Source organism: Durio zibethinus, chromosome 17, assembly GCF_047325235.1.
Source record: "Durio zibethinus cultivar Kanyao isolate XHJ-2024 chromosome 17, ASM4732523v1, whole genome shotgun sequence".
Lineage (NCBI taxonomy): Eukaryota > Viridiplantae > Streptophyta > Magnoliopsida > Malvales > Malvaceae > Durio > Durio zibethinus.
The window spans coordinates 20,876,329-20,948,417 of NC_143178.1; the positions used below are offsets into that span (position 1 = coordinate 20,876,329).

A 72,089-nucleotide genomic window follows, 5' to 3' on the forward strand; every position below is an offset into this window, starting at 1 on the left:
TCACCTGAGATTTCGAGTTATAATTTTATTTTAAGGTTTCATTTAGGGTTTTGAAAATCCATTTATAGTTTAAGGTCTCACCTAGGATTTCAAGTGTTTCGAGTTTCATCTAAAATTTAGAGTTTCATTTTAGAGTTTTACAAACTTTTCTAAAAATTTTCAATATTTAGACAAACTTTCGGAGTAGGCTTGTTTTCTATTAATTTTCTAAAAAAATGAATGTTTACATTTCCCTTTTATTACAAATTTTATCATTATTATTTATTAACCTTTTATTATCTTTATTTTTTATATTTAATAATTTCCTAGGTAGAATTAATATTTTTTAAAACATAATTTTTCCCTCCAACATCTAGACAAGGATTTTTAATAAAATCATTTATTTAAAACTTATTATTATTATTATCTTTGTCTTTTTATTTTCTTCTAAAATTGAAAGTGCATAGAGATTAATTGCATCAAAAATAAATTAAAGTATGAAAGATTGAATTGCATAAAATTAACATAAGCATAAAAATGCAACCATCAAAGAAATTAAAAGTGTATGGAGTTTAAATTGTAATTAAATTTAATCAATACTACATAAATGTACTCGGACACTAATCATATGAAAGGTTATTTGAGAGGTTAGATCATGAATATTTACGCATTATACATATATACAGAAATGCAAAATAGCCAACACAGATAAAGACAAAGGTTCAAGCTCCCGTGGCCATCAACAAGTGCATGCAGAAAGGTTTAATAAACAAGAAAAAGGGCGAAATTTTAAACTACAAAACGTAAACAAAAAGAGAGATAAGGAACCTTGAATAACAAAACTAATTCATGCAAAAGTTAGAGCTTTAAACTTCCTCCCCAAGACCACACGTATAGAGGAGAAAGAAAAACAAACATGAAACATGAAATAATAGGAAGTTTTGCCGTGACAGTAGTCTCTTATGCAAGGAAACAAACAAACCCACAAGATAAGAGGCGCAACACTGGCTAAAATTTAAAGTGTGGGCAATAGCTCCATACCTGTTTTATATTTCCACCAAAAGCAACAGCCGAACCTTCTTCCCTTGCTGGTTTTCTTCTTTTTTTCTTTTTTTGCTTGTGCCCAAAAGCTCTCCCCTCTCTTTTTCTGGTTCTTTGGTCTTTAACTATTTTTTTCAATTTCCAGTTTTCCTTTCCTCTCTTCTGCCGTGTGCCTCAAAACTCTCCACTCCTTTTTTTTTTTGCCGCCTTTTTCCTGCCTTGCGCTCCCCTAGTGCGTTTCTTTCAGCTTCTTGCCGCGTGGTCTTCTTTCCTTGCTGCTACTAGCTTCTACTTCCACGAACTTATTCCTCTCTTCTCGTTTTTGTTTTTCTTAGTTTCCTTCCTCGTTCTTTTTTCTTTTTATTTTTTCTTCCTCGCTGCTTCCAGTTTTTTTTTTTTTTTTTGCTGCCCTTTCTCTCGTTTTCAGTTTCTGGTTCTTTTCCTCTACCAGTTTTTCGCTTCCTTCTCTATCAGTTCTCTCGCTTCTTTCTTTTCTTAACTGTATTCAGTTTCACTTGGCACCCCTGCACTTACTGCCCCGTTTTTACTGGTTCTCTTTTTTTTTTTTCTTCTTCTTCTTTCTTTTTTTTTTTGGTTCACCCTTTCCTTTTTTCGCTGCAGCTTTCTTCAGTTTTCTTCTGCTGGCAGCAGCTCTTTCTCCTTCTTGCACCTGTTGCTGCCACTGGTTTTCCCTTGCCGCTGCTTGCTCCAATTGCTTTTTTGTTTGCTTTTCTCCTATCTGTCTGCTCCTCTTCTTTTTTGTTGTTCGCGTCCTTGCTCTCCTCTTCCACCTGTTATAGACAGTTTTTCTTTTGCCCCTTTTTTTTTTTTTTGTTTTTCCCACGTGAAGCCTGCTTCCATCAGCTTCTTTTTATACTTTAATATCCCATGGATGGGTGTTTTTAAATCGAGTGGGCCAAGCTTTTATTTTATTTTTTATATATATAAAATAATATATATTATTTATATTATTTTTTATTATATATTTTTAATATATTTTAATATTTATTATATACATAATTTTTATTTTTTTATATTTTTCACTTTTTTTTTATATTTAATGTTCAATAAAGAGTCATTGATGGTCTTTAAGATTAACTCTTTTATTGAGTTTTTTATTAATTATTTCGGATATTATTGAGGCTAGTGTAATGAGCTTCACTGTAAGATTTATATTAAATCTCATCTTTGAATATTTAAAATTAAATCATTAATAAATACAAAAAATTAATGATCGAAATTTAATTATAAAAACACATCTAATTTTTAAAAACAAAATATTATTGACAAAATTAAATGTTTACAATTACTATGCTAACAATCCTTATCTCGATACTAGCCCCCAAAGACTTTGAGAAAGTGCTTGGGAAAACTGTTATAGGAACCAAGACTAGACTCCTCCCAGAGCAAGAGACTCCCCAATTAAGGTTTTCCATTGCCCATACTCTAAGTTTCTGTATTAAAAAACTTAAGGTTGTTAAATATCCATTTTCTTTTAGTGTTATTTTACTCATTCAATTTGGATTTTTATGTTATTTTAAGTTTCTCTTAGGGTTGTTAAATTTGGACTTTATGACTCAATTCTTTAGCTCAAATAGTACGGATTTTTTGGGTCTCAACTTAACATAAAATTAATAAAAGAATTTATTCACATGCAAAATATTACCAGAATATTTTCAATAAAGAAAAAAAATATTTAGATTTAATATTTTATAGTCATTCAGTGTGATTATTGTTTCGCTGTTGGCTTTGCGCGTTCTGTTGTAAGTGTTGTACTTTGCTTTTTACAATTATAAATGATTCGACAGAATGAATGAATTTTTCATTTTAATTATTGTAAATTATGAAATCTAACTCACTTATAGATGATATTACTAACTATTACTAAAATTTAAATATTGCATCTTTTAAAGAAATGATATTTATTTTTTTATAGATGTAATATCTAATATATATTATATTATAGAATATATAGATACCTGATAAGATATGTTACTTTAATACTTACCTAGATAACCTATATGTTTTATATGTAAGATAATAATTTAATTTAAATTTTTAACCAAATAATCCCATTCAATAATTATTTCATTTAAAAAAATATTTGAAAGTTTAAAAATTAGATTTATTTTAATATTTCAAGAGTTCTATTTTAATTTAAATAAGATAAAATTTATCCCAAACTCCTTTTTTTTCTAATACATTTAGAATAAAATCAATAATTTTGTTGTTTCTTTTTTAAAATGAACTATTAAACCATCTATATATCTCTTTTTAAATTGAAAAAGAGTTATATAAATTAAATATATCTCTAATAATCTACATATATGATTTTTTTTAAATATATATATAATTTAAATATATCTTTAACAATCTAGATATATCTATTTTAAATTTAAAAATTTTAAATATAAATTTATTTTTATAAATTTCTTAATAAATTTTAAAAGATCAAATATCATTTATTTTACTATTTAATGGATGCCATCTTCCACCTCGATGAAATATTCTTGTGTTGAATTTCTCCTATTACTCATTTAGTCTATCAATTGCACATACCTATGGTATTGGTTGTAGTTGTATCAAATAAAATATCATCTTTATTTCTTTCATTCATTACCAATTGCATATATTCTTTTTTGATTTTGGGAAACTATTATTTTGATTCTTAGCAGCTGTCTAATGGTTGAAATGGATATTAATTACAAAACACCCAATCCATAGCTTTGAGAGTTTTCGTTGACAATTGATATTCCTTCTAAAAAATGCTAGTGTGACAAAAGTTTTCTTTTCAATTTCATCCTACTTGATCAATAATTATAGTTTTGCCATTAATTTGTGATATTTTTACGCTACAATGGCGTTCTTCTAAAACTTGCTTTCAGGAATAATAGGTCATACATTAAGTTAGGAGAATTGAAACTTTAAAATTGAGCATCTCATCGAGCAATAGTTTTATCAAATAAAAATTAATAAAAATTATAATGGCAATATTTAAATACCACATTTTGTTTAACTAGATTATTGTAAAAAATAGGAATTGAGATATGTTCACTTTGATGTTAAAACTTAAGGCACCTTTGATCTTTACAATGTAATAGTAAAATAATCCTACATGAGCTTTCTTTATTTGTTATGTATTGCTAACGGTTGTATCCATGAAATGCAGTAGTGGAAAGATTGAGTTGGGGTACTCCATTGTGGTCCAAGAAAGAAAATAAACTATGGAAATGATATAATATCATTTACTTTTATTTATTGAAAATATTAATTTTATAAGAGGATAAGTATATCTACTTTGTTACTAAATTTTATCATCTTATATTAATAACTTAACATTGAAATAGAGATGAAAAGTTTTTTTTTTTCTAAGACTTTTCAAGATAATTATCTATAGTATCTACAACTTTTTTACTTTTTGAATCAAATTGTTTAAATAATAAAAAAAATTATTTTCTTTAATTTTGTAATATAAGAATTTTTTTCATCAAATATGAATATTCAAATATAAACGATAAAATAATTAAAGTGAAAATGAAATTATATATTTTTAATTATGAATGATAATTTAATTAATTTGTACTTCATTATATTTTTAAGCATTATCCAATTTATATCCTTAAGCCTAGGCAAATATTTATTTTTCAAAAGTTTCCATCATTTTGTGAATTTAAATGCATTATTTTCAAGTTTAAATTTGATAATTACACAAAATTTGAAAATAATTTATGAAGAGATCAATCATACATTTCCACTTAAAAATTTCAAAAAAGAAGAAATTTAATATTTTGAATAATACATTTATATTTTTTTCATATGTTTGTTTAAAATTTAATATCACTTTATAATTTTAATTTTAAATTAATTAATTAATTAATTCGTGCATCACATAGATCACAAGCTAGTTAAAGTATAAAAAAAATTTTCTTATAAATCTTATCCCAAACTATACTATTTCACTTATTATTTCATGTTCTGAATTTTTTTTAAAATAATAAAAAGAAAGTGAAGATTGGCTGAGGAATATTGAAGGGTAATGGTGGAACCCCGCAAAAATCTTATCTCTAGTATCCTCCCGAATGCACTCCTCCATCAACGGCAATTACACAACGAACGTATATTATCTATAATAATTATTATAATGTAATTAATTAATTATAATTTAATATTGTATGAGATTTATTTAAAAAATTATGAAAAACATATACTTTTAAGTAATGAATTTCTATATAATTTTTGACTAATTGTAATATTATAAAAAAAGAATTATATGTGATACGAATCCAATGTAAACAATAAAAGTAGCCCATGTCAAAGAGATAAACAAAAAAAAAAAGGTAGTATCTTCTTCTTTCTCTTGTTAGATTAAAGGGGAATATGAGATGTGGATGGTCCAAAAGAATATTTTACTTAAAATTTTCTTTATTATAATACTACAATTAGTTAATCATAATCAAAAATTATATAAGCGTCCACCATTTAAAAGTAGAGCCTTACATAATTTTTTTATGGATCTACACAATATTAAATTAATTATGATTAATTAATTATATTATAATAATTATAAATGATACGTTCTCAATAGTACAATCCATACTTCATCACAATGTTTCTAATTTCATATTAGAAATAAAAAATTTAATTTAAAAAATCATTAAATCTTTCATTATTCATTATAACTATAATTGATAAGGATGGCTAATTCAATTTATTTTTTTAATTGGATAGATAGATTACTCAATTTCTTGTCTTTACAAAATAATAACATTCAAGATTAGTATTTATTATTGTTAGAGTCTATGATAGTTTATAAATTTGATAATTTTAAATATGATATAAAAAAAATTCGAAAGTGATACAGCTTTAATTTTTAATAAAAATTATGAGTTTGATAAAATTTTTATTTTATGTTTTCTCATGTCAATATGAATTCGACATAATAATTTCTCATATTTTATATGTGTTTGACATTACATGAATATAATACAAACGTACGAATTATCAAATTGAATTATTTGGATTAAAGGAGAATACGTGATGTGGATGTTCCAAAAGAGTATTTTACTTGTAATTTTCTTTATTATAATACTACAATTAGTTAATCATAGTCAAAAATTATATAAAGGTTCATCATTTAAAAGTATGAACTTTACATAATTTTTTGATGGATCTACACGATGTTAAATTAATTATGATTAATTAATTATATATAATAATTGTAAATGATATGCTCTCAATAGTACAATCCATACTCTATTACAATGTTTTTAATTTCATATTAGAAATAAAAAATTAAATTTAAAAAAATCATTAAATCTTTCATTATTTATTATTACTATAATTGATAAAGATGGCTAATTGAAATTATTTTTTTAATTGGATATATAGATTACTCAATTTCTTATCTTTACAACATAGTAACATTCAAGATTAGTATTTATTATTGTTAGAGTTTGTGATAGTTTATATATTTAATAAATTTAAATATGATATAAAAGAAAAATATGAAAGTGATACGATTTGAGTTTTAATAAAAATTATATGAGTTTGATAAAAAAAATTTCAACATGAATTTAACATGATAATTTCTCATATTCTATATGTATTTGACACTACATGAATATAAAACAAGCGCATGAATTGTCCAATTCAATTATTTGAAACTCAAGATTATTTATTGTTGACATTAAAATTGAATTTAAAAGTTAATTTATTTTTATACATATGATATTTAATTACAAAACAAAAATAATTTTCTTTATTTTCATAAATTTTATCCTATTTTTTTTTAAATCTGAACTAATAACTTTCAAAATAAAATTTCAAGCATTAACCGCCTGTTGAAAATTTTTAAAAATTAGTATTGAAACTCAATTAACTCGACTCGATTTTACCATGATAAAATTAGTGAAGTAGAAAGCAAAAGTTGGCTTGACTCATATGAAAAAGATTAGAAATTATGTTAATTCCATCCTACAAATCTTAACTATTTAATTTGGTGACTTTGAAAATTTTAAAAGTTAAGTTTCTGTGCAAATTCCGGGAAGAGTTCAAGCGCCTAAAAACCAAGAGCAAAGTCAAAAGTGAAGGTGGGAAGAAATTTTCATGCTTATTTTTCGATCGTGTCAATAGAGCGAAGGACCAGAAAAGTAGAGCAACATCATAAAAGAATGATTAAAATACTTATGAGCTCTTTAAAATATCTCTTCTTTAAATAAAAAGATTAATTTACCCTTAAAATATTAAATATATATGTATATTTGCGTTTGTGTGATATTTTATTTTTTAATAAAAAATAAAAATACAAAATAAATAACAAAATATAAAATATAAAAAACTAATCAAACGGAAACTTTAGTACTTGAAAAAAAAGCTGGGGGCCAGGAATTTTCTAGGAAAATGATTTGGACGGTAAACAGGTTAGGAGGGGAAAAAAAAAGGGGGGGGGGGGGGTTCGCTTAGCTCGCTTGGGTAGGCAAAGGAGGAGGGACAACACAGGTTGACTGGATTCATCTGACTCTTTAAAAAAAAAAAAAAGCATTGGATAATATATTATTTTCGAGGAAACACTCCCTGCACTTTCATGTGCATATTGTCCATTTCTTAATTGCCAAAAAAAAAAAAAAAAAGAAGAAAACTTTGGGTACATGCTGTTTTGTGCTGCACTTCATTGGAATAATGAATATTTCGTTTGCATAAAAAATAATGAATATTTTGTCGTCAAATGTGCAAAACCTTAGCCATTTGCCAAGCAGATTTTTTTTTCCTTTTATTATCATTATTATTATTATTATTATTATTAGTATTTCTTTTCAGATGAGCAAGTGTCCTTGATTAAAAAATCTAACCGAAAATTGAAACTAATTCATTTATGTATAGCTTAACATTATTGTTATAATTGAAAAAAATTGAAATTAAAAAAGTATGTTTAAAAGTGTGATAAGAAAAATAATTTAAGATTTAAGTGTATTTTTTTAATTTTAAAATTTTTAAAATTAAATTTTTATGAAGTATCATTATATGGTTAATAGTGTGTTGCATAAATATAGATAATGCATTAAATATAAATTCAAATTAAGATTACAATCTATATGTGAAAGAAAAAACAAAAATAAAAAAGAAAAAGTATTTAATTGAGTCAATGTAATGAAAAACAAATCTAATATATATATATACATATATTATATTACAACATATATAATTATCAGATAAGATTTGTTGATTTGAATGTTTACGTGGATAATTTTTCTTTTCGACATATAAGAAAATTTTTAAAATTTCTCTTTATAAATATATATAAGATATATTTTTTAAAAATTTTAAACTATTTATCAAAAAATGTATTGCAAAATTTATTTAATTATAAAAATCAATTTAGATTTAAAATAATTAAAGGGACAAAATTATTATTTTTTATTTTGGTAAGATTTTATTTAAATAAGTAAAATTAATTCTTATTTTTTATTTATGGATTAAATAAATGTATTTAAAAAATTATTGGTTATCCAAATCTTTTTAAGATATATTTATTTTAAAATTTTTAATTATCTAAAGTTTTTCTTTTTACTAAAAGAAATTATCTTTATTTGTCAAATACACCTTTAAATATATCTTTTTATTTTTAAAAATTAATGTTCTAATGATTAGTTATACATATGGGTCTGGACATGAGATTAGTCCTAAATGACCAAATAACGAGTGAAAAAGCAATTGATCTACAATTAGTGCTACATTTAGGAATGCTTATATTTTTATTGCCTTTACAATTAAATTTATAATATTAATAATTATAAAGTTTGCCTGTGGAATATTAAAAACTTCACTTATCATTTTCAATTAGGAAAAATATATTTTTTATTTTTAAAATTAATTTTTTTTAACTATATCTGAAAATTTAAAATTATCAAATATAATTTTATCTTAATAAATTTCATGATAATATTTTATTATTTAAAGGGTTCAAATTTAATCTCTTAATCATTTATAAATGATTGTTTAATATGATTCCTTAACATCAATTTGATTTTTTTTTTTTTGTTATTGTCCTCCATTTTTGTATTACCTTGTTTTCATTTTATATTAAAAAGTGAAAGCTATTGAAGCATTTTTTTTTCTTTTTTATATACTTATGACATGTCCTAAGTCTTTACCTTTGACATATATATATATATATATATATATATTACAAGATTTAAAGTTATATAAACACATATTTTTATATTTTGTAGGTACTGTCTACAAAACTTTTCCCCTTACTTTTAACTTTTTACTTAATTAGGTAATATTTTTTCTTTCAATTGATTTTCTTTTTTCATATATTACAAGGTGCAAAGTTACAAAATATATTTATTTTTCTATTTTGTAAGTATGTCTATAAGGCTTTTTTCTTTATATTTGACTCTTCACTCAATTAAATAAATTTTTTTCTTAATTCAGCTTTCCTACAATATGCAAAAACCCTTTCATTAATAATTTGCTTGATTACATTGATTTGAACCTACTATTTATATTAAAATATTGTTAAAATAACAAGAACTAATTGGATTTTGAAATATATATATATATATAATATAATCAGCCCATCAATTATGATTTTGTATAAAAATTTGTAATCTACTATATTTCTTCCTCTTTAAAGTCATAACACTCTTTTTAAGTATAAAAAACTTAGGAAAATTGAAATCCAATTTGATTTCATTCTTTTTTATTTTTCAAATCAAACCTTATTTAATAAGTACTTGATATTTTCTTAAATATAATTTTTAAAAAATATGAATTTAAAAAATTAAGAAATGTCAATGAATTTGATGGCATCCAGTTATAAGTATTTCTAAATTTAGATTCAGTTTCAAGTTTAATTCAAATCACCTATTCAATTTTATATTTATTATTAAAATGTTAAAATTTTATAATATTAAATATATTTTAAATTTAAAATTAAATAATTCTTTAACATAATAACATTTTGAATCCATACTTAAAAGGTTATACTTACAATCATAAATCTGACTCATAATTCAACTAATGAACATGTCTACTTTCTAATAAAATAAAAAAAATTATATTCAATTATGGTCCATTTGCCTTTTTTAAAAAAAATTTTTGCTTGAATTTTGAAAAATATTTATTAATCAAACATGAATATAAATTTAAAAATACATATTTTTTTATTTTATTTAATTAGTTTAATTGAATTAAATTTATTTAACTAACTTTCTAAGATTTAATTGATATAAAATTATATATTTTTCTTATGATAAATAATATTATCATACTTAAAGTGTATGAGATTATTTGGCAAAAGAAAAACAATTGAAATTAAAAAAATAATTTATGATTTTTGAAATAACATTATAATTAACCATGATTTATAAGATTTTTTTTCATTATATTTTAGCTATAAATTAATTTCAAATATAAATAATTAGATATATATGATTTTGTCTTTCTTTTAAATTTTAAAAATTTGAATAACTAATTTTTTTTAAATATATTTATTTGATAAATAACATAAAATTAGAATTTATTTTATGTGTCATCATGAAGATAAATTTTTTTACATACATAAATTATTTATGTTTACCTTTTTAAATATATAACAAATAATTAAATTAAATGATAAGTAATTTTTAATTTACTACATCACAAAGTAAATCTTCTAAAAAAATTATTTCAATTACAATTAAAGATAATTGATTAAAAAATAATTAAAAATAAATTAATAAAATAAGATAATTCATGTATTACACAAATAATAAACTAATTATTTAATATAATATCTAAATTTAAAAATTTTTTAATATAATATATAAATTATAAAATTTATTAATAAATATAATAATTAAAAATTTAATTATCTATTATATTTTGTAATTTAAAATTAATCAAATTAAAAATTTTAAAATTTAAATATCATATTAAAAATATTTTAAATTTAAATATCGTATTTAAAAATTTTACTATAATTTAAAAATCTCAATCTAATTTTATAATCTTGCAAATTGCTGCATTATTTGTCCAGAGCATAGTCGCGAAGTCCAAAACACTCTCTGAGCCCATTATCTTTTTAGAGATTTGATAAGCAGACAGGATAACAAACACTTAAAACAGATTCACCAACCACTAAACGCCACGTATTTTCCCGCACATCGAAAACAGTTTCCACAACGTGGTGCCTCCCAACCCTTGTGCTATATATATTCTCCACGCGACTCTTCTGTGTATGTTCTTTACGACTTTTCTCTCTTCTTTTCTCTCTTCTTTTCTCTCTCTAATTGTACGGTCACAGTTTTCGTTATAGGGAAAAGTCTGAAGAAGAAAAAAGAGGATGCCGCCTAACACGTCTGCCTCCGCCTCTTCCTCCACCTCCAACGCCACGGCGAACGCCGGCGGAGGAGGAGTGATCATGCTTTTCGGAGTCAGGGTGGTGGTTGATTCGATGAGGAAAAGTGTTAGTATGAACAATCTTTCTCAATATGAACTGCCTCACGATTCGAACATTAATAACAATATTAACAACAAAAGCACCAACAACAATAAAGAAGTTGATAACGTAACCACTGGTTACGCCTCTGCCGACGAGGCCGTTCCTCACTCCACCGGAAATCGCGAGCGCAAACGAGGTTTTCTTTATATATATATTTATATTTTTAGATCTTTACTTTTTTTTCGTTCTTTCGCTTTTTTAATTTCTGATTTTGATTTTTTATTAAATAAAATTAGGGGTGCCGTGGACGGAGGAAGAGCACAAGCGGTTTCTATTAGGATTGCAAAAAGCAGGGAAAGGGGATTGGAAAGGTATTTCTAGAAACTTCGTGAAGACTCGAACGCCGACACAAGTAGCGAGCCATGCTCAGAAATACTTTCTCCGACGAAACAATCTCAATCGCCGCCGTCGTAGATCTAGCCTTTTCGATATCACCACCGATACGGTATTAGAAATTACTATTATATCTTTCTCTTTTCTCAAAAACCCATTTTCTTCTATTTGTTTTGCTTAGGAAATAGCTTAATATAGAAATTAAAAAGCAAAAAAATTATTCGGTTTTTTAAAATCTAAAGATTTTGGCTTCTATTAGGTGTATAGATATATAAGATTATGTTAATCGATTGATCAACGAATTTATTACAAATTGTTGCATTTAATGTAGAAATATTTTCATAAATTACTGGCCTTTATTATGATCTTTTATTTTGATACTATATGGTTAGGTAGCCGCCATTCCAATGGAAGAAGACCAAGATCATCAACAAGAGAACACAATTCAGCCACCCGAGAGCAATGGATTTTCTATGATGCCGGTGGCCTTTACTATGACTGTTAATCCGGCGGTCTTACCGGTTCCAATTGAGAATCCAATGGAAAATCTGACATTAGCACTGGGGAATCAATCGAATAACAATATTACAACCGAAAAGCTCATCCGTCCGGTTCCTATTTTCCCAACTCCTCAGGCATCTGATTTGAACTTGAACTTGAACTTGAATTCAGTCATCGATCCTTCACCATTGTCACTCAAGCTGTCTTTACAATCTGATCAAATGGATTCTTCATCCTCTTCGAGGCACTCTGCATTTCAGATGATGCCAAGCTTCAGCAATGGAGACAGCAATAGCATCATCAGAGTTGCTTAAGAAGGATAAATTAAGGTAAAATTAGGTGACTGGATTTGTAACCTTTGTTTTTGATGTACAGACTAAAACAGAAAAAAACTGTCATGGCCTGTTGCTTTTGTCGTTTTCTGTTTCTATCATATTAGATTCTTGTTCATTTGTTTTTGCTCTGCTAGCTGATACGGTATAACTGAAAATAACAAGTGCTGCCTCCATTCATTACTGATCTTGCAATCTTGGTGGGTCCACACGTATGACTTTCTTGTGGTTTCATGGCTTTTATGAACGTGGGTTAGCGGTAGGGAGACAATATTTTTGTTCCTTTTTTTCCACTAATTTTGCGAATTTGAATTGTTGAATAAAACCCATATTAAATGGATGGTGGATAGTTGTTGTAAATTTCTATGTTTGGTTATACGGGGCAGACCTTGTGGATTTATATAGACAGGAAACGGAGGGTTGGTGAATTTTGTGGCGGATTTTTGCATTCAAGGACTGAAGGATGACCTTAATTGGGACAGGAATGGGTGGCTGTCCTGTCATGCATTTTGCCTTGGATTATCCCCAGATGGACGGACAAGCTTTTTTATTTCTATGACTGGCTGTAGTCTGTAGTTGATTTGGTTTGATGATGTTTCTTCGTTGTGGATGAGGAAACAAATGTTGGTAAGTTCGTACCAAAAAAAGAAAATTTTTTGGCAAGTTTTAGAAACATCTTTTTGCCCTTTTAGTTTTCGAAAAACAAGCCGGAGCATTGTTAGTAAAATAATAAATTCTTAATTTTAATTAGTGTTTAAATTTTAACAATTTCATGTCTAAAAAAATTTTAATTCAAAGAGTGTTTTCTTCATTGAAAATTTGAAGGTAATTTCCATGATTACATCCGATTTAGTTCTCCTCAAAAAACTTCTGTGTCTTTTAAATTATATAATTTTTTTTTTCTATTTGACGCTTACAAAAATCTGAATTTGATATTTTAATTTTTATTTCACCTTAAGAATATAAAATTTAATGCAGTTAATTTATGTAAATATTTTAAAAAAATTACATTCAATAAATTTAAAATACAAAATTTAAATATTATATTTGTTTTCTTTTATTTTTATGTAGCAATTTCTTATGTACAAAAAAAATTAAAATTTGGATTTGTCTACCAATGTTAGTTGCGAACAAGGTAAATATTAATAAATAAAAATGTGTCATTATTTTTTTTATTTAAATTATTTTTAAAAATAAAAATGTCTTTTTGTAAACTTTTATTTTTTAAAAAAAATTTTATATTTAAAATTAAAAAATAAAAAATTTTGAAAAACTAAAATTAAAATAGTAAATTTTTTAGAAATAAAATTTAAAAATATTAAAAAAGAGAAATCGCAGTTGGGGGAAAGAGAAAGGCATCGAGAAGAGAGAAGGGTAAGCGGTAAGGGAGGGGAAGGAGGCGATGGCTAGTCAAGGGGAAGATCGGCCCAATCTATCTCCCGTTACAAACAGAAAAGCCAGATCAACTTTGATCTTCTTTTGTGCAAGGTAGATCAGTTTGATCTGACTTCCAATCAGCCCATTCTACCGTCCAATCGGTCATATTCGTCGTTCGTTGGCCCCTCCCTTCCCCTCTTTCATCTCCTCTAGCCCCCTTTACTTTCTCTTCTCTCTTCCTTGTACCTCTCTTAAACTCTTTTTATTATTATTATTATTATTATTATTATTATTATTATTATTATTTCAAAAAATATAAAAATTTTAAAAATTGATGCGGCATTTGGCTATTTTTCATGATTTTATTAATTATTTTTTGACCACGTTAATTTACTATTAAAAGAATTTGTGTCTTAGGCAATTTATTTAATACGAATGAAGTTTTATGTACTTAATAGTAATTTTATAAAATACAGTAGTATAATTTAGGGAGCAAATTACACATTAGTCCAAAGTAACTGTTGTCACTTCTTTTTCATTTTTTTAATTCTTTTACCCGACGATGCGGTGCTCTCCGGTTGAACCATGCTAGAAGATAAAAACAACCCTAGATAGGACGCAAGTGAAGTCTTTGATCAATAACTAGGAACGATTGATATCTTGGAAAAGCGCCTGGCAGTAATATTTTTGTTAAGATCTGGCACAACCTCGTGAGGTGACAAAGTTCGTGATCGGGCTTGTGTTACAACAACAAAGCATGAAGCATGCATGGAGTGGTAATCAAAACCAAGAAAATCTCAAGCTCAAGACAGCTGAGTTGCGAAAACAAGAGTTTGCTGGGTAGTCTTATGCCCAATGTTCAGGTGTCATAGAAAAGAAATTTTGAGGTAATTTGCTAAGTTACAACTAGGCCTAATCCTGAAAAGTTAAAAGAAAAAAAATGAATGGTAAAGATAAGATAAAGCATAAAAATGTTGAAAGTAAGATAATGAAATTTCATGTTGATTGCGGTTTTTGAAATCCTTTTTATATATTAAAAACTTATATTTATAGTTACAAAATTAAAGAACACCAAAAATTTAGGAAAACTATCAAGCCTAACAAACGTCCATTATTAGTTCATTGCCTTCACGTGCTTAATGATGTGTGATAGCCGTCTTGCATGCTACTTTCCACTTCAGATAATTGCTGATTGAATTTTCATGTTAACTGGTACTCAATTCTTTGCCTTTAGGTTGGATCCCTCTGTCTTAATGCTAATAACGGGTTCAAATGAAGATTTCGAATATCTCCACTAATGAATTTTCTCCAACATTACATCCCATTTAGTAACATTTCATGGTGCTAAATATCCTGTAACCACCTAGTAACTATCACTTTGCTTGATTTTCTCTAGCCAAAAGACTAACTGTCATGAGGCCTTGCCCCACCATTTGAACTCTCTAGGCTTCCTTACTTGGGTTCAGTCCATGTAATTATGGATTTTTTTCTCCCATACTATCGTATTAACCAAGATGTTGGGCCCTTAATTGCATTGGGTTTCAATTGTAATCTACTTTTTTAATTGATTAATTAATTACTAATTAACCAATTTTAATTAATTTAGCCCTTGATTTGGACCTTAATTTGGATATTTGTGGTCATTTTTCGAACAACCTGGAAAGCCACCACTCTAAACATTAAGCAATTTTGAAAACAAAATTTTTTCAATGATACGAAACATAAAAGGTTCCTATTAAGATGAATGGCCCATTTCACAAGGAAAAAAATATTCCAGATAGAACACTTTATGCCACACCTTTTGAAAAACATTGCTTAATCATGGAGTATGGGTTTCCAAGTTTCTTAATCTGCCACTTTGGAGCTCACAGGATTAAGGAGGTAATTATTAAGCCAAAAAAACTACAAAGAGATTCTCTTTGTTCTTTTGACCATGTTAAGCAATCAATTTAAAATTAATATTTAATATAATATTAATTAATAATAGATGAAGAGATCCAACTTAAATATAAAATCATAATTTATGTTAAATATCTAATTTAGAATTACTTGACAATAGATGAAAAAATCTAACTTGACTATAAAATCATAAAAAATCAGATATTTAACGTATAAAATAATATTATTTTAATAAACTTTTATCACATATGAATAGAAATAAAAAAGAAATTTATCGATTGACAAACTTTGAAAAAAAACAAGAACAACAAATTACAATTTGAACTTAATATCGTGTTGAGTGTCAAATCTAAAGTCAATTGATAATAAGTATAGTAGCTCAACTTAAATATAAAATCACAAAAATTTAGATAAATAACATATGTGAGATAATACCAAACATTTTATTCATTTGTCACACTCTCAGCTTTTTTCCCTTTTTACTTTACCAACTCACACTAGACTCTATAATGGATGAGTTTTTATTCCCCGAGTCCCCTCTGTATCTTCTACTTTGCTATCTAATGTTTGATTTTAAGAGAGAAAGATCAAGATTTTTTTTTTTCAAAAGAGGCCATAGATTAGGAATAAGGAAAAAGGTTATAAATGCTGGAATTCAAACTCTAAATTTTATGGATGTCTATTATTAAAAGTGATTATATAAATCAACTTAGTTAAACTTCGGACTAAGAAAGATTAAGATTTTGAGTTTATTAAGAAAAGGGAATTACTGCAACTTTTTTTGGTACCCTGACATATCCATTATGCAGATTTGGCTGTGTAAGGGGATACAGCTTGATTTGGTTTTAAGAATTAAGCTGTTTCCATAATCAATTATTGATTCAAAAGGAAAATTAGTTTATATTATCTCCCGCAACATCTTAGATAAAAAAAAAAAAAAAAAAAAGTTGTTGGAAATCTGATTCGTTGATAAAATATTTGAAACCATTTGTACACTCATAGAAGAGATATTGGATGGAATCTCCAGATTCTTCATGTCTTTGCATCTAAATTTAGCTAAAAGAAACGCCCAATTAATTCACTTTTAATTGTACAAAACAAAATCATTCTGAAACACACTGCAGGGCAGGCAGACATTACATTAGTAACATGATTATCAGTAACCCTACTCCGAGGATGCTTTTTTGGTACCAAGAGGCTATAGCTTGGGATAAGAAAAGGGATTACAGAGGATGAGGTTGAACTCCAAACTTATTGGATGCTACATCTTAGAGGTGGTTGCATGAACCAACTGGACTAAACTAAATCGAGAATGCTTTGGTTTTTCAGCTATTAGTGATATGAAAGATGAATGGATCAAGACAAGTCAATTCAGGCACAAATCATTTACAAAATAGAGCAGCAGCAGACCAAATATGATATATTTTGCATCTATTTTGTTTCCATCATACCATTACCAGGGGACATGAGTCAAGTTGTTAGATTCTAAATTATACCAAACAATCTGAAAAAGATGTGAAGGAATCATAAATTATAGGCAAAGATAATCAGGACTTCAGATAACATTACAAAAAGCAAAAGGAAAATAACTAACATGTTCAAGAAAGCAAAATAGAGTAATATCTTATTTATGCTTTATACTGCGCAGCAGATAAAAACTAGAAACTGAAATTCAGTAGTAGAGATGGGATATATATATATATATATATATATATATATATATGAATATGGTTACTTCTTTCTACGTAACGGTGTGGGTGGAGGTGGCAGTATGTAGGGAGAAAGCTTTGATGCTTCATGCAAATTGCTTCGGTTCTTCTCATGTACCTTCCTTATATAGGCATCAAAAATGCCATCACTGTCTCTTTTCTCTTCATGAACCATGAGAGATTCATTTCGTCGGCCTGGCTGCATCACGAATGAATAAGGCTTCGAGCTACTCTGCCGCTCTTTTGACATTTGGCTCCCAGAAAATTGAGGCTGCAGCAGTTCATCAGTAACCATATCAGAATCTATTGCAGGTGTGAGGTTTTTGCTTGCTGTTGGATGTGCGGTAGCTCCAAGACTCATCTTGGCAATAGAAAATGATGAAAGCTTAATGATGTTCACCACCATCTTCATTGATTTCTCACAAAGAGACTTATCATTTCTTTCCTCAATCATCTTTTTCAAGTTTTTCGCATTTAGATACATGATTAAAGATGAGCTAACGAACAGTGTGTGTGTGTGTATATATATATATATATAAAGGCCTTATGAAACGTGTTTTCCAAGCAATTTGAAAGAATATGTCAGCATGTTCATTACTTGGGTTCGTCTAACTCTATGTTATAGCCATGGAAATATGAATTAAACTTTCTCTCGGTGGATCCCTTTCTCATTCCACGGCAATAAGTCCTTTTCCAGAGGCCATTAAGTGAGTGGGTAACTAGTGTCTGGTACGAATCTCTTCTCCCAACCTCTCTAAATGCAGCATGTGTTGTTCACATTGCCTGATAGTTATTTATTTTATTTTATAAAAGAGGTCGCACGAGAATAAGATAAAGAATTACTGGTGTTAGGATTTAAATTTATAACTATTGAATGTTATGTGATCACATAAACAATTTAGTTAATTTCCGGGTTCATTACTTGATAATGATATATATTTCATTGAGTTTGGATCACTTATAACTGATTCTTGGCAAATCTTTATCATAATTGATTAACATAATTCACATGAAAGATTTGGTTTGATTCTAAATTGCCACCAATCCTTTTTCAAATCTTGTTCAACACAAGACAAGTACATAGAAACGTGCTATCCACAATCAAGCATTATGGATAGCATTCAGAATCTTGCTTGTTTCAAGTAAATATAAAGTCATATGGAATGAGATTCTCCTCTAAACTCCTTCTGAATGCTTCTGTTTATTATTATATTACATTTTTTTTCACTTTTTTGGAGTCACCTTCATCACTTTTATAAGGAATTTTAAGACAGAATCTGATTTCTCTCAAGCCAGCCATAACACACTTCAGATTTGAGAAAGTTCTCGACATTACTAGAGGAGAATAAACATGATTTAGCTTTAAAGGACGTTCTATTTGCAACTTTTTTTACATTTAATTTTTTATTATCAAAATATTATCGAATGAAATCACTTAATTTTTTTACGTATTAAAAGATATGAGTTCGTAAGAAAATTGATAATTTCAAATTCTGATTTGAGTGAAAATCAAAAGAGAGGGAAAGATAAAAGTTGAAATAATAGAATTTAGGGTTTCTACTTATGCTTTTATTTCTTTTGCCTTTCTGTTTCAAATATAATTTTCTTATTAGTTTTTGTTCATTTCATTATGAACTAAGTTTAAATTCCTAAGCTTTCCATGGATCTTTAATCATGAAACTTTATTTTTTTTCTTTTAATTTTTAATACCAATTTGTTATTTTTGCAAGTTGAATGTTTTACTGTGTTTAATGCTTCTAATTATTTTGGCCAATTCACAATCTTTTTAGTTAGTATTTATGTGACCTAGCAATCGAAGACAAGCACTTGGCACAAAATATATTCATGTTAGAGTGATGAATTAAAGAGAGAATCAGCTCAAAAACTTAAACAGGGGGATCAATCATGATTGGATAAAGCCTAAAAAGTTTCTATTGTATATGGTGAATGAAAACATCTACAATTTATTGAGTTTTTAACATAATGTCAGCAATCAAACAGACGATGTATTTACAGAAGAGAATGAAGATCAATTCAAGCAAATTTTTATTTCTTATTTCTCCATTGTAAACATTAGATTTACAGGAGGTGTCATGGAAATATATAGGCAGGCCTCTGTGATTATGAGCTCTCCAATTTACTAGGAAGAAAGCCAAGGATTAGGTGCCACGTAAGTGTACCCCTCAAAATGTTCACCTGCTGTTGGTGTTGGGGCTGGTGAGTCATCTGCAGGCATTGTCGTCCAGCACTGGTCAAAGTTGGCTGTACAGTCCTTCCCACTCACATCTGGTTTGAACTTAGGCTGGATTTCTCTAGCTTCTAATTTCTTCCATTTTATTGACCGAAACCATTTATGTTTCTTTATCTCATCCCCTCCACTAGGCCCACTGCCCAACCTTCTTGATGGTTCCTTCTGCAGCAACTGCAAAGTTGGAAGGAGATTTGCATCATTTGCAACTTTGTAAAAGGATTAAAATGAGGAATACAACCATACTAAAAGATATACTTACCCCTTTGAGTAAAGAGTGAGCTTCAGTACTAAGGAATGGTGGAAGTTTGACTTTCTCTTGGATAATTCTTTGCTGAAGCTTCTGCCTATTTGCATGTGTAAAAGGAGGCTACAAGAAGGGGAACCATATATTATTTATGGATGAAAAAGTCCAGAAGTAGTAATTCAAGATGACAGTGTCCCAACTGGACAAAAGATTTTTTCTTTTTCTTCTCTCCAAGGAAATGACTTAAGCAATAATACATAAGAAATATGTATAGTAAAAAATACAGAAATTTCACAAAACACATGTAATTACTGTCAAAATCTATGGACTACAGACACTTCACAATATACCTAGTATTGAAAATAGCAGGTAGTGAGATATGCACAACTGAATAGTAAATCAGAAACATAAACCTCAAGCTGGTCCATTCAACAAAACTAGGAGCTCAGTTATATTAGCTTTCAAGTAATCTGGCAATCTAGGGAAAAAAAATTTGTCCTAGCAATCTCCTGATTCTTTAGTTTCTTGTTTGATATTCCAACATGGTTAAAGACCCAACATGCAACAAGACCTGCCTTTTATGACCTTGAGTGTTCTGGAAGGAGAATAGGCTTGATGATGAGTCAGTGAGTTAAATCCATGTATTCCCATCCTTAGTTCCTATTAGTTCCAAGAGATTATAATTTAAAAAACAGTTAAGTATTTAGGTTAAAGGATATATTAGTCATTTGCAATACTTAATGTTCCATTATAAATACATAATAGGCCACCACATTGTAGACTCTACTTTTTGCCCAATAGCATGGTATCATAGCCATATATTCTTATTGGCAAATTTCTAATTCTCAAATCCTAATTCTCAAGGGTGCTTCAAGTCTTAACCTACTTTATAAAAGCCATGGTCATCTTCATGATAAAGGTTACACTAATGCATGTTGGGCTGGATCTTTGAATGATAGGAGATCTACCACTGGTAATTGTGTTTTTGTTGGAAGTAACTTAGTGTATTGGAAGAGTAAGAGACAACCAGTGGTTGCAAAATCAAGTGCTAAATATGAGTATGGAGCCATGGCAAATACTACTTGTAAATTGGTTTGGTTGAAGCATATGACGGAAGAACTTGGTTTCAAGCAACAAGAGCTTATGAGTCTAATTTTGTGATAATCAAGCAGCTTTTCATATAGCCTCAACTCCTGTGTTTCATGTAAGAACTAAACACGTTGAGGTGGACTGTCATCTAGTTCGAGACAAACTTATGCAAAATGTGATTTGTACACAGTCACTGAGATATATGGACCATTTAGCATAATTGTTTACAAAATCTTTACCTGGTTCTAGAGTAAGATATATTTGTTACAAGCTGGGTACAAATAACAGATATGCTCCAGATATTTGTAATACTTAATGTTCTAATATAAATACATAGGAGCCTATCACATTGGTAAACTCTACTTTTTCCCCAATAACTGAAACCTTCATTTTTTTAATAAACTCAATAATAAGATCAAATATTTCTAGAATCATTCCAAAAAGAATGATGAGAATTGAACCAGAGCAGGCTAATCAGCAGTCTATCATTGTTCATATTCACTAAGTTTGAACTTAAAACTTGTAAATTTTGAAAAGTTTTTACATATTGAAAATTTCTGTATATTACCTTCCCAGTTAGCATTTCATACAATAGTATCCCGATACTCCACCAATCTGCATCTTTATTGTGACCTTTGGACTGTAAAATTTCTGGAGCCATGTACTCTGTGGTCCCACACATTGAATTTGATCTGCTTGATTCGTCAATTTCCTTGGCCAGTCCAAAATCAGTGAGCATAACCTGAGACAACCGCCAAATTCAGGAATTAGGAATGCTCAATCAACATAAGAAAAAGGGCAGAGGTATATTTGACTTTCAAGCATGGTCCTGCAACAAAAATTGAGAGCATGAGCATTGCTATTACATGTCCATCAGCATCCACGAGAATGTTTTCGGGTTTAAGATCTCGATGCACGATTCCACACTTGTGCAGGTGTGAAACAGCAGATACAATCTCAGCAGTATAAAACCTTGCCTGATCCTCGCTATTCAAAAGAAAGGTAAAAGCGAAAATTAAAAGTAGCAAACAGGCAATTACTTGAATTTTTTACCTTTAAACACAGGATACCTGAATATCCCCTGGCGGTAAAGGTGAAAGAAGAGATGACCTCCATTTATAAAATCAAGGATCAAATAAAGCTTAGACTTTGTCTGCAGAAAAAAAGAACAGTGAGTATTGACATAGTGTATGCTCCAAGAGAGATGCTATTATGGAAGTGGACTAAAAAAAAAAAATCAAAATCTTTGTTGAAACATTAATTGCTAAGGCCTCATATAAATAGTTCAAACAGACAAATTGCTGAATCATAAAAGACCATATATATCAATTCCAGCAAGCCTTTTTCTTTTTCAAAAGAAAAGAAAAAACTTGTACATCTTTTGACCATTTTTATAGAAGGTACGGTCCAGTTCATGACAAAAGTAGTATCCTTAGTTATATTTCAGGCTTCACCAAATATACCATGTCTAAATTATATCAGAACAAGATAAATATTTCACATTCAAATCATTCAATTGCAGTTAAAATAGAAGAAAGAAAGAAAGAAATAAAAGGGTCAAAATTTATAAAAAGATGAAAATAAAGAGAAAGGAAATTGAACCTGGAAGGAGTATCTAAGCTGAACAATAAAGGGATGAACAACTTTAGTGAGGATATCTCTCTCAGCTTTCATGTAATCGACATGGTTCTTTTTAATGATTGTATCTTTCCTCATAACTTTCATAGCAAAAATCCCATCACCTTCAGTTTCACTTTCACCTTCCTCATCATTCCTTCCTTTTTTCCTCACTTGAAAAACTTTCCCAAAAGCTCCTTTTCCAACTACTCTCAAAATCTCAAAATCCTCCGGCCCAATCTTGGTGTTTGCTTTTTCAACGTCAGCTTCAGCTTCTTCATTTTCGGTTTCAGTTTCAGCTTCCTGGATTTCTTGGATATGGAAAGGGAGGGAAGAAGCGAGGGTGTAACGAGGAGAAGGGCCCACGTAAGAGTGGGACCTGGTGTGGATAATTTGAGGGTCCCCTAGAAAAGCAGATGGGGATGAAGTGGAGGATGGCGATGGGATGGGGTTGGGGTGATGGTGAGGAGTCAAAGGGCCAAAAACCTCGGAAAAGTCAAAGTCATGATTGGAAGAAGGTGGAGTTATAGTGAGTTTCTTGAGATTGGTGGCTAAAAGAGATTGAAGGTTTTTCTTTTGAGATGAAGAAGTTGATATCATCTTTGCCACTGTTATTTGTTACTGTAAATTGTTAGAAGAAAAGAAACAAGGAAGAAAAAAAACATGGGGAGTTTTTATTTGATTTGGTTTAGAGTCTAAAGAAAAGAAAAAGGCCAGCCAAAGAAGGCAGGCTGAGAAGAACAAAGATTACATTTTAAGAAGAAGAAGCAGAAGAGAGGGAGAGACCAAAAGGAGCCGAGAGTAGAGAGGAGAGGAAAGGAGAGGAGAGGAGAAGAGATCACATAAAAGTAGGAGTTGTTGAAGATCAATGGAAAGAGCGAGAGGTAGATGTTAGATGGATGTGGCAATAATTGGGGGATGTATGATTTTAGAAAACGCGCGCCTCTGATCGTAAGGAACACTCGCCAAATTGTAGAAATTGATTTAATAATTTTAAATATATATAAAAAAAAAGACATAATTTAAAATTTTAATAAAAATAAAATATATATTTATATTATTTATACAAATACGAATTATGTTATAATAATTTTTTTATTTTATAAATATTTAATGTAAACAAAATTCGACACGTGTATAAAAATTATTAAATTTATTTAAAATTTAGAATTTTCTTACAAGTTGAGAAGTAAAAATATTGATTCTTTTACAGATATTGAATACATGCAAAAGTCCTTACCTATGGTTTTTAATGCATTTAACAGGAGAATGGTCTGAGTAAATGCCTCCTCTTTTCTGCAGGTAAAATTGCTGCTTTGCTATCGAGAATAGAAACTACTAGTTGCTGAAATCTTTGGCGATGAGGGCTACTACTACTAAGAATAGTTTATTTTTAAAGAGCTATGCTCTCATCTAAAGATGCTAAAAAAAAATCTTCACTCTGCATGGTTTATTTGCAGCAGCATTTCTGAGCAAAGAATATTCAACCTGCGAGATCTCGACAGCCAAAAGGCATGACAAGCGTTGGCTAAATTGAAAAACCAGAAAGAACACTGTCATTGAGTGCAATGCATGTGGTAATCCTTATAGAGAGCAACATGCAGAAACAATTCATCTTGATTCTTGTTACGGGAAACAACTTCAAGATATTTTCCCATTATAAACTTACCAAGAATTTTTCACCCAAAAATTTGAAGACAATGCATTCGAGATGACTTGGAATCCATATCTGTAGCAGAAGACACAACAACCCAATCTCTCCCTAGTGTAAATAAAAGAAATGCCAAACACGGCCATAAAAAACACGTGCAAAATTGACTAATGATGATTGATACATAATGAAGCATGAATAAAAACAGCAAATACAGGATCAAGTAATTCCTTTGGCCTCAGCAAAACAACCGCTCCAATATTTCTTTATTTCTTTCCACTATGTTACAGGTACCAGATTCAACTCAAGTGGCTTTAATGATCCCTGAACAATCTCTTGAGCTGTTTGATTACGATGACAAACATCAGATAACTCTTTCAACTGCGGCCATAAGGACATTAATATCAGTCCCAGAAGCAGCGTCTCACAATGCTTTCAAATATCTTGACCGCTCCACCTCTTTGACAGCAGTCAATGGGATCAATTAAACACTTTCCTTAGCCCACTCCGGAGCTTGAATCCCATATGCTCAAGTCATTGCTAGAAGAGCATATGCTACCTGAAGTAGCAAAAGGCTGATGAATTCATCATGTTAGAAATTAAAGGCAATAAGTTCAAACTAATTCTACTAATCGTTACTGCATCAATGTCAATGTGCACAATAGATGAAGAATACAACAAAGCAGCAGAAGCTACCATTTATAATCGAAAACTTGGGAGTGCTCCAGTTAGGGCTGCTACCAAAACTCTAGTAATAGTAGCACCTTGTGGAATAATGACACTATACCTGATGGATAAAAATTATTCACTCTTCCTAGACTTTGCAAGATCATACATATCAGACAAGAAGGTCAAAACAGAACTGGAGGCCTCTCTGCAAATAAAATACAGTGAAACAATAAATTTCTAAAACATGTATAACAAAATCATATATTACCTTCAACAATAAGTGAATGTCATCTCATTTGGGACATTCTAATAGAATGTCTTCTTTCCTTCTTCAAACATCTTAAAATCCCATTTATCCCCCTTCCCAGTACCATTTTTAAAGATAATTTTACATTTTCTTTTCATTAAAAGAACAACTAAACTTCAAGTCTTCAATATTTGAGTAAGGTTCAGAATGTCAATATAAATATCCAAAAGTCGATGATTTCTCTTGAAAAATCATGCCAAATCAAAAGAATTTCAATTTGAGTCAGACAGCAGTAAGCACATACCTTAAGAACCTTTTGGTTATAGGCTAATACAGTGATGAGAGCAACAAGTGACTTATAAGAAGGATGTACCATGTGTGTGTGCACAGCCACAGACATGTACGCATGCACAAACAAACCAACAAACAAGTTCATGCAATAAAAACAAGCAGGGAGAAAGAATGAAGCCATACCTGTGCTGTACTGTACTGTGATCCCAATCATCAAGCAATCTACTAAAGCTGGAAATACAGCAGAAGAAATGAATGATTGAGGACAATAATGAATGCACCTTGATGCCAACAGAAAGCAATCATCCGCACCGTCCGGTCTTGTAGTGAATTCCTGTAGCAACAAAATATATATAATTTGACATATTCAGAGATTTCAATAATAGAAAAAAATACACCACTCATCAAAAACATGCCTTAATACTTGTAAGAAGACATGTTGTGTGCTTGGAGAGCACTTCAATCATATTTTTTAGGTAGCATGCACAATAGGTAGCATGCACAAGAAGCATCCGAGCCAAAAATCTGCAGCACAAGTGGCACTGACTTAACATTTTAATCAAAATGAAAATAAAAGTAAAATTAGCAATATTAACAAAGAAAAAAATGTACCTTTATAACTTCACTAGAGAGATAAAGGAAGCATGGCTGGTGTTGTTGTTGATACAGGCCTTGAATTTCTTCAATCATTGCTCCAATTGTAATTCCCATAAACCTTCCGGAAGCTCTCACCTAATAAAGAAAATTTTGAGATCATTGCCACTGCCTAGTAATGCTAATTATTTTCAGACAGGTGACTGTTAATAAGAAATTCATTCACTTTCTTTTTTTTTTTCAATGCCAGGCCATGGGGGATAAACCCAGGAGTAGACAGGAATCATTGGATTTGATCCCAGAGCTTGTAAGGTAAATCTACCTCTGGACAAAACCCACGGCTCAGCTATGAATGCACCTGAATAACATAATTATAGCAACTACCCTTACAGAGTAAGGACTAAAATTCCACTTGACTTAGTCTTCAAGATAGTAATTATACAACTAATTTAACAACTCTCTGGAGCCATCCAAGTAACGTCCTCTAGAAATGCATAGGTTACGATTTGAGACAGCTAAATACAAGTAATAAAAGAGTAGAAAATCAATTTAAGAGAAGTAAAACTACAAAAAGATCAAATAGAACAGATTTAATTCACCTAAAAATTAAAAAACCACTAGTTTTAAGTACAATGGTAGACCAATTCAACAATCATATTCTGTGAATATAATTATATAATTACGGAAAATGATTTGTAACATAATCCTTCAGAATTAATAGTATCACTGCAATCTATTCATGCAACGCAAGCGGCCAGAGAAGTAAGGCATAACATAACATGCATGTTGATTGGAGAATGCCAAATTTGTATCTAAGATGTGTGTGGCAGAATCTTGATTGACAATCAAATTTTTAAACTTGGTCATTAAAAATCCATTTTTCTGAGCCAACCCAGCAACACTGAAATAGCTCAGCAGACTCACAGCATAATTGCAAGCACGGCAAAGAGACTCCATGGTCCGCATGTCTCAAGCCCGACTGCATCAGAAGCATTTAAAGAACAAATCAGATAAAAATCAGAAGCCTAGGAACGCTGACATAGTGATGACCCATTCAGGAAGCTGTTCAATACTTACAGATCAAATATGGCTTTGAATATCGGCCATAGCCTGTCAATTGCATCTGCGACTGCTCCAGTAGAATTGGTTCCAGTTGCATGGGGAAAAAACCTCAATAGACCAACAGAAACAATGAAAATAAAAAGGGCATGGGAGGGGAGGGAACATTTATCTTACCGAAAGATACATGCAAATCGATCAATGTAAACTGTTAATTCGCGAGCATTCTGAAATAACAAAGGAATGAGTCCTATCCAAACACAACTTTATTTGCACAAATCGATCGAAAAAGCTCAAAAAGAAGAAAATAAGAAGAGAATCGCCACCAAGCATCGACGGTGCGGTGAAAATCCTGCAACCATCGATCGGCTTGCATACGCACCGCATCGTCGGGGTGATGGTACAGTGCGTTTGGGGCTTCTTTCACAGTGTTCTGTAACTCCATGCTTTGCACTTTTCCTTCTCTTTTCGATTTCAAAATTCAACTGTACACTAGCAGAAATAAAGAAAAAACCTAACCGAGCTCTCTTTCTTTTCCATTCTGTTCTTTAGAGATTCCATTTGATTTGATTTTTCCTGATTGCCTTAGTTCTTCTTTTTTCTTTTTTTTTTTGTATTTGAGTTTTTATTTCTTTTTCTAATGAAATTTTGGGATGGTTTTTGGCGCCGCTCAGTGAATTCCGCGGGGGGGTGTGGAGCTCCGATTGGTAATGATGGAGAAGGGACTAAGGTTTTGCCGTCTAATCTGCCAATGCGATGGCTGAAAGATTTTGGCGAGTTATTATCCTCTTTATTGGCGCGTCAGTAGACACGTGGATGATGATTAATGGGTTTGGTTTCTGATTTTGGTCCCATAAACAGATTGTCAATGCGGGATATAAATCATCGTCCATCGCCGTAATATTAATTTTGTAGAGCTTGGAGAAAGGTAAGTTATCACGTGGCACTAACCTCCCTTTCAAATTACGTATTTTTTCTTTTTTATTTAATTTTTTTATTTTATATTTTATTAGATAAATATTTTTAAAAAAGTCAATTGAGGTAGATTTTGATTCATTCCAATAAGATTTTATTTTAATTTTAAAAATTGAAGTCGATTTTAAGATGGGTTTAGGATGATTGATTTTGCTTATGGTATATATAAATTTTTTTTTATTTTTTTATTTTATATTTATAAATGTATTATATTAATAAAATTATTATTTAATACTTTAATTTAAAAAATTCACATGGCATTTTATTTAGCTTTTTTTTATCAAATTTTAAAGTTTTAAACTTTTTTAATTAAATAAATTTTGTAAAAAAAATCAATAAAAAAAAATAACTCATATCTAATAAGTTTTAATTCACTATAATTCAATATGTATGACTTTTTTAAAAATCTGGATGTAAGTTGAGGTTTATTTCTAATTTAAACTTAGGTTGAAATCAATAGAGATAAAAGATGTCAAAACAATTCATATTTGAAGGTTTTGACCTACCGATGCAATAAAGATTATTTTTTAAATTACTATCTGGTCAAGGTAAAGTGACTTGTTTTTTTTTTTAAATCACGCTCAAATATGAGACAAGTTTAGGATGTGTTATCCTACCCCATCTCACTCCGACTCGACGTATAAATAAAAATATTTTTATTATTTATTTAGTTTTATTTTTATATATTATATTAATAAATTATTATTTAATACATTAATTTAATAAAATATTATATTGATATAATTAAGATGTAATTTATATTAAATATTTATATTTTAGGTCGAATTATGCAATTAGTATCTATACTTGTATGAATTTAAATTTTAGTCCTTATACAATAATTTGCAAAAATTAGATCCTCATATTAGTTTAATTTAAGGTTAAATAAATATTTGGCCCTTGAACTTTCAAATTTTGGTCACATTGGTACCTAAAATATATTTTTGTCAAATTGATACTTGAACTTTACTTCCATAACTCAATTACCCTCAAATTTAGCTTTGTTAAAAAAAATTGATATATTTTAAATGGCTAATCAAATAATGTCAACTATCATCCAAAATTTCACATCTTCAACATGATTTTTTTCCACATCATTCAAAAACCACATTAGATATCAACCATAAAATAAAAAAAAATTAACACTTATTTTTTAACTAAGATAAAAAAAAAAATTGAAGAAGCTGCTTTTTCTCTAAAAAAAGTTTAATTGATTAAGGGGTTTTGTGTGATTGGAGTATGGTATTTAGGGCAATCAATTCAGAAAAGTGCAATCAATTAAGGGTTTTATATTTAAGGAAATCGATTGGTCTTTGATATTAGAGGTTTATGACAATCAATTCAAAAAGTGCAGTCGATTGAAGGTTTTATGTTTAGGACAATTAATGGGTCTTTGAAATTAGGGGTTTAGATTAGTGAAAGGTTAAGTTAAAAGTTTGAAAATGAAAACATTAGAATTGACTCATAAAGTGAGAAATTGATTTAGAAGTTGAGACATTTGACTGCAAATTTTAGAGGAGATGATTTCAATATCAACCCAAACTCAAAACCCAATTAATTTTCCAATATTGTTACATATCTCTTTATATTTTGGACAGCCATAAAATTTCTTCCTTTTATTCAAAAAAGTGGTAGAAGGGCAAATTGGAGCCTTTAATTGACAATGACAAAAAAAAAAAAAATTCTCGAATGATTTGTTGATTTTAAACTTGAGGTAGATTTACTCTTTGCCATTTGAAGAGGACCAAAGAAAGAATGGAAAGATTGAAGCAGTTTCATTAAATACCTAAAAAAGTCACATAATTTCAAACCTTAAATACCCACACTATAAGCCTTCTTTGTTTTTGTCAACTATTTATTCTTTTTCTTTTTTTAAAACTTTCAGAGAAATTAACTTCTTTAATTTTTTTTATCTCGGTTAAAAAATAAAATGTTAATTTTTTTTATTTTAAGTTGATATCTGATGTGGCCAATATATCATGACGTGAAAAAAAAAAATACAATTAAGGACATGAAATTTTGTTGATAACCAATGTTATTTGATTAGTCATTTAAAACACATCTTCCTTTTTTTTTTTTTTTAATGGAGTTAACTTTTGGGATAAAATGACTTATAGAGTTAAAGTTCAAGTACCAATGTGACAAAAAAAATTTTTTTAGGTACCAATGTGACCAAAATTTGAAAGTTTAGCGACATAATATGTATTTAACCCTTTAATTTAACAATGTTGGTCTAATTGATAATAGTGTTATTTGATTTCCATTAAATTAGTTGATGTAATTGTTGACCATGCTGACATAGTGTTGACTTTAACGACATAGCATTGACTTATTAATGGTCAATTGAAATTTATGAAATCAATTATTAAATTATGCAAATGATCTCTGTGCTAATACAAAATTTGAAATTTAGTCCCTATACTTGCACAAAATTTAAAATTTAGTCCATGTACTTGCACGAAATTTGAAATTTAGTCTTTCTAAAATAAAAAGTATTTTGAATTTTTAAAAATTTTCTAGTTTTTTAAAACATTAAATTTTAAAAATTACTACAATATTCTCTCATATTATTGTATCACAATATGGAAATTTTTATTACAATATTTATTCACAAATTTCATATATTGTCAATAAATCTATTGTAATTTTTTGTCATCCATGTGAAATACTATTACTAATTCTGTCACTATTTTTTGTTATATTTTGTCATAAAATATAAATCTCTTACAAATTTTGTCATATTTTTCTGTCACAATTGTAGCATATTATGACTATATAAAAAAATTTTAAACCAATTTATTAAAAATCTATCACAAATTTGTTAATATAAGATATAAATTTGTCACTATATAATATTAATAAAACTATAATTTTTTATTAATTTATCTAATGAATTAGAATTATAATTACATCTCATAAGGATAAAATTATCTATAAAATAATGTTTCTATTTCTTTAAATTAAACTCTATGTAAATGATTTTTTATAATCAAATATGGGTTCAAGATTCTAAACACATTAAAGTAATTTACTAAACTTAATGTGTATTAGTTTTAAAATTAATCTTATTATTTAATTTAACATAATTATTTAAATAAGCTTTTTTTTAAGACCTAAAAAATTAAAAGTTCTTATTATAATACAAGATATTGATATTTCGACTTATGAAATAAATCATTTCATCTTTTTGTTTTGTTACGATTCAAAGTACATCCTTCAAATGGATAAGAGCCGGTCCTTTGTAAGAATGTAGATTTGAATTTTTTATTTTGTTTAGTTAGATGAAATGATCATTTCATTCATGGTCTATTTCAGAATATTCATTACAAATATAACTCTGTTCAATAGTTTAGTTTATTATAAATTTTGTTATATGATATATTTATACTAATTAAAATAATATTAACTTTGATATGTTAATTTAAACTATTAATATTATAATTGATTAATATCAATGATAATAATAACATTATTAATAATTAATTTTATATAATAAAAACTAATATTTTTATTATATAATTTAATTTTAAACTATATGGACTAAATTTCAAATTTCGTATGAGTATATGGACCATTTATATAATTTAACAACTGATTTCTTCAATCTCAATTATCATATCAGTAAGTTAATGCCGCGTCATTAAAGTCATCGCCATGTTAACAAGGTCAATGGCCACGTCAGCTAATTTAATAGAGATCAAGTAATACTGCTATCAATTGGACTAACATCGTTAAATTAAATGAGTATAATGATAGAAATTTTGTAAATTATTATATAAAGACTAAAGTTCAAATTTTATATAAGTATAGAGACTAATTGCATAATTTAACATATATTTTATGAATGTTATACTATTGAATTGACTCTTAGTCAAGTCTCATATATATTTCGAGTCGAGATTGGGTGTAAAAAATAATAATTTAATATCGGGTCGGATTTAGAATGAATATAAATTTGCCTAAAGATCTCAATTTTTCCCATACTTAACGAGGAATTCAATTTTTTACCTGAATGGGGATGAGAATTGATATTATATTATCGGTATGGGATAGAGATGGGTATGATTTTAAATTTTTATTAGTACAGGTATTAGAACAGATAATATAAAATCCGTTTTGTATCCGTACCCTGCATATATGTTTATATATAATTAGTAAATATGTTTTTACTAAATAATATAAATTATTATTTTAGATTAATTAGAAGTAATATATTTTTATTGAAAAAATATATATTAATAAAAAATTACTTAAATATAATTAAAAAATTAAAAAATTAAAATTTTATTTTTATTTTTATTTTCAAAAAGCTATGAATATGGGAATTAGATCACTCATACTCATTAAATACCTGCAGACGATAAATTTGAAATATCCATTAGATATGGGTATAATATAAAATTCTTGGAATAAAGATGAAGAATACTCTACCCGCCCTATACCCTAACCATTGACATCCCTAAACTCATTCTTACTCGATCTATTATTATCCTTAAGTATAGGTGTTCACATGACATCTCTATTTGGTTCCTTTCTTCTTCTTTTTTTTTTTTTTGTTTTTTCTTGGGCATTTTTTTATTTAGTTTTAATTTTTAAAATATTATTTTCATATGTTTAATTATGTTTAGAAAAATACGTTTAAAAGAATGGATTTGTTTTAACTTGTTATTCAGGTTATGAGATTGAAATACATATATTATTCATAAATTAATTGATAAATTTCACTAATCATTACTTTATTAAAAAATTATGAACAAAATTTTGCACTAATTTATTAATTTAATATTATTAACTACCAAAAAAAAATTTGAACCTACAACAAAGCACATATGATTATTATTTACTCTTTACATTGTTAATGTAGCTTTTAAATATCCTCTTCCCTAAAAATTGTAATTGATCAAAAGAAGTAATCCTATATTGGATGTGGTTGTTTCAAATTTAAATTTAAAAATTTTATTTATTTTTTTACATAAAAAGTCAAAAAAGGAAGGATTATAGGTGCTATAATTTAAATTTTAAAAAGTTTTTAAATATTACTTTTTAAGAGTAATTATATAAATCACCTTAGTAAAATTCTAAATTAATTATATATATATATGAAGGGATCGACTTATATAATATAAAATTTTTTTAGTTTTATATATTTGTTTAATTGTTAATTTCAATAAATTCAAAGAATAAATCAAACTATTTTTTCTTATTTTTACTTGTCTCTCTCATTTTTTTAATTTATTAAAATCAAAATTTTTTTAATTTTACATTATATAAGTTGATCTGTTTCATATACATATATATATATATATTAATTTATGTCCCATAAATATCTACCTATAAACATTCTTCCCTTTTTTTAGCATTAATTGATGATTTCTGTCCCTAGCAAAAAATGGTAAATTTATATCTAGGAGGCCATAAATTAAGCTAAGTATGAATCTTATTCCACACTAAATCTATATTAAACAAGCTAAAAAGCAATGTGGTTTAGCATTGGTACAAGTGGTTGGGCAGCGCATGATAAACCCTTTTTTCAGGTCCAAAGTTGTCCTAAGAACCTCAATTTTCTCGTAAACATTCTCTCATTTTATAGCCAAAGGAAACTCACCACCCAAAATTTGAATCCTTAAACTCAACATAACCTCCATTTTCTTCTCTCTCCTCTCCTTCCTCGTACACAAACAAGAGAGAGGTCATGATCTTGGTTTGCTAAATGCTACCGGGTCATGATCCTCCGTCTCACCACCCTTTGAGCACATTAATGTGATCTTCAGTTCAATCCTCAATTTATCAATCCCAAAAGGGCTTTTGTTTCTTTGTATTTTCAACATTTTAAGAGATGGCAAAACGATCATTTAAGGAGTTTGTAGAACAAGAACTTGGAGAAGTCCCCAAGTTTTTTATTTATGCTGTACTTGAATGGATGATGATATTTGTTCTGTTCATTGACGGATTTCTTGCATTTTTCGCAAACGAATTTGCCCTGTTCTTCGAGTTGCCTATCCCTTGCTTCCTTTGTACCAGGATTGATCGTATCCTTGTCCAGAGAAATGCTAATTTCTATTACAATGATTCCATCTGTAACCAACATAAGAAGAATGTTTCATCTCTTGCATTCTGTCATGCTCACAAAAAGCTTTCCGACATAAGAAACTTGTGTGAAAGCTGTCTTCTCTCCTTTGCTACTGAGAAAGAATCTGATTGTGATACTTACAAGTCCCTTCTGGGGATCTTACACAAGGATGTTGAGTTGTTTGTTGATGAAGATCATGAAGTTCATCTGTCATTGCCTGTTGGCAAAAAGGATGAAGAAGTTCTTGAGAAGAGCAATGATCATCGGTGTTCATGTTGTGGGGAGCCATTGAAAGTGAAATCCTCCTATTCAAAAGGGAAAAATTCTTCCCTCTCATCCCTAGCTCCTGCTCCATCTCCCAGGGCTCCAGCCAACCGAAATTTATATTTGTCACACATTAAATATACAGAGCTCAAGCTCAACTCGTATGAAGCAGAGGTTCACGAGGATAATGATGGATCAAGGGGAATAACCCTTGAAAAGCCTTGTGAGTTAAAAGCATATACTAGTATTTTGCTTCATTTTCCTTTGTTGTTTTTGACATTACTCATTGTGAAATCATCAATATACTTTGAATGGATAAGGTCCAACATGCATATTTTTAGAATGTTACTGTGATATGTTGGTCATTTTTACTGATTTTTTGGTCATGAATGTTTCAACAGTCGGGGAAGATGCCAAAGCTGCTACGATACCATTACTGATGGATGCTGATGATGAAGATAAGACCCCTAGCTTTATCAGGGGAAACAAGTTTTTCGGAATCTCACTGTCGGATTCAGCAACAAACAGTCCTAGGGGGACAAGAATTCAAGGGAAATCACAGCTAGAGAGAACAGAATTTGCTTCAGAATCTGGAGAGGGACAAGTGCCAAATGAGGCAGAAGGTGATATTTTGCATCATTTGAAGAGACAAGTTCGTATGGATCGCAAGTCACTGATGGCTTTGTACATGGAACTGGATGAAGAAAGAAGTGCATCTGCTGTTGCAGCTAACAATGCAATGGCCATGATCACCAGGTTGCAAGCTGAGAAGGCCGCTGTTCAGATGGAGGCCTTACAATACCAGAGAATGATGGAGGAGCAGGCAGAATATGACCAAGAAGCCCTACAAGAGATGACTAATTTGCTGGCCAAGAGAGAGGAAGAACTCAAGGATTTAGAGGCTGAACTTGAGGCTTATAGACAAAATTATGGATGCTTAAAGGAAATTGATTTTGAAGGAAAAGCAGATGAGAGTGACGAGGTCTACCAAGTCTTGAAACCACCATCTTACTCATTCTCCAATGGAAGAGCTGAATGTACCAGCCCTACTCGTAGCCTTAATGAAGGGTCTAATACTGGGGAAAAAGCACAGAATCATGATCAGGATGATATCGGAAGGGATGCCATTGACAAATCAAAGAAAGTCTCTGGAGTCCGGCAATTGGACCGGATGAAAAATCTAGAGAAGAAACAGCATATTTCATCAGACAGTGGGGGTGTTTCCTCAAAGTCTAGTAGTGAAAATGACGGCAACATGGAAGAACAGACTGGTAAGATGCCTACAATGACACAAATATAGTACTTGATTTGCAATGCAGCCAAGATGGCTTTGAACATTTATCAGTCTGATGAAATCGTACAGTTTATTTTCCCTTTGTTCAAATGAACATTCTTCCTTAATCAACAGTAAAGTTAGGTTTTTCCATTCTGATTGAAATCATTCAAGATCAATTGTATCTGCGCTGTTCCAGGAAATGGAAGTAAAGCAGTCCTAAAGAGTGAATTGTCCTGTATTCGTGAGAAGATTGAGGCCCTTGCAGCAGATGGTGGAATCCTGAAACATGTTACTGATCTTACAGACGAAGTAGGCAGCAACGGAGCAAAACTATTAGCAGAGATTTCTCAGAATCTACAAAAGCTTCAGTACTTAGCAACAATGTCATATTCTGAAAGCGCAGATGCATAATTATCTTCCAAACCATCATTGGTAAATATTTATGCTTCCAATAGTTATATGCTCTTTGAAAGTAAATTAAGATTCAAGTAATTTCTGACACATTTTCTTTTTGTTCCTTTTCTTGTTAGGATGTTATATAAGATTTGGAGCTTTTGTAACTCTCCGCTTTTGGTCCCTTCTACCAAGCAGGTAACAAGTCTATTACTATCACTTACTACATGGTGACTCGGTTAATTCCTGGTTTTTTAAACTTTTTTAGTATAAATAAATAAATAAACTAGCGTACACTGTAATGAGGAGCCCTCCCACAGCAACACACTGTCCGTCCAAATTTACAGTCCATTTGGGAGCCCGATCGAAGGGTTCCCACTGCATCGGATGATGCTTTTATGACTAAACCTCTTAATAGCTCATTTGAGAGCCCTTGAAGGGCTTCTATTGCACCAAAAGGTGCATTTTATGGCTGGAATCTTAGTCGTGGATATAATGCCTTGTTCTTCAGTAAGTGTTTTCTCGTTCGCCACAAGTTAAAACAAGTACTACTATTTGAGTGATCATTTTGCAGGACTGGCAGCAAATTGAGCTTTGCAACGACTTGGCAAGCAAGATTCTGACCTGCTATGGAATCGTTTATTTGAGATTTTAGTTGAAACTTGTAACTAGTGGTAGGCCAAAATGTTAGGGAAAAAGAAAAGGGTTATCATGGACTTATATATACACCAACTCACTTTGCATATTGTTTTCAACTTTCCAAAACCAAAAACACATGATCTGGAAGATTGTTGACGATGAGAACAGAGAAGATACAGAAAAAGTCTTGCCACAATTTCAAAGTGGTGTGTAACTGGAATGTTAATGTTTTTCTTTTTCTTTTTTTTTTTTCCTTTGTTTTTTCTTTAGTTTTCGTTTGATGATTTTATACAGAAAAGAGATTACTTCATTTGGTTGCGACAATTGATTTGGTAAAAGGGAAATTGTTTGGGAATTTCCTCGGAAATGCTGGATAGTCAAAGGTAATGTACCAAATTAGTAAGCGAAACTCAACTTTTGCTAATTTATCTAAGCCAATCAAATTTCTAATCCGTTCATTTCCCAGTAATACTGTCATTCTCCAAAACACCAACCTTCTCAACTTCGCCTCACCCACCAAAGCATACAGAAAAACTGCAGCATCGTTTCAGAAGAAAGCAATCACCAAGGAAGTGACATTTGCATTTCAAAATTGAGGTATATTTCACTATTTAGAATAAGTCAAACAATAACACGTTGTTTGGGGAGGCAAGTACCACAAGAAACAGCTCTCACATACACTCAACATTTACAAGAAAAAAATTGGAACATGCATTTTAATCACCTTCATCCCCTATGATTTAAACTCGTAATACAGCCAAAAAAAAAAAAAAAGCTTGTTATGCTACCTTTTAGAATACAAGACCTCAACCTTCTACAAATAAACCCTATAGACTCGTATGAATGCAGCACTAGAACAACCAAAAGAATGACAAAAACAATGGTTTCTTCTGTTCTTCCCTCAACTGGAAGCCAGAACTCTCTGATTTTGTAAGACACATCTACAAAAACATAACAGGAAATATGAGTATTTGCCGGTAGAGGTAAGTTAAGGGAATTATAAAAAATAGTCATGGGTTCTGCGCTGGGTCTCAGGTTCAATCTGACGTGGAGCTGGATCAAACTGAAGAAAACTTTGCTTCATTTTCTCCCCAATCTCAAGTATAGCAGCCATATTTCCACAGCTGTAGCAGTAATTCGGTGCGCTAAATACTGTTACCACATTCTTGTCCTACAATAATACAGAGATCAATGTAAACAATCTGTGAGCAAAAATTATTCAAATATATTTCTATTTGATGAGAGATCCACAAACCTGGGACCAATTATATCCTTCCATAACAAGCTGGTGAGCTCTAGAAATCAGAGTGAGCCCATTTGTGTGGTTGAACTGCCCAGAAATATCCTGTCCAAAGGTATACCCTGCTCCTCGAGGAGATATTCCCCATCCACATCGGTCATCAGGATCAGACCATAAAAGATCACACATTGGACCCTCATGAGGAACCTACACAGCCAAGAAATACGAAAATACTAGTACAATTAGAAATACAGTAATATTGGGAAAGGCATATTTGATGTGATGAAACCTGTTAGAATTCTAGAAAACGGTGAACAAGAATGCTACACTGTTTACTAGAGGTTGCTGTTATGATTTCGCAGGATAAGCATCAACACTATTACTAGTGTCTTTGGTGTTGACAAGAACAAAGACACAGCATTCCAAGGGTCAATCATGTCTTATGAGTCATGGCACCTTCGGGTAGTGAGTCGAGCAAATCACATAAGCCATAATAAGCTTTACTCTAATCCACCTCCTATTTTCAAAAGATAGTATCCATTATGAACTCCACATATGTAATAGTCAATAATGCACTTTGTATGCATTACAATGTTTACAAATGATTTTTCAGCACATACTATTATTTGTAACCAAGTAGACAATCTACTCTAAGACAATGAACTTTTATGTGCAAGGGATAATAGAACTACAAGTTTACCTCCTGTATACGGTCCAGATCACGGATGTTATCTAATGTATCCAAAGATGGAGAGAGTCCACCATGCAAGCAGAAAATCTACAAGGAACATAAATACTTGTCAGCTGAGATTTTGGAAATAAAACATAAACTATGTCAGAGAATTCAAACCTGACTTTCAATCAGGGCAGTCAGAGGAAAATAATCAAAGAGGACAGTAAAATACTTCCATACATTAGCATTTCCATATTTTCTCAAGCATTCATCGTAAAAGCCATACCTGAAAAGAGAGGCATTTGATTACTGATATGAACACAGATTGATCCAGCAAAATTACTAAATAACTTCACTCCTTAATACTAGCACATGGTGATCCAAATATGTGTTGCAGGTTTAAGTAGCATCCATACCACAACTCTCCAACTCTCTTACAAGATACATTAGTTTGCCTCAGCAAAAAAATAAAAATAAACAAATAAAAAAAGACTTTGGTGAACTAATAAAGTAAACTTCTTGCAGAAAAACCTTATCATTACATTTTCAATTTTCATTTAAAGACATTAACATATGACATCTAAGAAAATTAAAGTACTCTAAAGAACGCGCATGAGTATTTTTTATTAAGTCAGACAACAAACAAGACTGTTAGTGCAATTACTTAATGAAAAGTAGAAAAAAACACTAAATATGCATATCTCACACTTGATTTATCTGGTGGCTCTCATGATTTCGCCTTAAAATAGTTATTCCATCTCTATAGTGAGCTTTCAGCGAGACTAAAAGAGTGACAGTCTCCACAGAGTAATATCCTCGATCTGCATACAAAAAAAAAAAACCATACAGTTATGCAAAGCACCAACTAAGATGAATCAATATGTATGATTTGTAACAACGTTAGACAATAAAAAGACTAGCATAGGCCATATCAGAAAGAAAAACAAACAGTAAACCAATGGTATTAGATTGTGAATAAAACTCCATCTCAAGACTCTCCACTATCTTTATACAAACTCCTGTTCTACAGGTAACATTCCATCACTGTGTAGTTACTGCCAAGTGCCAAAAATCTTGATTTTAGAAAACCTGGATATTTTCAGCTGTAGGGTAAATTTTTTGTATTAGTGGCTCACATTTACTGTATGGCACTAACTTCGGTAGATCACAGATAAATCAACACCATAATAACCAGATTCATTGAGCTATCATAAAAGGGCTTGGTTTGGTTGATATTTAAGGAAATACTCTTCAAAATTTTACATATCTCTACTCCAACAGCCCTATATTAACTTTGTCAAACAATTCTATTTTAACTCATTAGATGATAAAGACAAGCTTATTCTCCAAAAACTCACACATTAAACATTAGAACTTCTAAAAGCCAAAACAAAAAGAAAAGATCTTCCCTCTGCACAGACAAGCTAAACCAATTTCCAACTACCAAGAACTTAAAACCAAAAATTACAAGCGTATCACTTCCTTCCCTAAATCTTCCTTTTAATTTTTCTGTTTTCAACCAATAATAATTATAATCTAAAAACACAAACCCCATAATACTAAAAAAAATTCCAAATCTATGAATCTTCCCAAAAAATGATATAATTAAAAGTTAAAACAAAAAAAAAAACCTTAATTCAAATTAAAATTAACCAATGGCAATTAAATGCAACGGAAAGTGGACCTACCAACGTAATCGCCCATAAAGAGATAATTAGTGTCAGGAGTGTTGCCACCGATGCGAAACAGTTCGAGGAGATCGTGGAATTAGCCGTGGATATCGCCGCAGACGGTGACGGGACACTTCACCGGCTGAACATTCCACTCCTCCACGAGGATCGCACGTGCCTGCTCGCAAAGAGTCTTCACCTCCGCCTCCGATAGCGGCTTGCACTGCATTAAGTGCTCGATCTGACGATCCATATCGCCGTGGGACGGCATCGTCTAGCAGTTGAGCCTTTCGGTGATTTCGGGCTTTGATCGGACGGACGGTGGAGCGTGAAGGTGGAGATTTGAGGATTTTAGGATCAGGTCATGATTAGGGTCCGGGGTAGATTGGATTTGGTCCTCAAGCTCAGGTCTTTTTTTTCAGTAACATTATTTTTGTTACCAGATAATTATTCGAATTTGCACCTATAAGCCCCTAGTTTTGCCTCTATTTATGAATTATTCCAATACATATATTAATGTTTTAATAGGTACATATAAGTTTACATTCAAATATTTCGATTTTAATCCAATTATTTCATAAATTAATTTTTTCATATAGACATATAAGTCTGCAATTATGTATGTATGCATGTTTCAAATTCCGTGTTTACGTATTTAAAAAGAAATTTTTTTATAAATTAATTTTAAAATGAATAATTTTTTTAAAAATATTAATGCTAATAGATGATTTATTTTAATGAAATAAATACATAAGCAGTCTATTTCACATTTATAATTGAGTTAATTTTTTTTAAAAAAAATTAATTAAATTAAACTCTAATTTAAAATTTAAGAATATGTTTAAGAGAAATCAAATATTAAAATAAATAAATAACTAATAGAGTTATCATTTTGGAATTTTGATTGATACATGTAATATTTAGGATAATTTACTAATTTACGTTTGCAATTAAACTTGTTTAAAGATCAAGCTACTCATTCAATCTCAAAAGTCTACCCAAAATTTAGATAAACTTAAATAAAAATATTAAAATCATTAAAAGAGTTTAGACAAAAATATGAACTCAATTAAAAAAATAAGTTTGACCTTGGCTTCAATATTCATGATTCGAGCTCCACTAATTAGTATCAACTATTATACATTAATTTATATATTATATAATTTATATTTTATGAAAAATAAATATTAAAAAATAAGATTACATATCCATATTTTAAATCTTATGAAAATGAAAATTATTAAAAATTAAATAAAATTATCATGTTTTTATTTTGTTTTAAAAAACTTATTGTCTAAATTGTACCATTTATAAAATGATTGAATTTAAACAAATCAAATTTGGACAAATATATAAAGTGTTGACATAATAAAAATCTGACCAGACCAACGCACATATCTACTAACAACCCTTAAATTTAAATATATTTTGTATCTTTTTTTTTCTTTTTTTTTTCTATAAAAGGACAAAGCCCTTTTATAAAGGGAAGGGAGATGGTAGGATTAGAACTCATATTTATATACTTCTTTAAAATCACTTGGCAACTAGATCAAGACGTGAAAGATATATATTTTGTATCTTTAACTTTTGATATATGGTTAATATTTTAACAATCCAATTGTTGAAAAATTTTAAATTAATGTACTTTTAACTATTAAGCATATTAAGTTTTAAATCAATAAGATATCTCTATCATACAAATTGATATATATATATATATTTAACAATTGAAAATTTTTATTTCAAAACAAATAGTTAAACATTTTTAATTAACTCAAATTTTCACAATACTTGATTTACATGAATACATTAATAAAGCATGACATTCAATAATTTGATTAATCAAATATAAATTATATAAAAAGTATGAAAAAGTGCAAAACTAAATTAATTTTGTGGATCTCTCATATATATATATATATACATAAAATAAATTTTTTATTTAAAAAAATTCAAATATTCAATTAAAAATGTTGTTAAATAAAAAATAAAAAATATGTTTAGATAAAATTTTGCATAGACTCAAATTTGTCTCATTTTTAATATGTTTTTATGTTTTGTAAGAATATCAGTGCAACTTTTTATGTTTACTTCGATCAACTAAAGATAAGTTAACTTTATTTAAAAAAATCTATAATTTTTTTATCTTAGAATAATAAAAATAACTCCATCTTCATGCATATACTTTTTGGTGAAATTTCAAAAATATCTTGTTACATATGATCTACATCAAATGCTAAAGGTTTACATATAAAAATTTAATCTTATCTTTTGATTTTTTTATAAAAAAGAATTTAACCAATAAAATTTATATTTATTATTTTATATATATTTATAACTCATAATCACATATTAATATGCATATATATCCCCATGTTTATTGCATTATTGAATACTAAAAAATTAAAAGGAAAATCAAGCATATTCAATATATATGTGCTTGTTATTATACATGAGTTCACGATGAAATTTTCAAGTGATAACAATAATTAATAATTTGATTAAATGAATTTTTTCTATCAAGAAAGTTTAGGTGATTATCCTTGAAAGTTGAGAAAATTTTCTCCCTATACTTAGGTGAAAGTAGATATGTAAAGTTATTAAAAACCAAAATCATGAAAATTTTTTTTTTGAAAATAGTATAAAATATAGGTGATTATCCAAAAATTTTGTTGGTATGAAATTTGAGTTGAAAACTTTCAAAGGAACATATAAGTTAAATATATAAGAATAAATAGTATAGGTATGTGATTTAGCAAATAACTAAATGCTTAAAAATATAATAGTAAAATGAAAAAAAAAAGAAGAGAAATCATGCAAGCAAAAATGAAAAAAAAATATGGTTACACATATTTCTTTATCTTTTTCTTTTTTAAATACATCTTTCTTTATCTTAATACATAAAAATGGAACTAAAACACTAACATCTAAAACATAAAGCAAGTCATGTTATAAACCAATAACAATTCTTGTGCTATGCATAGAATCCTAAATATTCATTTGAAATCAAATACTATGTCCATTGAACTTTTAAAAAGCAAGAACACTCACATTAAAAATATTCATTTGAAATCAAATACTAATTAAAAAAAAATCAAAGAAAATAACAACTATAACAAATCTTAATTATAAATAAATTAATTAATTAAATAGCACAATTTTATAGAAAGTAATTCCCACGACATCAGCCATTAATAAATTAATGACTCTAAGAGATGGGGTAGTCCATAATAAAAACAACATATTCTGAAAATCTTGATGGTCGAGTTATCTATTTATACTTGTGAATAAAGGACATAATAGTAAGGTTTTAAATATGAACATTTAATGTATTTATCTTAAAAGAAAAGAATGATTTACATTATGAATTGTATAACAAGTTTTTATTGATAATTAATTGAAATATTTGTATGGCCGTAACTATTGGAATTATTGTTAGCTATTGTTTCTTATTTGAAATATATTTACTTATAAACTTTGAATTTAAATGGCTGCAATGTAAAAGATAGTTTCAAATGTAAAAGGTAAGTAAAATAAAGTCTTATCTAATATATTGGTATTTCAATACAAAATTAAATAATTTATATTAATTTACAGACATATGATCATAAATATAAGAAAATTATCTTAAAACTTAGTTTTAAGGGTTTATAAAAGCTCTTATTTGTAATAGTGTAAATATATATAAGGTAAGTCAATAATTTTTTTGGTCTTTTAATACGAAATTAAATAATTTATATTAATTTACGGACATATAATCATAAATATAAGAAAATTACCTTGAAACATAGTTTTTAGGGTTTATGAAAACTCTTATTGTAAAAGTACAACACACACGTATGTGTATATATATATATATATATATATATATAAGGTAAGTCAATTGAAAATGTAAAAGGAAATAATTAAACATAATCTATTATATAAAATATTTTAAAATTTATATGAAATCAAATAAAATTAATTAAATATAGGACATGTGATGATTGTTTAAGACTGTTTAAATGTCAAAAGAATAAACCATACACCTTGGATTTTTTCCCTTCTTACCAAAGTTTTTGACTTTTATATATTTATATAAGATTCTAATCGTAATTTATGGATATTGTATGTTAAGTGAATAATGTGAACTTCAATTTTGTTTTGAATTTTCAAAACAAATGACCAAACAAATCAATTAGCATAATTTTCATTACATATAATAATATTTAAGAAATCAATACAATTATAAGTTAGATAACGAATTAAAATTTTGTTTTCATTTATATGTACAAAATAATTAAATTTCATTTGGTATTGGAATAATTGAAATTTAGAAATTGTTAATCCCATGCAAGCTAATTAGTGTAAGCCATCCATATTTGTTTAGACATTCCCTCGTGAACCATATCCTACTTTCTTCATGGCAGTGATCCTTCATTATGGTATTTGAGACTAGACATGTTCCTACCAACAACTTGTTACCAATTAGAAAAACTAGTAAAACTTTGTAGTTAATTTTAATCACATAGCATACATATATATGTTTACACATAAAAATTATAAATTACTTCATTAAAATATAAACTAAAAACCATATCAACATATTTTTATGAAATGCTTAGATTAATTTCTAAGGCATATCAACATATTTGTATATTATACTAATATTGTTCTAAAAACTAAAAGCATATTAGTTTCTTTTTTCTTTTTTTGCTAAAAAGTGGATTTTAATATTAAAAAACAATAAAAAAATCACACTTTGAAATAAAGAGGAATAAAAAAATGGAACCAAAAAGAAACAAATCAATAGAACAAATAAAAAAAAAATGAGAAATGGAATATAATAGAATTATAGAACAAACGTCCAATACTATTATCTTTGATGGACAAATACATATTCCTATTTATAATGTTGAAGTTGGTGTGAAAATTTAAGAATAAAATTTAGTTGAGAGTAATTTAAGATAAATAAAAATTAACTTTGATAACAAATTGAATTGGATTTATTTATATAAGGTAAGAGTAATGAATATTTAAAAGATAATAAATTCAATAATCTAAATGAAATAAATTTACTTTTTTTACATTAAAAAATGAATCAAATCAAATTAAGTATTTGATTTTTTAAAATTAAAAAGGCATTAATTATATGACACATGGCATTTATTCATGATTGTATACATGTCAAAAAAATAAAATATTCACATAGGATTTTTTTCTTTTTTTGCCAAAAGTTTTGACTTTTATATATTTATATATGATATATGATATGATTGTTTATGCTAAAAGAGCTTTTCTTTTTTCTTTTTTATTTTTGAAAAGAAATGGATTCATTTACTTAAATACAAAGATCTTGGAATACAATGTCATGAATTCCAAAATAGATTTCTGCTGGAACCCTTTCTAGACAGGAACATTATTCTCTCCTAGACACTACTAGCGTTGCAAGCTTGTGAGCCACTCCATTTGCTTCACAATACGTGTGGGACACCATCCATTCTCCAACATTGGACAATTCCATTCTAGTTTCCTCCAAGAGGTTCCCGATTCTTGAGAGATTGATTACCTTGTTTAGGTTGATCTGTGAGGTTACCCCCAGTGCATCTCCCTCCAGTATCATTCTCTGCATGCACATGTTTCTCGCAAATTTAGCAACTTTTGCAAGTGCCATTCCTTCAATAATGTCTTGTTCCCTTATGCGATTAACAGTTAGGCATAATACTGTTTGTACTTCTCATAGATGGTTTCTAGCAATGCCACCAATGCTAGCCCTGTCATCCTTCATTTCTAGTGCCCCATCAAAGTGATTTTTATCCATCCCTCAACTGGTGTTTGCCATCTTCCTGGAATACACTTTTGATGCGTCTTCTTTCACTCATGTATCTTATGGTACTCCTTCAAATACTGTTGCACAAATGTGATCATGGCAAACGCAGATTTTGTCTCATTGCTCTTAACTTTTGTGTTCATGGTTCCCCATATTGCCCAACATACCGTTGCAAACTTGTCAAAACCCACTTTGTCCAATACCATACATGACAACCACTATTTAATGCTTTGTATTTGATCGTTCTGCCAATCTTCACTCGAATAAATCAGTGTCCATGGACCATACCTCTTTTGCTTTTACATAGTCTCTAATCATATGCTTTATAGTTTCGTCTTCTTTATCACATCTTGGGCATCTTGCATGATCCATTATTCCCCTTATTTATAACTGCCCAAACATTTGAAGTATTTCATGCCACATCCTCCAAATAAATGTTATGATTTTAACTGGTATGGATGAATACCATATGCTCTTCCAGGTGGTCTTCTCTCTATTAGTGTCCTTGCCTCTAATGCAGGCTTATTAGTGTCCATGCCTCTAATGCAAGCTTCCTTGTGGTTCATGTCATGATCATTTGATACCAAAAAATGGCATCCATTTCGCACCGTATGCAACCCATCCTTTGTGTAGTGTCACACTTGTACATCTGCTCAGCTATTCAAATCTATAGGAATTGCTTTGATTTTTCTCGCAGTTTCCTCATGAAACATGGTCTCTAATTTGGTGACATCCCACCTTACCCCGTTTTATTAAAAGAGTCTTTAGCCATACCATCCCTTGGCATATAATTTATTCGAGGGCTCAGAATGAAGTGTTTTTCTTTTGGTATCCACTTATCATGCCAAACTCTGATTTTTTCTCCGTTTCCCACCCGCCACCGCAATCCAAGTTTTAGGACTTCTTCCCCCATCCATATGCTATGCCATGTGTATAATGGCGCTTTTCCTAACTCTGCCTTCTTGAAGTTAGTGTTGGGGAAATACCTTGCTTTAAGAACCCTGTGAACAAGTAAAGAAGAGTATCGCATCAATTGCCACCTCTGTTTTTCAATCAGCACATTGTTAAACAATTCTATATCTCTGAAGCCCATGCCTCAGTCTTCCTTCTTCACGCACATTTTTCACTATTTTAACTAGTGAATCCCTCTTTTTTTCATCAAGTGCCACCACCAATATCGACTTATGGTCTTGTTAAGTTTTTGGCACAATCCCTTTGGGAACATAAGCATGACATGGCATATGAGGGCATCAACTGTAGTAACGCCTTGATGAACATTTCTTTCCCACCTAGCGATAACCATTTGTGACTCCATTGTTTTATTCTTCTATCAATCTTCTCTAAGATCTCCTTAAAGTCCCTTTTTTCCCCTCCTAATTAACATTGGCAGTCCTAGATATTTCTCTAGATTAGATGTGGTTTGTATTTCGAATATGTTCTTTGTCATTTCAACCATATTATTACTTGTGTTTGTGCTGAAGAATAGCCCTGACTTATCGTAGTTAATTTGTTGCATCGAATCTTTTTCATATACCTTTTGCAAGTTTTTCACCAAGATGCATTTGATTTGTTTTACCTTGAAGAAGAGCAAACTGTCATCTGCAAAGAAAAGGTGGGCAATTCTTGGGCCGCGGGCACTTGTACGAACACCTTGCAATAGTCCTTCCATTTGTTTTCTATGTAATAGTGCAGACAATCCGTCTTTACAAATTAGAAACAAACACGGTGAAAGCGGGTCCCCTTGTCGAAGATCTCTCTCAGTAGAAATATTGTCAGTCAGAGTGTCATTTATAACCACCTTATAAGTTACAAAGAAATACATTTCATTATCCAATTCCTCCACCTATCCTTAATGCCTACGATAAGTGGGTCCTTTTGTCAAAGACCCCTATCGAGAGAAATAGTATCAGTCGTAGGCTTTGCTCATTTCTAACTTAAGAGTAACCCACCCATCTCTACCCCTTATTTTTCATTTCATGCTATGTAGCAACTCATACGCGAAAAGGACATTGTCCGAAATAAGCCCACAAAGCACGAAAGCCCTTTGGTTTTCAGTAATACACCTAGATAGAATAAGTTTCAATCTATTTGCTAGAGTTTTAGCAATGATTTTGTATAGTACATTACACAAACTAATGGGTTTTGATTGATATTATATAAACTATACTTTCATTCAGAAAATCTAAACAGAAAGGAATTACCTCAGACCCTATGGTTTGCCAGAAAGTACGGTAAAATAATACATGCATACCGTTAGGTCTCGGAGCTTTGGTGGGATAAATTTGTTTGACTGCCTCATAAATCTCCTTGGCTGTGAACTCTGATAGGAGATAATCATTCATTTCATTTGTGAGGCAAAAAGCAATTAATTCTAGGATATAGTCTAGATTGGGTGGTCCTTGAGATCTGAATAGGGTCTTGAGTAGTGAACTACTTATTCGACATCTTCTTTTTCTCTTTCATGCCACATTTCGTTCTTATTCTTCACACCAACTATTCTATTTACTCTTTTTCTTTATATTGCTTGTGCATGGAAAAATGTGTATTTTTATCTTTGTTCTTTAGCCAATTAATTCGTGATATCTGGTTCTAAAATATTTCTTCTTGTTTCATAGCATCATTTATGTTATGTGTGGATAAATATTAATAATAAAAAAAAAAATAAAGTTTTTTAAAGGAAAAAAAAGAAAAAAAAATTTTTTAAAGAAAAGAAAAGGATATATGTAACAATTATTTCGATAATTAAAATTAATAAAAAAATGAAAGAAAAGAAATTGTTTGGATAAAAAGTGAAAAAAAAAGAAAATAATTCATTATAATAATTTTTTTCAATTATAACCTTTCATTGCCTGTGATTTTAAAGTATTCATATACTATAATATATTTGTTATCTTGTCTGGCTTCATAATTACTATTATATCAATAGTTTTTAATCAAGTGAAACAAAAAAATATTTTACAAATATGCATTAATGAATTTTTGAGCTAGTCTGACCTCTCATAAACTCAAAAAATTTATCTATTTATATTCAACCATTTATCAAAATCAAATCACCAAAAAATTATAAAAATTTTTTATATTGGAAGATATATATGAAACATACTTAAAAAAGAGATGGCTTTGAAAAAATTACAGGATTATTGTGATCTGTTTAGATTTTTTTGATTAAGTTTTTAGTATTAATAAAAAGATAAATATAATAACTTTTTATAAAAATTTTTTTTTCAACTTTCCTTTCCCTAGCTTTTTCTCCAAATTGGGGTATTAAAAAAATTAGATTTACAAGGTAAACCAAAGGTTATTTGGTTTCCACCTCTTTTCTTTTTTTTTTTTAAATTAAATATTTATCCGAACAAGGGAACGAGGGTTTTGTTTCCTTTCCTTTACTTTCTTTTCCTTCCTCTTCTCTCAATCCAAACACACCGTTAGTTTTGTCTTTAGTTCCTGTTCCTTCTTCAGCCTACCCTTACTTACTACCATATGTTGTGCTGTATGAAGCTCTTCAGGCAAACCATCAATCTTCTTACCCAAATTATAGAATTTTGTCTTGCTCCATTTTTGAAATATTTCATGGGTCTCACACAACTTACTTTGCAAATTGACGTACCTATCATCGAGCCAGCCTTGGCTTATAATATCTTTACATTTAGGTTCAAACATCCAAGCTGCTTCAAAGTACTTTTTCTTTTTTTCGACCTGAAGTCATCTTTTTTGGCTTGCCCCTATAGTATCAATTAAAATCGAGTAGTGGTTTGATGTGAAATATGTAAGATGTCTTACTAAGAAATCCAGGAAACTAGCTATCCACTATTTATTACCAATTGCTCTATCTAATCTTTCTTGGATCCTATTTTCTATCATTTTTCCTCTGCACCAAGTGATTTTAGGTCTTGTAAACATCAAGTCATACAGCTCTGTTTCTTCTAGCACATTTCAAAATGCCAACATCTGTTTTTCTGGTCTCTTGCTACCACATGCTTTTTCATTAGTCCATAATATCTCATTAAAATCCCTCATACACATCCATGCCTATGTATCGTTATGTCTTAATCTTCTAATCATATCTCATATGTAGATATCGAATTTTGTTTGAAATGGTTTAATATTGTTAATTTGAAACTTTTTTTTTGCACATGGCTATGACCAATATTTTGGGCTTGTTATTTTTGGCCCATTTTAGGGGCTCACTTTCAACTTGAAAAAAGCCTAAAGGATAGACCATCTTTGAAGCCCATTTCGAGCACACAAGTTGGCTCACTTAGAGGCCTAATTACAAGTTAAAGATAAAGCCTAAGTTAACCCTTAATAGTGGCCCAAAGCACGGCCTAAAAATGACCTAAAACTAAGCCCAAGTGAGAAGCCCATTTGGTTTGTTTGAAAAGCTTTATGCATGGATGTTTTCATAAAACTTTTGTCGGGGATAAAAGAGAGGAGAAGAGATTACGTGAGGGTTATGGAAGGTTAAAATGGCAAAACAAAAACTGTAATAAAAAATAATAATAAAAAATACCACTAAAGGATTGCATGAGAAACAATCAACGAAAAAAATATCAGTTGGAGACAAGTTGAAAATCTTGGCACTAGTAACCTACAAAAAAGAGGATAGAGTAGTGTTTGGTAATGGGTAGGAGAATGAAGACCATAGGAAGCTTAAAGAACAAAAGGGCCTAGGTGATTTAAAAAGAGGAAAAAATACAAAGAAATGATGGAGTTTTCTAAAAAGAGGGAGAGAAAGAGAGAGATAGAGTAAAAAAAAAAAAAGCAAGCTAAAAGCTTTTTTGCAAAAGAACTAGCTAGTTTGGAGAAAGCAAGTAAAAAATAAAAGATTGTTTTAGCCGAAAAAAGAGAAAGCTTAATCAAAAAAAGGAAAAAGCCAAGTCTTAAGAAGAGTTTTTTTTTTCTAGCTGCTGAAGATACAAGGTATGCTTCTTTCATTTTCGGCATGTAGTATACAGGACCAAGAAGCTCTTTCATCTTTACACCAGCCACTTATTTGTTTTAACGTGAATATCTTTTAGTGGTTGGGTTTAATAGTAATCTAATTGCTTGTTTAGTGGACAAGGTTGGGACTTTTTGTGCTCTTCTTTTTTTGCATGGTGGTTATTAACCAAATATCGAGCTAAGTTACTATTGTTGTAATGCATCCACTGTGAATCCCTTGGAGAGTTTCAAAGCTACCATAGCTTTTTCTTGTCCTACCTCTTATATACTTCATGTATATTCTTATTACAAGTTCCTACGTGATCATTTACGAAAAAAAAAGCCCAAAGGTTAAGCCTTTATCCTAAATGTAATAAATGTTATAGGCTTGATATAGATATTATACTAGTTTTTCATTCCATGCATATTTGTTCCATGTTATTTAAGTTAGATCAAGGTTTAAATCTCATGCATTATAATCTTTTTAATGTTTAAATTTTTATGCATAAGTTAATTTCTTGCAATTTAATCTTTCACGTCATAAATTATTATTATTATTGTTTTTTATGTAATTTATTTTATTTGTACTCTTGTTTCATGTAAAAAAAAAGAGAAAGAAAAATAATAATAATAATAATGTTGATAATAATATGAATGAAATTTTTTCATGATGAGATTTTAAGGAAGTCCCAATAGTGATTCCTTAAAATATATAGGTGTTATGACATCTAGGTCCGAGGATCTATCGCTAGACATTGACTTAGGGAGTCGCCACCAATCTTTTTTTTGTCTTTAGGTACAATTGGCCACCTAAGGAATCTATCATTTCAAGGAACATTTAAGCTTGACTAAGGGTCCTTAAAAAAATAGGTTTAGGTCTATTAACCAGAACAAGGTTCGAGAATTCAGTTATAAGTGAGAAAGGTTGTAGTACCCTCACAACGCCCATTGAAAGATAGTACCAGCTCAATTTCGTGTTATCCAATAAGCCTTAAAAATTTTACCAAGTAATTAATTATTGAAAATTATTCTTAATTAACTCTAATACTTTTGGCAGAAAATTAAGAAGAATTTTCTCACCTCAAGAGTATACAAAAAAACTACCGTTTCATTTACAGAGGCTCCATCGTCGGATTATTTAACATTTAAAAATTTTTCAAAGGAAAAAAAATGATTCGACTTTCGATATAAATCTTTTCCTTTTTGTTTTATAAGAAAAACTTGTTACTTTTATACAAGAGAAATTGATACTTTCAACTTTTTCTTAAAGCATTTGGAGGTTTTTTATGTTAAAAAAAATTAATACTTTCAACTTTTCCTTAAAAATATTTTTTCTTTAAATTTTATTTTTAAGAAAAATTGGTACTTCCAACTTTTCCTCAAAAATGCTTTTTTTTTTCTGAAATTTTAATTTCAAGAAAAATTGATACTTTCGACTTTTTCTCAAAAATATTTTTTAGAAATTTTTATCTTCAAGAAAAATTGATACTTTTAACTTTTTCTCAAAATACTTTTTGAAAATTTTTATTTTAGAAATTTTATTTTCAAGGAAAATTGATATTTTCAACTTTTCTTAAAAAATATTTTTTAAAATATTTATTTTTAAGGAAAATTAGTACTTCCAACTTTTTCTCAAAAATATATATAAATATATATTTTTAAACTTTTATTTTCAAAAAAAATTGGTACTTTCAACTTTTTCTCAAAAATACTTTTTTTCTGAAAAATTTTATTTTTAAGAAAAATTGATACTTTTAACTTTTTCACAAAAATATTTTTTTTTAGAAATTTTATTTTAGGAAAAGCATTGACAAAAATAAAAATAAAAAAAATTAAAGAATACCAAATAATTCTAATTTAATCAATAAGCAATAATAATAATAATAATAATAATAATAATAATAATAACAAATAAATAAATCAATAAATGAAAAAAAAATCTTAACACGACTCGGCTCAAGACACAAGGATCGACTAGAAAGCACGGCTTAAAGGACGTAACTCAGCTCAGTTCGGCTCAGCAACAGTTTCTGGGGAGCGGGTTGAAACGCGGGTTAACGCTCAGGTTAGGTCGAATCGAATAGAAACACACGAATCCTGGGGTCCTTTAACACCCAAAACGACGTCGTTTTGCGATAGTATAAAAGGCTGAATTCGACCTTTTTCCACCAAATTGCTACTGCCCCTTCTCTCTCTTCCCCTTCTTTCTTCTCTTCCTCTTTCTAGGATTTAAAAACGTCGGTTGAATACTTCACCCAAAAAAAAAGGTTAGAATCTAAAAATTTTCCAAAAATTTCCTAGAAAAAATACCAAAAAATTTCAAAAAAATTTCCTAAAAATTCTAGAACTACCTCCGCTATTTTAAACACTATTTTTGCTTTTGTTTTCCTTTTATTTTCTTTATGTGTGTTTTCTTTGCTTCTGATCAATAGGTATTTATAAGATCAATCTTAAAATCCCCAATTAATCCAAATTCTCTTTCTGATTAGGTTTCTGGATTATCAGATTAGTTATTGAATTTATCCTATACTAATTTATTCCAACTATGATTCTCTAATGGCCTTATTCATGACAAAAGTCATTCCTATTTTTATTTTTAATTATTCTGATTATTATCAACATATAATAACCAAAAATTAATATGAAAAAGAAAAAAACAAAAATTTAAAAGAAAAAAAAATAAATCAATAAATAATAACATAAATAAAAAAATAATTAAGCCCAAGTTTTTGGGCTTGACTAACCCCATTAGACTAGGCCTAATTGATTCGGGCTTGGACTAAATTTGGTGTCTACAGCTACCCTTATTTGCGCATTTTCTGTGTAACAGAAATTATGCAAAGACGCAGACACCCTGCTTATGATCACGCCCACCCATTCACCTTTAAAAAAAAAAAAACAGACACCCAAATGACTAGAAACTCTTATAAGCAAAGATTCACAATTCTTAAAGAATAAACAAAACTCATCTTAACAGCTTCGAAAAAATAAACAAGGCTCCTCTAATCAGAGGCTCAATGACTTTTAAAAAATAAACAACGTTCTTCTAAACAGAGGCTCAACAACTTTTAAAAAATAAACAAAGCTCCTATAATCAGAGGCTTAACAACTTCGAAAAAAATAAACAAAGCTCCTCTAATTAAAGGTTCAATGACTTTTAAAAAATAAACAAAGCTCCTATAAACAGAGGCTCAATGACTTTTAAAAAATAAACAAAGCTCCTTTAATCAAAGGCTTTACAACTTCAAAAAAATAAACAAAGCTTCTCTAATCAGAGGCTTAACAACTTTGAAAAAATAAATAAAGCTCCTCTAATAAGAGGCTTAACAACTTTTGAAAAATAAACAAGGCTTCTCTAAACAAAGGCTCAATAATTTTGAAAAATAAACAAAGCTCCTCTAAACAGAAGCTCAACAACTTTGAAAAATAAATAAAGCTCATCTAATCAGAGGCTCAACAACTTTTGAAAAATAAAAAAGGTTCCATGACAATCATGTCTAGAGGAGTCAAAGATCGTGTTTGAAGAAATTTTAGGAGATTATGCCCAAAGGTCTTACAAATCGATCCTGATATTGAGAGATATCTTTTTTCAAAGATTAGAATCTTACCTCACAAGCTTTTTCTCAAACGAGAATTTGAAACTTTTACATCAAAAAGTCTTCACATCTGTCTCCTCCATGTGAGATCCTAGAATACCCCTACTTTTTTAATTTATGCACTATGCTTTCTTAAATACAGTATATGCTATGCGAAATGCAATGCATGCTATGCAAATGTTGGCTAATTAATTCACATTCAATTGTGGTAGTCAAGTTTTTCAAGCTCTTTTTTTGTGCTTTGAACCCTTTATTCCAAGTCAGTGTAACTCTCAATCATCTCTTTAATTTAATTCCACATTCTTTCTGCAAGAAATCCCTTTCCAAATTCAATGTCCTTATTAGGAACTGAAATTTCAAATTTGCCCTTATCACTTTTGAAATTTTCAATGTAACATAGAAATATTTCATGCTATTATTCATTTATCAATCATTATTTCAAACTTAAAAAGTAAGAATGCATTCACACATTTCTTCCATTGTAAGGTATTAAAAAGAATAAGAATGGTTAGGAAATAATCGACACAAAGAATAAAGTGGAATATCTTTTATTAGCAAAAATGATGGCAAACTTTGGCCAATGGAAAAAAATGGGTATAAGAAGACAATGTCCAAAAATGAACAATTAGACAATCATGATAATACATCTCGAGGTCCTTTTCAAAAAACTTAACCACTTGATGTACTTAACAACTTAGAGCTCATCAGAAAGCCTCTATGCCAATGAATTTTTAGATTTGATGCTGTATTCTCTTTATCTAAGTTGCCTTATCAAGTTTTCAACTTAGATAAACCCCCTATGACTCAAACTGCCCTTTTGGAGTTTTCTCCTTGAGTCTTCTTTTTTTTATTTTTTCTTCTCATTTTTTATTTTTTATTTTATTTTTTTTTCAAGCATAGTACTTTTTCACAGCATTAAAATTTATAAGATGGGGTAAATCATTTTCATCCATCTCAGCCAGTATCAACGTTCCACCCGAGAAAGCTCGTTTTACCATATATGACCCTTCTCAATTCAGAGTCTATTTTCTTCTATTATCATGCTTATTTGAGAGAATTCTTTTTAAAACCAACTCTCTCTCTCAAAAATAACAATGTCAAACTTTTTTATCATGAGCCCTCATCATTCTTCTTTGATATAGCTGACCGTGGCACAACACTGTCAATCTCTTTTTTTTTATGAAATTTAACTGTTCATAGCGTTCTCAAATCCATTCAGCCTCTTCTAGTTCAACTTCTTTTAAAATCCTCAAGAATAAGATTTCTACTTCTATTAGCAATATAGCTTCTATCCCATAAACCAAAAAAAAAAATAAAATTGCCCCAGTAGAGGTACGTACTGAAGTTCGATATGCGTGTAGTGCAAATGGTAACTTCTCATGCCAATTTTTATAGGTCTCAGTCATCTTTTCAAAAAAATTTTTTATATTCTTATTAGTTGTCTCAACTGCCCCATTCATTTTCGAATGGTATGACATCGAATTATGATGCTTGATCTTGTATTGGGCATATATTTCTTACATCATCTTATTATTCAGATTCTTGGTATTATCTAAAATAATTCTTTTCGAAAGTTTATATTTGTAAATGATCTCTCATTTTATGAACTTGAAACCATAGATCGTGTTACATTTGCATATGATGCTGCCTTTACCCATTTTGTGAAGTAATCTATCATCACAAAAATAAACCTATGCCCATTAAAAGCCTTTAGGGTAATAAGACTAATGAAATTCATGTCCCACATCGAGAATGGTCAAAATGGTGCCAAAACATGTAAAACAGATGACGGAGCATGGATCTTATCAGTATATATTTGGCATTATGACATTTTTTAGCATAATCAATGTAATCACTCTTCATTATTAACCAATAGTACCTTACTCTTATGATCTGTCTTACCATTATATATCCATTGGCATGTGCCCTACAAATTCCATCATGCACCTCTTCAATGATTTTTTTTACCTCGATCTTATTTACACATCTTAGTATTACTTGATCATAGCTTCTTTTGTGCAGAACATCTTCATCCAGGAAAAAGTTCATTGCTAATCTTTGAATAACCCTTTTATCATTCTTTGTTGCTTGGATTGGATATTGCTGGTTCTTAATGTACTGTAATATATCATAAAACTAAGGCTTCTCATCTTTCTTTTCTTTTACATTGGAGCAATGAGCTGGCATATCCTTGACATCTAACCTGATAGGCTGAATGTCAGTGGTATCACTAATTCGAATCATTATAGCCAGAGTAGCCAACGCATTGACAATCAGATTCTTCTCTTAAGGTAAATGATCAAATGGACATCTTCAAACTATTTTATCAACTCTAAAATATACTTATGATATGAAACGAGTTTTGAATCTCTTATCTCCCATTCTCTTTTCAATTGATATATAACTAGAGCTGAGTCCCCAAATACTTTTAATGCTTTAACATTTCTATCTATAGCAGCTTGTAAACTAATGACACATGCCTAATATTCAGTGATGTTATTTGTGCAATTGAAATTTAACTTCGCTGTTATAAGATAGTATTATTCTTTTAGAAAAATTAAAATTACCCCAATTCCATGTCTTAAGGCATTGGCAGCTCCATCAAAATACATCTTCCAACACTTTCCTTCATACTTCACTTTCTCTATTTGGGAAATAATCATCAAATCTTCATTGAAAAAGTCCAATTTCATTGGTTCATATTTTTTAGTAGCACGATCTACAAGAAACTCAGCTATAACACTCCATTTTATTACTTTTTGGCTTACACATATGATATCATATTTCGAGAGCATTACTTGTCACCTAGCAATTCTCTCAAACAAAGAAAGCTTCTCAAAGATGTATTTAATTAGATCCAATTTTACTGTAAGCCAAGTGGTGTGATGGATCATGTATTGTCTAAGTCTTTTGGTAGTCCAAACTAATGCACAACACATTTTTTTCAAAAAAAAAAATACTTGGATTCATATTCTGTAAATTTTTTACTCAGATAATAAATAGCTTTCTCTTTTCGACCATATTCATCTTACTACCCTAACACACATCTCATTGAATTCTCACATACTGTCAAGTATAAAATTAAGGGTTTCCCTAGAACAGGTGAACCAACACTAGAGAATTTAATAAGTATTGCTTAATTTTATCAAAAGCCACTTGACATTCCTCGTTTCATTTTCCAAGGTTATTCTTACGGAGAAGCTTAAAAATGAGATCACATTTATAAGTAAGCTAAGATATGAACCGCGAAATATAGTTCAATCTTCCCAGAAAACCTCGAACTTCTTTTGGTGTACTTGGAGGTGACAAATTTTGAATGGCCCATATTTTATCTGAATCAACTTCAATCCCTCTTTCACTGACCACAAAGCCTAGCAACTTCTTTAACTTTGCCCCGAACATGCACTTAGCTAGGTTCAACTTGAGTTGGAATTTTTTCAACCTCTAAAATAACTTTTTGAGGTTAGTGACATAATCTTTATTTTCATGAGATTTTGTAATCATATCGTCCACATATACCTCAATCTCTTTATATATCATGTCATGGAAGAGAGTCATCATAGCGCTTTGGTATATTGTCTCTGCATTCTTTAACCCAAAAGGTATGACTTTGTAGCAAAAGGTCCCTCATATGATCACAAAAATAATCTTTTTCATATCATCTACAGTTATTTTTATCTGATTATACCCTGAAAATCCAACCACAAAAGAGAACATTGAATGCTTAGCCGTGTTATCTACCAGTGTGTCAATATGAGGTAAAAAAAAATTATCTTTTGGGCTAGTCCTATTCAAATCACGATAGTCTACACACATTCATACCTTGTCATCTTTCTTAAAAACTGGTACTATATTGGCTACCCACTTTGAATACTTAGCCACTTGTAAGAAACCTACATCAAACTACTTTTTCATATTTTTTTAATTTTTAGCAACATTTTAGGCTTTAGTCACCTCAATTTTTGCTAGAGTGGCTTACATTCTGGCTTTAGGGAGAGTCTATGCTCTATCTCCGTACTTAACCTTGACATATCCTAGTAAGACCAAGCAAATACATCTATGAATTCTTGAAGTAGATCTTTCAAATGTTACCTATCTCTCGATGAAAGTGAATTACCAATTCTGACCTCTTTCTTATTCTCCTCATCTCTTAGTTTTTTAAGTCAGTTATCTTCTGATGAGGCTTAATTGGCTTACTTTCTCATTCAATTAATCTCATTAGGTCTGGGGTATAACATACTCTTCAGAATCATCTTCATTGTCAAGTTCATCATTGTTAATTGAATTTTCAAAATTAACATCTTGATCATTATCATAATTATCTTCTTGTTCATTTAAAGACCTGAAATTGAATGAAATGGGATATGTTGGCAAGATATGTTTGAAAAAATAAAAAATGACAATAATGAAGGCATAAAAAGAAATGAATGAAAATGCATCATTTCTAATCTTTATTAAAATAATAAAAGATAAATGGCCCAAATAAGAAAGATCACCCTAATGCTTTGGGCAATAGCTATTAAGATGTATAATTACATTGAATTAGTCTTAAGGGTAAAAGGCATTTCAATGGTACTCCAATTGTTTAACTCATAATCTGATGGACAAGGGTAGACCCACCTTTCTTGTTCAAGCCTTGTTTCATCTTCAATAGCATGGATGGTCAATTGGGCGAATGCCTCTTCCATACTTTGTTCACAAATTTCTTCTACGTTTGGGTACATGAATCCTCTAGGCCTGAAAGTCTTGTTATTTTACCTGTTGGTCTTCTCTTGATCTCTCATTCTTCTACTTCATAGCCTAGGCCTTGTCTTTCATTATTGTCCACCACTGTTAAGGGCTCTTTTATTCCCTATAAGTTCTTATCCAGCCCTACTTTTGGATACCGACCCTTATTGATGACTAGGCATATCACTATCTTTGAAAATGGTTAATTTGTAGATCTTTCACCTATAGAGTTGACCAACTCATAAGATCAATAAGAGCATTCCATCATTTTCTCAACAGTTTCTACATATGGAGCATTCAAATATTGGGTCACTAGCATGTCTTTTTCCCTAAAAACACTACCAGTCAACCTTTTACATTAAACTTGTTCTTTTGGTGTAAGGTAGAGGGCACAACACCTATCATATAAATTCATGGCCTTCTTAGCAGACAACTATAAGATGGAGATATATCTATCACTTGAAACTTCATATTAAAAGTGCACAGCCCAATTTGTAAAAGCATCTCAATATCTCTTAAAACTTCTTATTTAGTCCCATCAAAAGCTCGCATGACCATTTGACTGCCTTTCATATGAGAGTAATCGATAGGTAACCTTACTAAAGTTGACATAAGCATGACATTGATAGTGGTACCATTATCAACAAGAACTTTGGCCATAATATGGCTTTTGTACTTGACCGTGATATGCAGAGCCTTGGCACTTCCCTTTCATTCTGGGAGAATCTCATCATCACTTAATGAAATATAGTTCGACATGACTAGGTTTTTAGCTAAGTGGTTCACATATTTAACAGACACATTATGTGTCACATATGCTTAGTTCAACACTTTTAACAAGGTATTTCGGTGTGGTTCCAAATTCAATAGCAATGATAATAATGAGATTCGTGTTGGCATTTTACTTAACTGTTCAACCACAGAATATTCACTCTATTTTATCAGTTTTAAGAATTTACAAGCTTTTTTTTCTTACACTAGCTTTGGATAATCCTCTTTAGATTCCACTTCGAGGTTATTTCACTATTCACTTACCTTGGCCTTTTCTTTTTTAACCTTTTTTCTATAGCATCTTCCACTTTAGGTGATGCCCCCTACACCTGTTATGTTAGCAGCATCAGACTTAGAAGCACTTTTCTTTTACCCTTGAACTACCATATCACAGTCATATTTCTAGGGTATAGCTTTATCATCCTTATATAGGAATGAAACTGAGACTTTAAAAGTTACTGGCTTGAGAATGAGTTTATCTATAACTGACTTTGGCTTGTTCCTACAGTGAATTGTTACCGACTTTGAAAATAATTTTGTTGGCCTATTGGTCGTAAATACCTCAGCACTCTTTGAAACCTCTTCTTCTTCATAAAGTTTCATCTTATACGAATCTATAAGCTTTTGTACCTCTTGGCAAAACTACTCGTAGATTTCGATGGAGTAACCAATTACCCCACTATGAAATTTACAGTTAGTACCTGTTATATATGCTTCACGATAACAGTACGGACTCACTAGTTGTATCATGTTAGCTTTCCACAAAGCATCAAACAGCTGACTAAAAGATGTCTTAATATCTGTAACTTTTCTCTTCAAATGTCACTCTTATTCATTATTCAGGGCATTTACATTATGATTAGGCAAAGGATTTCCATTGACATTTACGGCAAAGGATTGCCATTGACATTCGGTGCAGTTACCCCTCTTGTATCAAAGCTAATCATTTCATCATTAATCAACTGTTCACTTTATATTTCAAGGTAGTGTAATTTTTAGTGGAATGATTAGCAATCCCATATTGATAGTCACAATAGGCTGTGGGATCATACCACTTAGGGTAAGGCAACTTGAGTGGCTCTAATTTGCTATGAATAATCAGATGGCTATTGTAAAGCTCACGATATAACTTTGTATAGGTCATGGGAATTGGGTCGAACACAGACTTTTCACGAGTAGTTCGTTACTCCTATGATCCATCCATTGGGCTAGTTAAACGATCTGAGATCTTAAGGTAGGTTGAGTGTTAGGATTGTATATGGTATTTTAAGGCTTAAAAAAAGGTTGATATGTTTGGAGATAAGATGACTGTGGGAATGGTTAGTATGGGTAAGGGAAAATGTTATTTACAGCAGGATAATATGGATGATATCTTTGTGGTGGGTAGGGTCAATAACCCCTGAATTATTATCTATCAAATCTCACAGCTTGAGCTTCAATCTTTTTTTGTTTGGGGCTTTTTTACTTGATGCCTCTCCTCTTTTTAACTTACTATTTTTGATGGCATGCTCAATAATTTCTTTCGAAATCACTATGTCGATAAAATTTTTTGTTGCATTCCCTATCATCTTTTCATAATAGAGAGATTTCAGAATACTAATGAATAGCACTGTAGTTTTTTTTTTTTCAGTTAGAGAAAGTTACACTTGAGAAGCTACATCTCTCCACCTTTGGGCATATTCTTTAAAAGACTCATTTACCTTTTTTTCCAAGTTTTGTAAAGACAAATGATCAGGAGCCAAATCCATAATATACCGATATTGACTGATAAAGTCATGGGTCATATCGTTCTAAGAATGGATGCAAGTTCTATCCAACTAAACATACCATTTAGTCGTGAAGCCTATAAAGTTATCTTGAAAAACATGCATTAGTAGTTTTTCATTACGAGCATGAGCTATCATTTTGTAATAGTACATGGTACTATGAGTCTTTGGTCACTTCATACCATCATATTTCTTAAATTTTGGTACTTTGAATTTTGAAAGAATGACTACATCCGGGACTAAACAAAACCCAGCAGCATCAATAAAACTATAAAACCAAATTCTTTTTATAGCTCGTAACCTTTGTTTAAGCATACTAATCTTTGAATCTTCTTAAAATTCCACCACCTTTACCTTTTCTTTTTCTTTCAAGTCATTCAGATCAGGAACTTAGATCGGTTTTACTGCCTTTTCAGTAAAGACAGGATTCATGTAGCTATGGTAATACCTTAGGTTCGAAGCTGATGGTATTCCAAGGTATACAGGATATGTGAATTGCTATGGTGGTATATCTTATGTAGACTGGGCTTGTTATGGACCAAAATTGAGAGGATATAGAGGATCGACCACTTTTTATGATAGAGGGCCATGTTGGCTTGTGTTCTTTTCTACCCCCTTTCATTTGTTTAACTTGTTAAGAGCATCCAAAATCTTACTCAACTCATTTTCAAGCTTTTCCTGTGCTTTTTTCATTTTTTCAATTCAATAAGAGTTTTTCTGCTCCATTTGTCTAGCTCTGGCTCTTGTATTATATCGATGAGCAAGGTTCTTACCAGATTGAGCTATCCTTGAATCTTGAATATCATATTTTAGAATTAGCAAGTTTATACAACTATCTCATGATTATCTTATTGAATGTAATGAATGAAAATGCAATGAATGAAGGTACATGCATACAAAGAACATTTACTTTAAGACAGTGTTCAACCAAAAGATTTCATTTATTCCAAAGAACTTTATTTATATAAAATTTATCATCCTAGAGTTATAACCATAAAATCATTTGATCTGCTCATATTGGCCTCTAGCTTTTTTGATGACGTTCAAGAGATGCTACCCATGTTCTCCTACTGGAGCCATCACTTGTTTTAATGCCTCTACCTCTTCTACCATCTCTCTTGCCTTACATACCACTTTACAAATTTGGGTTGTTAAGTGCTCAATATACTTTTATCTTCCCAGGTTTTTCCTTTTCCCACACCATACTTGGTATGATAACTCTTTATGTTTTCTAATTAATGCAGCAATGTAGTCTTCTTGTTCATTCAACTTCTGTCTCAACTTGCTTAGGTAGCTGTTTAACATGTTATTTTTTGTCTGTACCTGAGTATTTTTTTTTCTAATTCAGCATATTCTTGCTTCAATCACTCATTTTCATTAGTCAGTTCAACGATTGTTATCCTCTTAGCTTTTACTTTTACACACAACCTCTTATGTTCATGCTATAGCTCTACTAGGTCTTTGATAGTTGTATCACGTTCTTTAGCAATCTTACAAACTTTGACTTCATGCTTTTCAGCTCTATCTTTTCATTGATCCTTCTTCTCTTGAAGCTTTTGGATTTTTTATTTTAACTTATCCTTTTTTATTTCAAATTCTTTTGTCGCAAGCTTCAATTCTGATGGTATCTCTTCAAGCTTTTCTCTTTTTGGCAGTTGAAAGCTTTCATAAGTGAATACCATTTTCTGTCTTCGTCTTGCTCTCCAAACCAAATACCTATGAGTGACTTTATTAGTGAACAGTCATGGATTCACTCTACAGGGATTTTTTCATGCTTTGATCACCTCATTCATCCTCTAAAATGTTTTTGGCTCACTGTAAGAAAATTTTGATTTATGAAGCTTATGCGTCATAGGAATGAACTGTTCTGTCCCAAACTACCTTCTCATTAGAAGTGGCATACTCCTCATAAACCCAGAAGTGAGATCACAGTGTTATCTCTACACTGATATAGCATAGGTTCATGATTCATCCATGGGATCAACCATCTTACTTCAATACTTGTCAGTTTTTATAAGAAAGATGTCCATTCTTTTTTAAACTTTTGTTCTTGCCACTCACTTTCACAGAATTTCTTGATTGGAGCTTAATTACGAGCATAAAGCTTCGAGAAAGCATCATTTTTTCACTCGAAGTGGCTTTTCATCCATAAGTACAATAACTGTATGTAGCCTGTAAAATGCCCTCCATTCTAACGACAGTAACTCAAAGATGTAACAGTCTTTATTAATACTATCATTGAAGGTTTATAGCTATTGATCACACTTTCAAAGAAATTAATCACTACTATTTCAATATAACCTAAAACCTTCAAAAATATCACCATTCTGTATATGGATAAGGCAAATATGTCTAACCACCATTCTTCATCGACATGTTGTACTAAAAAATCATGAAAAAACATCCAAGGTAGGCAAGCCTATTCTTCTTTCTTTTTTGTATGACAAATCCATAATTTATTTGTCTGTCCCTATAAGATGGGCCAAATCCTTACAAAATCTTGATTTATGTTTTTTGGCATATATCTTGTCAGGAGCTTAGAGATGCAAGCCCAACAAAGTTGAATATTTTTCAATGATTGGTGTCATATCAACTTAATTGAAGATGAAACACTTGTATGCAGGATCTCAAAATTGCACTACAGCTTTAATTAGTGTCATAACGTCTAGATCCGAGAATCTATCACTAGACTTTAACTTAAGAGAGTCGCCACCAATCTATTTTATCTAGGTGCAATTGGCCACCTAAAAAATCTGTCCTTTCAGGGAACACCTAACTTTAAGGGTCCCTAAAAGAATAGGTTTAGGTCTACAAACCAGAACATGGTTCAGGAGTTTGGTTACGTGTGAGAAAGGTTATAGCACCCTCACAACGCCCATCAAAAGATGGTACCAGCTAAAATTTGTGTTATCCAATGAGCCTTAAAATTTGACCGAGTAATTAATTGTTGGAAATTATTCTCAATTGACTCTAATACTTTTAGCAAAAAATTGAGAAAATTCCCTCACCTCAAGAGTGTGCAAGAAAAACTACTGTTTCACTTGCAGAGGCTCCGTCGTCGGATTAATTAAGGAAAAATCAAAATCAAAATCAAAATAGAAAGGAAGGAAATGATGATTGTTCTTGTGTAGGGAAAATTGATACTTTCAACTATTCCCCAAAAATCATTTTTTTGAAATTTATTTTTAAGGAAAATTGATACTTACAACTTTTTCCTAAAAATCCCTTTTTTGAAAATTTATTTTTAAGGAAAATTGATACTTTTAACTTTTCCCTAAAAATATTTTTTGGAAATTTCGATTTTCAAGGAAAATTGATACTTTCAACTTTTTCCCAAAAATCTTTTTTTTGAAAATTTACTTTTAAGAAAAATTGATACTTTCAACTTTTCTCCAAAAATATTTTTTGGAAATTTATTTTTCTTTTAAGGAAAATTGATACTTTCAACTTTTCCCTAAAAATATTTTTTGGAAATTTTGATTTTTAAGGGAAATTGATACTTTCAACTTTTCCTCAAAAACCCTTTTTGAAATTTATTTTTAAGGAAAATTGATAAATAAAAATAAAATAAAAAATAAAGAAAAGTAAAAAAATAAAAAATAAAATAAAGATAAAAGGAATATTAAATAAACCTAATCTAATAAATAAATAAATTAATTAATAAATAAATTAAAAAAAAAACCTAGAGCGGCTCGGCTATCGGCTCGGCTCAAGGTAGGGAAATGGCTTGGCAGCTTGGCTCGGCTCGACTTGGCTCAGAGGGGGGCTGGCACGCGCGGGTCAGGAAGCGGGTCGACGCTCGGGTTGGGTCGAGTTTCGACAAAACGTGCGGATCCTCTGATTAACTTAAAGCCAAAACGACGTCGTTTTGGGATGGTATAAAAGGCAGTTCCCTTCGTTTTTCGGCAGACGCTCTTTCCCTCTCTCTTTCTTCTTCCTTTTTCCTCTCCCTTCTCTCTAAAAGGTCGAAGAACTCCGGTGGGATTTTCGTCGGATTTTGGGTTTTGTCACCGGAATCTGGATTTTTTCGTCGGAAGTTCACCGGATGATCATCAGTTTCTAGGATTCTTCGTCGAAAACTGGGCAGGTCACCGGAAACTTCAAGGTTGGCCGGAATTGTCGTCAAAAAATTCAAACTTCGCCGAAAAATTCAACCGAAATCTGGAATTTTCCAGAAATTCCCAGAAAAAAATTTCAAAAAATTCCCAAAAATTTTTTGATGATTCCTAGGACTTTCCTAAACCTTTTCTTAGCCTTCTATACTCTTCTCTACGCCTTTTCCTCTCAAATCAGTAGCTCTGGCTCACTGTTTTCTTCTCTGTTGCAGGAGGTTCCTTTTATAGGGATTGATCAGGAGTTCCTGATCAATCCCAATTCCTCCTTGGACGGAAATTCAATCTTTGAGTCCAATCTGGACTCTTCTGATTGAATTCCCATTCATAATGAGATTCTTCAACTTTCAATCCCAGCCCTCCAAAATCAAATAAAAAAAATAATAGATAATTAGAAAAGATAGGATAAAAAATAATAATAATAATAATCAGATAATAAAAAAATCAAATAAAATTAACAGATAATTTAAAAAATAAAAGAAGATAAACCCAAAAATATATTACAAAATAAATAAATAAATATATAATATAATATAATAATAATAATAAATATATAACTATATACATATAAATCTATTCTAAATAAAAATAAATAAATACAGATATACAAAAGAAAAAAAAAATACAGGATAAAAAAATTCAATTGGGCCTTACCCATTTGGGCCAAGCCCAATTGATTTGGGCCAGGACCCAATTGGGTGTCTACAGCTACCCCTCTTTGCACATTTTCTGTGAAACAGAAATTGCGCAAAGACGTAGACACCCAATCTAGACTCAACTCAACATTGTCATTTTTTTGTGTTTTTTTTTTGTTTTTTTGTTTTTTTGTTTTTTTTTACCAAAACTCCTCTAAACGAAGGCTCAATGACTTTGAAAAGTAAATTACTCCTCTAAACAGAGGCACCACGACTTTGAAAAATAAATTGCTCCTCTAAACAGAGGCACCATGACTTTGAAAAAGTAAATTGCTCCTCTAAACAGAGGCACCACGACTTTGGAAAGTAAATTGCTCCTCTAAACAGAGGCACCGCGACTTTGGAAAGAGTAAATTGCTCCTTGACAATCATGTCCGAAGGAGTTGAAAGTTGTGTTTGAAGGAATTTCAGGGGATTATGCCCAAAGGTCTTATAAATCAACCCTGATACCAAAAGACATCCTATTTCAAGGATTAAGAACTTACCTGACAAGCTCTTTCTTTTTCAATTTTGTAAAATATCTTCATATCTGTCTTCTTCATGTGGGATGTTGGAACACCCTTGCTTCTTGAATTTATACACTATACTTTTCTGAGAGTAGTGTATGCTATGCAAATGCATATGAATTTCAATGCATGCTATGCAAATGTTGGCCAAATAATTCCTATTCAATGTATGGTACTCAAGTTTCTCAAGCTCTTTTTTCCTTTCTTGGGTGTCAAGCCCTTTGATTCCTCAAGGATCCGATTGCACTGCACTTCTACGATCGAACCAGTGTAGCTCTTAATTATTTCTTTCATTCATATTCTTCCTGTAACAAAAAATCTCTTCCCAAATTCAATGTCCTAATCAGGAGCTGAACATCTCGATTCTGCCTTTATCACTCTTAATTTATTCAATGTAATGTAAAAATCTTTTTATGTTGTTATTCATTCATCAATCATTATTTCAAACTCAAAAAGTGAGAATGCATTTGCACATTTCTTTCATTGTGGGTTACTAAGAAGAAAAGAATATGAATGGTTGGGAAACGGTTATCAGGAAAAGGCACAAAGAATGAAATAAAACGTTTCTTACTAGCAAAATGTTGGCAAACTTTGGCCCAGAGAAAATTACAAGGATAGGTATGGGGACAAAGCCTAAAATGAACAATCAGATAATCATGGTAACACATCTCAAAGTTTTTTCTGAAAACTCAACCCTTTGATGTATTTAACAACTTGGAACTCTTCTGAATTTGCTAACCTCCATATCAGCAGACTTTCCAATTCGATGCTGTATTCTCCTTATCTAAGTCACCTTTTCAGGTTTTCAACTTAGACAAAGCCCCCTATGACTCAAATCGCCCTTTTTGGGTTTTCGCCTTGAGTCCTCCTTTTTCAATCACTTTTTCATATTTTATTTTTTATTTTCTTGCTTTTTTCCATCATTTTTCATTTTTCTTTTTTTTATATTTTTTTCAAGCATAGTACTTCTTCACAGCATCAGAATTTATAGGATGGGGTAAATCATTTCCATCCATCTCAGTTAGTATCAACGTTTCACCCGAAAAAGCCCGTTTCACCACATACGGCCCTTCCCAATTCGAGGTTCGTTTTCCTCTACTATCGTGCTGGATTGGGAGAATTCTTTTCAAAATCAACTCTCATTCTCGAAAGCAATGGGGTCGAATCTTCTTATCGTGAGCCCTCATCATTCTTCTTTGATACAGCTGATCATGGCACAGTGCATTCAATCTCTTTTCTTCTATGAAATTTAATTGCTCATAACGTTCACGAATCCATTCGGCTTCTTCCAACTCGACTTCTTTTAAGACTCTAAAAAAGAGGATCTCTACTTCCACTGGTAGTACAACCTCCATCCCATAAACCAAAGAAAATAGGGTTACCTCGGTAGAGGTGCGAACTGACGTTCGATATGCATGCAATGCGAATGGTAACTTCTCATGCCAATCTTTGTAAGTCTCGGTCATTTTCTCTAAAATCCTCTTTATGTTCTTATTGACTGCTTCAACTGCCCCATTCATTTTTGGACGGTATGGTGCCGAGTTATGATGCTTGATCTTATATTGAGCACATATTTCTTGCATCGTCTTACTATTTAGATTCTTGGTATTATCTGAAATGATTTTCTTTGGAAGTCCATATCTACAGATGATCTCTTTTTTTATGAACTTGCAAACCACGGAATGTGTCACATTTGCATATGAAGCTGCTTTTGCCCATTTTGTGAAGTAATCTATCATCATAAAAATGAATCTGTGCCTGTTAGAAGCCTTTGAGGTAATTGGACCAATGACATCTATGCCCCACATTGAAAATGGTCATGGTGGTGCCATAACATGTAAAGCAGACGGCGGAGCATGAATCTTATCAGCATATATCTGGCATTTATGACATTTACGAGCATAATCAATGCAATCGTTCTCTATAGTCAACCAGTAATATTCCGCTCTCATGATCTGTCTTGCCATCATATGTCCACTAGTATGTGCCCCACATATTTCATCATGCACCTCTTCAATGATTTTTTTCGCTTCAGTCTCATTTACACACCTCAATAGTACTTGATCCTTGCTTTTTTTGTAAAGGATATCCCCATCCAGGAAAAAGCTCATAGCCAATCTTCGGATGACCCTTTTATCATTTTTTGTTGCATGAACTGGATACTGCTGATCCTTGACATACTGTAAGATGTCATAATACCAGGGTTTTCCATTTTTTTCCCCCTCTACATTAGAATAACACACTGGTATATCCTTAACATCTAACTTGATGGGCTGAATGTCGGTATTAATTCGAATCATTATAACCAGAGTAGCTAATGCATCAGCAATCACATTCTCTTCTCGAGGTAAGTGATCAAACTGGATATTTTTAAATTATTTTGTCAGCTCTAGAATATACTTATGATATGGAATGAGTTTTGAGTCTCTCTTCTCTCATTCTCCTTTCAACTGATATATGACTAGAGCTGAGTCTCCGAACACTTTCAGCACTTTCACTCCTCTATCTATAGCAGCTTGTAAACCCATGACACATGCCTCATACTCAACGATGTTATTTGTGCAATTAAAATTTAACCTCGCTGTTACAAGGTAGTATTGTTCTTTCGAAGAAATCAGAATTGCCCTAATTCCATGCCCCAAGGCATTAGCAGCTCCATCAAAGTACATTCTCCAACATTTTTCTACATGTTCCCCTTCCTCCAGTTGAGAAATAGTCATTAAGTCTTCATCAGAGAATTCTAGCTTCATCGGCTCATACTCTTCAGTAGCACGATCTACAAGAAATTCTGCTATAGCGCCCCTTTTTATTGCTTTTTGGCTCACGTATATGATATCGTATTTCGAAAGCATTACTTGCCATCTAACGATTCTCCCAGACAAAGAAGGCTTCTCGAAGATATACTTAATGGGATCCAGTTTTGCTATGAGCCACGTAGTATGGTAGAGCATGTACTGTCTGAGTCTTTTGGCAGTCCACGCTAATGCACAACACATTTTCTCTAATGAAAAATACTTAGATTCATACTCCGTGAACTTTTTACTCAGATAGTAAATAGCTCTCTCCTTTCGACTAGCCTCGTCTTGCTGTCCCTGCACACGTCTCATCGAATTTTCACATACAGTTAGGTATAAGATTAAAGGTTTCCCTGAAACAAGTGGCACCAATACTGAAGGATTTGATAAATATTGCTTAATTTTATCAAACGTCTCTTGACATTCTTCATTCCATTTTCCAGGATTATCTTTACGGAGAAGCTTAAAGATGGGATCACATTTGTAGGTAAGCTGAGAGATGAACCGAGAAATGTAGTTCAATCTCCCCAGAAAACCTCAAACTTCTTTTAGTGTGCTGAGAGGTAACAAATTCTGGATGGCCCGTATCTTATCGGGATCGACTTCAATTCCTCTTTCACTGACCACAAAGCCTAGCAACTTCCCTCACTTTACCCCAAAAGTGCACTTGGCTGGGTTTAACTTGAGCTGAAATTTTTTCAACCTCTCAAATAACTTTCTGAGGCTGGTGACATGATCTTCATCCCCATAAGACTTTACAATCATATCATCTACATACACCTCAATCTCTTTGTGCATCATGTCATGGAAGAGTGTTACCATGGCTCTTTGATAGGTTACCCTAGCATTCTTTAACCCAAAAGGTATGACTTTGTAACAGAAAGTTCCCCACATGGTCACAAAAGTAGTCTTTTTCATATCATCTGCAGCCATCTTTATCTAATTATATCCTGAGAAACCATCCATAAAAGAGAAAATTGAATGCTTAGCTGTGTTATCTACCAGTGTGTCAATATAAGGAAAAAAAAAGTTATCCTTTGGGCTAGCCTTATTCAAGTCCCGATAGTCTACACACATTCATACTTTTCCATCTTTTTTAGGAACCGGGACTATATTGGCTACCCATTCTGGGTACTTAGCCACTTGTAAAAAACCTGCATCAAATTGTTTCTTCACCTCTTTTTTAATCTTTAGTAGCATTTCGGGCTTCATCCGTCTCAGTTTCTGCTGAATTGGCTTACATTCTGGCTTTAGGGGCAATCTGTGCTCCACTATCTCTGTGCTCAATCCTGGCATATCCTGGTAAGACCAAGCAAATATATCTATAAATTCTCGAAGTAGGTCTACCAATCGTTGCCTATCTTTAACTGAAAGTGAAGTGCCTACTCTGACCTTTTTCTTATTTTCTTCATTTCCCAGATTCACTAAGTCCACTACCTCTTGATGAGGCTCAATTAGCTTATTTTCTTGTTCAATCATCCTCATTAGGTCTGGAGGCATAACATATTCTTTAGAATTCTCTTCATTGTCAAGTTCATCAGTATTAATCGAATTCTCAAAGCTAACCTATTGATTGTTATCATGATTATCTTCATGTTCATTTAAAGACCTGAAATTGAATGAAATGGGATATGTTGGCAAGATGTGCTTGGAAAGATGGAAATAATGAAGGCATAAGAAGAAATGAATGAAAATGCATCTTTTTTATTTTTTATTAAAAATAATAAATGATGAATGGCCCAAACAAAAAAAGATCACCCCATAGCCTTGGGCAAAAGCTATTGAGATGTTACAATTACATTGTGTCAAAATCAAAAGTCAA

General features: G+C 30.5%; 4 protein-coding genes and 1 pseudogene across 19 annotated transcripts; 2 read left to right on the forward strand and 3 right to left on the reverse strand.

The window, feature by feature from the left end:
* Window positions 1-11,247: 11,247 nt before the first annotated feature.
* LOC111289232 (transcription factor MYB1R1-like) lies at window positions 11,248-13,431 on the forward strand. 3 transcript variants are annotated; one of them, XM_089746602.1, is made up of 4 exons: window positions 11,248-11,642; window positions 11,743-11,951; window positions 12,232-12,669; window positions 13,155-13,431. In XM_089746602.1, exons 1-3 carry the CDS (start codon window positions 11,348-11,350, stop codon window positions 12,652-12,654), a joined length of 927 nt encoding a protein of 308 aa, XP_089602728.1. In that variant the 5' UTR covers window positions 11,248-11,347; the 3' UTR covers window positions 12,655-12,669; window positions 13,155-13,431. The 3 variants fall into 3 exon arrangements, with proteins under 3 accessions (XP_089602728.1, XP_089602727.1, XP_022735832.2); XM_089746601.1 differs by lacking the exon at window positions 13,155-13,431 and adding an exon at window positions 12,810-12,859; XM_022880097.2 differs by lacking the exon at window positions 13,155-13,431 and having other exon boundaries at window positions 12,232-12,859.
* Window positions 13,432-19,597: 6,166 nt separating this feature from the next.
* LOC111283238 (serine/threonine-protein kinase AtPK2/AtPK19-like) lies at window positions 19,598-23,737 on the reverse strand. The gene is made up of 6 exons (XM_022871706.2): window positions 22,844-23,737; window positions 22,312-22,394; window positions 22,108-22,228; window positions 21,810-21,983; window positions 20,168-20,275; window positions 19,598-20,079 (listed from the first exon to the last, which is right to left on the reverse strand). The coding sequence occupies exons 1-6, from the start codon at window positions 23,456-23,458 to the stop codon at window positions 19,798-19,800; spliced, it is 1,383 nt and encodes a 460-aa protein (XP_022727441.2). The 5' UTR covers window positions 23,459-23,737; the 3' UTR covers window positions 19,598-19,797.
* Window positions 23,738-24,364: 627 nt separating this feature from the next.
* On the reverse strand, window positions 24,365-28,131 carry LOC111283260 (transportin MOS14-like). 13 transcript variants are annotated; one of them, XM_089746604.1, is made up of 6 exons: window positions 27,752-28,131; window positions 27,547-27,596; window positions 27,388-27,439; window positions 27,235-27,289; window positions 26,329-26,448; window positions 24,365-26,050 (listed from the first exon to the last, which is right to left on the reverse strand). In XM_089746604.1, the coding sequence occupies exons 4-6, from the start codon at window positions 27,274-27,276 to the stop codon at window positions 25,628-25,630; spliced, it is 585 nt and encodes a 194-aa protein (XP_089602730.1). In that variant the 5' UTR covers window positions 27,277-27,289; window positions 27,388-27,439; window positions 27,547-27,596; window positions 27,752-28,131; the 3' UTR covers window positions 24,365-25,627. The 13 variants fall into 13 exon arrangements, 6 of the variants coding, with proteins under 6 accessions (XP_089602730.1, XP_089602732.1, XP_022727445.1 ...); XM_089746606.1 differs by having other exon boundaries at window positions 27,696-28,131; XR_002689355.2 differs by having other exon boundaries at window positions 24,492-25,068; window positions 25,297-25,383; window positions 25,900-26,050; window positions 27,388-28,131.
* Window positions 28,132-33,947: 5,816 nt separating this feature from the next.
* LOC111289240 (putative myosin-binding protein 5) lies at window positions 33,948-37,295 on the forward strand. Its single transcript, XM_022880107.2, has 5 exons — window positions 33,948-34,901; window positions 35,080-35,949; window positions 36,151-36,386; window positions 36,485-36,545; window positions 36,922-37,295. The coding sequence occupies exons 1-3, from the start codon at window positions 34,181-34,183 to the stop codon at window positions 36,363-36,365; spliced, it is 1,806 nt and encodes a 601-aa protein (XP_022735842.1). The 5' UTR covers window positions 33,948-34,180; the 3' UTR covers window positions 36,366-36,386; window positions 36,485-36,545; window positions 36,922-37,295.
* A 728-nt stretch (window positions 37,296-38,023) lies between these two features.
* Window positions 38,024-40,975, reverse strand: LOC111283330 (serine/threonine-protein phosphatase PP2A catalytic subunit-like; annotated as a pseudogene). The gene is made up of 6 exons (XR_016329302.1): window positions 40,588-40,975; window positions 39,606-39,720; window positions 39,077-39,185; window positions 38,927-39,004; window positions 38,242-38,433; window positions 38,024-38,157 (listed from the first exon to the last, which is right to left on the reverse strand). The product of XR_016329302.1 is annotated as a serine/threonine-protein phosphatase PP2A catalytic subunit-like (transcript).
* Between the last annotated feature and the right edge of the window lie 31,114 nt (window positions 40,976-72,089).

Coding starts and splice junctions, on each gene's coding strand:
- LOC111289232 (XM_089746602.1), top strand. CDS start 11,348: ATGCCGCCTAACACGTCTGCCTCCGCCTCTTCCTCCACCTCCAACGCC. Junction 11,643..11,742: donor AAATCGCGAGCGCAAACGAG/GTTTTCTTTATA, acceptor AAATAAAATTAG/GGGTGCCGTGGACGGAGGAA. Junction 11,952..12,231: donor TCGATATCACCACCGATACG/GTATTAGAAATT, acceptor CTATATGGTTAG/GTAGCCGCCATTCCAATGGA.
- LOC111283238 (XM_022871706.2), bottom strand. CDS start 23,458: ATGATATCAACTTCTTCATCTCAAAAGAAAAACCTTCAATCTCTTTTA. Junction 22,229..22,311: donor TACCGCCAGGGGATATTCAG/GTATCCTGTGTT, acceptor TCTTTTGAATAG/CGAGGATCAGGCAAGGTTTT. Junction 20,276..21,809: donor ATGAAATGCTAACTGGGAAG/GTAATATACAGA, acceptor CCCTTCTTGTAG/CCTCCTTTTACACATGCAAA.
- LOC111283260 (XM_089746604.1), bottom strand. CDS start 27,276: ATGCGGACCATGGAGTCTCTTTGCCGTGCTTGCAATTATGCT. Junction 26,449..27,234: donor GCCGTGCTTGCAATTATGCT/GTGAGTCTGCTG, acceptor TTTCTTTATTAG/GTGAGAGCTTCCGGAAGGTT. Junction 26,051..26,328: donor TCTCTAGTGAAGTTATAAAG/GTACATTTTTTT, acceptor TTGTTGCTACAG/GAATTCACTACAAGACCGGA.
- LOC111289240 (XM_022880107.2), top strand. CDS start 34,181: ATGGCAAAACGATCATTTAAGGAGTTTGTAGAACAAGAACTTGGAGAA. Junction 34,902..35,079: donor AATAACCCTTGAAAAGCCTT/GTGAGTTAAAAG, acceptor ATGTTTCAACAG/TCGGGGAAGATGCCAAAGCT. Junction 35,950..36,150: donor CAACATGGAAGAACAGACTG/GTAAGATGCCTA, acceptor GCGCTGTTCCAG/GAAATGGAAGTAAAGCAGTC.